Source organism: Pinus tabuliformis, chromosome 1_2 (genome assembly GCF_031772625.1).
Source record: "Pinus tabuliformis cultivar Carrire ecotype Pingquan chromosome 1_2, CPIR1, whole genome shotgun sequence".
Classification (NCBI taxonomy): Eukaryota; Viridiplantae; Streptophyta; class Pinopsida; order Pinales; family Pinaceae; genus Pinus; species Pinus tabuliformis.
The window spans coordinates 1,216,644,476-1,216,716,564 of record NC_142298.1 but is presented as its reverse complement, the minus strand read 5'-3'; positions in this window follow the sequence as shown (position 1 = coordinate 1,216,716,564).

Genomic DNA, 72,089 nt, shown 5'->3' with positions numbered 1-72,089 from the left:
TTTCATAATGATGAATCTTTTTCCACAATCAAAAATACCATTCAAACACTAACTTTACAAAATTTTTTAAATTTTTTTTACAAGAATTTCAACTAATCAATGTACCCCATACTCGATATCCACTCGATATCCACAATCAGTTACCCTAAAGAAGAATCCACGAGTCTCCAAAAAAATCTTTTGGAAGTGTCGCTTCTTAGTCTGGGCTCGTTCAGTTAGTTTTAATACCATTTCCATCATTTAATGGAACTATTAATACAATTTCCATTGTTTAATATCGGTGATGAATGCTCCATCAAGTCCTCAGAAGTATTTATTAGTTTAGGATCGTGATGGAGTTCGATCGATCCCTCAGTCCACATAAATATGCCGTGTTTTATCTGGTAAAGGTTTCCTAAGATATTTTGGTTTGGTATTTTCTTGGAGTTTGAACAACAGAAATCGAGATTTAACCACAAAAGTTTGACCCGATTCTAACGAAAACCCCTTTAAAAAAATTCCCATATATTTTTGATACCATTCTACTGAAAACCCTAGTAAAAATCCCATTTGTATTTATAAATAAACTACCTTATAATGCGAACTCCCAACTCCCTTATAATACAGTGTATAGAAACTCCTCTGTGCGCAGATCTGAGATTGTTCTTATTTTTCTTTGGCATTTTTCTTGTTTTCCTGTCTATTCCATATAGGCAAAGTATCTTCCATATCCATTCTGTGTTTTTTCCAGTCACCTACGTGGTGTTGTACCATAGTTTAATGTCGCTGGATCAAAATCTGCTCGCTTCTCTATCTGCAGTCAAGAAGACTATGGAAAATACTATGTGGGATAAGCTGCCAGTTGATCTGCAAATTCGAGTGCTGCTATGGCTTCCCGCATTGGATTTGCGTAGAATTTCATTCACCTGCAGGTATTTCCACTTATTATTGTCAGATCAATCCTTTGCTATTCACTATGACCGCCACCGCCTCACCGATCGTACTTTAGTTGTTGCTTCAAGGAACCTTAAGCAAGAAATGCAGAACACGTTTTTAAAGTCCGTTATTTGGCAGCAAGGAACGGATGACCTGTTTCCCTGGCGAAGCACGCTGTTCGACCATTTGCCCAGATCCCGCTGGTGGTTATCTAGTTACGGCGACGGGTTCGTGTGTTTCAAAGGGCTCCTCACGACTTTGTGCAGAGAGAGGCATAAGTTATTGGTTTTTAACCCTCTCTTTCCCCATGAGTGGAAAATTTTGACCCTTCCTCCCCCATCTCAACTGAGGAACTTTTATACAGCGGTCGCCTTCGACAGAAAAAATGGCGTTTGCAAGCTCATCTTCTGGTACAGCCACTCACAGAATCCCATACTTATCAAAGAAGGTGATAATAACTTAAAAGAAGGTAACAGAGTAATGGCTTTCGTTTATAACTTCAAAGAAGGTACATGGAAAACGATAACAGAATGCAGCAATGGAATTAGTCAATATTTCTTTATTCCTCAGAGTGCTCAGCTCGTGAACGAGCGGTTCTTGTGTTGGCTCTGCACTGACTTGATTTCATCTGTAAACACGGTGTTGGTGTTTGATGTGGAAGAAGAGGTGTGGAAGGACCCAATTCCTCTGGGTAACGGCTCTTTTATTTGCACCTGTCAACATGAAAAACAGCTGTGTGTGCTAAGCAAAACACAGGAGGAGCAAAATATGAAATTTGGGTTATGGAAGATTGATATGGAACAGAAAGTTTGGGGACTGATAGAATTCATCTCGTCCCCGCCGATTACGGATGGAACAGATTATAGGGTGAGGGGAGGCCCAGGATACTTCTGGCTTGAGAGAAATATAAAAAGGTGGGTTTATGATATCTCACGTCATTCCTGGCAAAATATGGGCAACTTCGGAATGCTGCAGGAGGCTCAATGTTTCGCAGCCAGCCTTTTTAGGTTGGGTGCATTGGAGGGCCTCATGAATGAAGTCATCGAAGGAAAGAGCGACTAAGAAGGTGAAGAAACAGCATAAAAATAAATAATATATTTGTCCGTATTATTAGGTCGATAGGGTGTTCATTTTGAAATAGCTTTACACAAATTATTTTGGAATATTTATAGCATAGGTCAATGGTTTATATTTATTTCAAGACTGGTTATGATCGTTTTATAATATCATTTCAATAACTGTTATATAAATTCAGAATGGTTTCATGAAATGTATATAAGTAAAATTTTAAAAAAGATATTTATTTTTTATTTTTTATTTTTTTTAATGGACTTGTTTTTAAGTAGAATTTTTGGATTTTTTGTGTTAGAATTAGGTAGAAAATTTTGAAGTGAAATTTTGATTTGTGCTATTTAAATTGTTTTTTCAGTATATATGAATTCACCAATGTAAAAAATCTATAAAATATTTTGATTGTATAAAAATTACCTATCAAACTTATAATTTCAATAAATTCCTACCACATCAAAAAAATTAAACTAAAAAAACCAACCCATCCCTCTGCCTATTTTGTGTGGACTCGGTAGAGAAAGAATAAGATCACCCTTCCTGCAGTTTTTGGGGGCGGAACCCGGCTTGCCACAGCGAAGAAGCCCCCTGGGTAATTCTGGTCCACTCGAAGCATTCTCAAATTCTGGAGGTATCTTGAAATCTTTTGACCATCTCCTCGCCACCTCTGCCTGGATCTGTTTGTCGTAATTCATGGCCCACCAAACACCTGTCACCAACAAGCAAGCGTAACCGTTCATTGCCCTATCCTTTTCCCAATTCTTTCATTGAATTCGCCACGCTAGACTAAATCCAATCCATGGAAGTATACACTCGTACAATGAATTCGAATTAATTCTCCATATCTATTATAAAAACCTATTATTATTTTTATAGTTAATATTAATAATAATTTGAAATTTTAACTTATTATAAAACATATTATTATTTTATAGTTAATATTAATAATAATTTGAAATAAAGTTAAAATTTAGTTATGTTTATGGATTTTTTAATTTTAGTAATATTTTATTATGAATTTAGACTAATTCCCTGTTTTAAGTAGATGGTAAAAAATAAATTTTTTAAATATTTTACAATATTTTTAATAATATTAATTAAAATATAATGTCATGTGAATATAACTTATAGTTTTTTTGACCAAATATTATTAGTAAACTATAACATTGTTCCATGGTATTGCTATAAAGCATATTTCAACCTTTCAAATGGTGGGATTGCTCTTTTAGTGTAGACATGATGTCCATATTTTCAGTATTGATACACCAATTGTAATTAAGAAATATGTTGGCATTATATGCAGCACCTTTTTATTAACTAGGAAGAAGACATGACTAGATGGAACTTAATTAAAGTGACGATGTAGACGCGCAAAGTCAGATACTTTAGTGGGCACAAGAAGTGAGATAATTTTATCACAATAGTGGACTAGTTTTATGAATGCCTTCAATTCTCACAGGTTCACAAAGTTTTGTCGTTTGTTCATATTAGTTCCTTTTGAACTTTTCCTTCCCTTGATATAGAACTTACTTCAGTATGCGAATCATGATGCTTCCACAAGATATATCACCAAATTGTCTATGCATATTATCATGTCACCACTTCATAGGGATATCAATGCTAACTTCATTTCAGAAAAATATGTCACTTGCAACATAGAGAATTTATATTATCATGGAGACTTCCATTACATATATGTAGGAGCTCGTGTTAGTTAGTTTTTGGTAGCATCAGATATGCTCTAGGCATGAAAATTAGTGGAGAGGCAAAGGCACATGAGTTCTAAAGAACCCATAAACCGTTTGGTATAATTTAACCCATATTGTATTTTATTTAAATAATTAATATTTTTAATCGCGTTCCTAAGTCTAAACTTAGGGAAATTTAAGCATTAATGGCTATTAATCAAAATATGGGTGAGAATGATCTAGAAGAAGGATCAAGTCAAGGTGTAATCTTAGATGTTGATGAGAGAATTAATCTTGGTCGTTGAAGTCTCAACCAAAAAATTATAAGAAGAAGACGTGGGGTTCATTTCGAAACACACATGGAGAGAATAAATTGATACAAAATTCGATTTCTGGGGCTAGGAAGTTGAGAAATTCGAACTAGGTGATCATTCTACAACATACGGGCAAGGATAGTTCGGGAATACTGACATAGAGGTAGACAAAAGCTACTGGAGGTAGCGCAAAAACTAAGAAGACTAACGTTCAGCCAATTTGGACCCACACATGCTTGACACATAGCCAAAAGGGCTAGCACAGAAGCAGAAGTTTCCCGCAACAGAAAAAGGGGGAACTGTTAGGGAACTACTGAAACAGCCAGGAAGGTTGACGCAGTAGGTAGAAGAGACAGTGCAGAGATGACGTAGAGCTTGTAAGGCTAATGCAGGGCCATCATAGAGGTAGTCGAGGGTTAGCCAGTTTTGCTACCAGATCAGCCGGAATCTGCTGGGTGAAGTGAGGTAAAACTCATTTAGTTTTTCGCCATCATATTTTCTCTGTCACTATATTGTCAAGAGGGCATCCCACACTGTATTCAAAATTACTGCTTAATAATAGAAAACCCTCAGAGTTATTGCACCGGTTTTCCCGCATTGGGTTTTTCAGGGGACTATTTTGTCCAAAAAATTGTGTCCTATGTATCTTGTTCTTTGCTCAGTTTTTTTTAATGTAATCAAATATTAAAGTAGTGTAGGCTGCAAAATTAATTTACTTCAATATTTAGAAAATAATTTAATAATTTATATTAAAACAAGTAGGAGAAGTAAATTCAGTTTTTGCTATGGTAGGGGTTCCTCAGACTAGGAATTTCACATGGTATCATAGCATTGATTTCGAAACAAGAAGAGTAGATCCAACACTGAGCAAAGACGCCAAAAGCTGCACTTGGTAGCAATTCGAATCCCCTTGAAGGGATTGCCTAGTCCTTCACATAAAGCAGAGATTACAGAGAAATCTCTCATTAAGAGAGTCGATAGAGAGGTACAATTTCTAGTTCATGAGTTTGCAGAGGAATAGGGAGTGACCCAGAGCCTCAGCGCAGTGCTTTGATCTGAAAATGGAAGGTACTTGAAAAAGGGTGCAAGGTATCCATTTTAATTTATGTAAATGAGTGAGAAAATACTCCAAGTTTAAATATGAAAATGTGAGAACTTCTTATTTCTAATACAGAGATAGACTGTAGGGGCATTTACTGGATATGTCACCTCTAAAGACAGGATGAGATCCAAAAGCTACCCGGCCCTCTACAGACCCTGCCTAAAGAAATAATAGAAGTAAACACTCAGATTTAATTAAAAAGAAAGCTTGCTTGAACTTGACATTATGTGGAATTTTAGCTTGAAGGAGGTGTATGTCTTTTCTTTTGTTTATGTGTTTTATGTTTATTTGTTTTTGCTAAAACTTAACATATATATAAGCAACATAATTCAACCATAGAATATCAAAACACAACAACGATATAATATAGGACTTCACCCCAACTCTTGGGCTACATCTCCTTTGAGCTTCGTCAACATGACTAGACTCTTTGGGATTAAGGTAATTACATTATTTTACAAGCTCCACACTTAACCACAATGAATCCAAAAATGATTCAAAGGGCTTATAATACCATTTTAAATCCCTTTAATGTCTATCCAATTCCTACAAACAGCTTAAGGATTCCATGGATACACATCCTTCTCTCGGTGCACTAAGCTTCTCTTAGCTTCTAAATGGCTCAAACTCCCTCAAATTCCTGTTTCAGTCACTGAAACCACTACTGTTGTATCCAATAATGATCAGACACCAAATACCAACTGATTAATTACTTACATCAAGCACAACATCACCAAAAATGATTCTCCTCCACAGTTTGTCCAGGGCTGCCCACGACTTCACATCAGCTTCTCAAGCTGTGGAAGTACTCAAAATGATTTGAAACCACTTCAATTGGTTCCAAAATTACTGAAATAGTCAAGATAGAGTTTTTTTTCATCAGAAACGGCCTCCAGCTGCTCTGGTTTCGCCTACGCACACTGTTGGCACCCCGTGGCACTGGGGTCAAGGAAAACTTCTCTGCTGAGTTTTCAACCTCTAAAAGTCTTTAATACTTGTTGAAACCTCTCTAAACGTATTCAAAATGATTTTTTCAGTCAAGAATGACCACTGGTTCGCTGCAAATGTCCTCTAGCTCCCCTGGCTAGGTCGTGCACTGCTGCTGATCAAATCGGCAAAAATGGCCTCTAGAGCTTAAATGAAGCTTTTTGGCTTTCTCATGTTCTTAACAGGCTCTACAAACCATCTAAATATATTAATAAGGTATGACATAGCTAAGAATGCCTGTTCATTTACCTTAAACAGATAAACATAGTCCAATACACAACCTTCTCCTTCAAGGCCCTGATGGCTCCTTCATTTTCTTTGTAGCTTAATCCTATGAAGATTACCTCTCTTAGAATTCAAACTTGCTCCATTGATTCCAGAAGGTTGAAGAGACCCAAAATAAAAAAAATAAAAATAAAAATCACATCAAAAGGCCTCTCCTGGCCAAAGTTATGGCTAACTGCAGTTTTGTCTAGTTACCCCTAGAAAAACTCCACTAAAACTGGCTAACTGCCAACTAACTCCACTAAATCTGGCCACGACACCAAAAATCGTGAATTCCACCAAACTGCCCGCCAAATGGACCAAAATTTCCAGTGGGATTTATGCATGTGACCGATGGCACTGTAACCATCGGAGTTTGCTTAACCAACAAGCTTTTGGGTCCCGGTTCTGCGCGTGTGGTCACATGGTTAGGGGTTGGCCCTTAGGGGATGGCCCCTTTTCTGTCCAACCAAAACTTCATTAATATTTAAATATAAAACGTGACCCATTGATGTTAAGATTCACCATGCAAGCGGGTTGGTCAAGCCTGTGGGCTTACAGTGGAGAGACCAGGGTTTAAATCTGCAGAGTTGCAAAAAGTTTTTCCGAACCAACCAAATGTAATATTCCAAAGAATATTTTGGGGAATATTCTAGAGAATATTACATGGAATATTCCAAGGAATATTCCTATAAATAATTTTATATTTTTTTTCAATATTCAAAAATGAAGGTCATTGGGTGATTTTTAAATCAGAATAAATTCTCCATATGGAGTCCATTTTTCAAACCGTTCATGGTGCTAGAATTAGGAAGACGAGACCTATACGATCGTTCAGGTTCCAACCCAATCTGAGCACTTTCAAATTTGAGCATTTTCCCTAGCTCAGTCTTGAGCTCCTGATCACACCTCCCAAATCAGATGCTTTTAGTCCCCAAAAGCTTACTGAAATGCTGAACTGAAATATAGTACAGAAAATGAGAGAATGAATATCCTCTTCTCTTCAACCCATCAAACATTTACTTTGCATGGAAAATGACTTTGAACCACAAATGGAAAGAAATTAACATTTCCCTTCCTGAATGCGCTTGTCCTCCTGTCCACAACTATCTTCCTTGCACCCACACAAAAAACAATTGGTGAGAAAATTACAGAATGAAATTGAACAACACTGCCTTGATCAATGATCTAAGGTGGCTCAAAACAAACAAGATATTGTAGCATAGAATACATGCATACATCCAAAATTTACATATGTACAAAAGGAGTACATCTTACTATGTCAAGAATTCCATCCACTTCTCACCAAGCCACTTCCATGGTGACTTTTGCTGCTGCAACTTTTCCCCATGTGAAACTTCCCTTTCCACATCAATAATGGACACCGTGGTTCCACCTTTTCCAATCTTCTTGTCCTCTTGTTGGATGTGTGTAAGAAAACGAGTTGGATGTAAAGTCCAACAATGAGAGACAACATGTCCCTTCTTTTGGAAAAAAGTGTAAATCTTATGCACCTTCTTTGAAGGTAGTTTTTTCTTTATCTGTTTCCTGTGTGCTTTCTTCCTCATCCAGCATCTTGAAATATGATGGTTAAAGTGACCACAATATGTACAGGAAATATTTCTTTCATTAAAGCATGTAAAATACTCATGTCTTGCAGAAACACAATCAAATTGATCATGAGAAGATGTATACCTCTTGTGATGCTTTGCATGTTTATCCTTTTTTCCTCCATGAGGAGATGAACTAGTAGAGGCTCCAGTTTTCAATTGCAGACTAGCATCATTGTTCTTGTCTTGAAAACTGCCTAAAATTGCATGCTTTCCATAAGCTGCATGTCTACCATCTTCTTGCTGCAACAAACGCTTAAAGAAATGGCAATCATCTTTGAAACAAATTTGACATATTTTCCTCATGGAACTTGGAAAAAAGGTTCTCTTTGAATTAGCCTCACATGCCTTCATGGCTTTTGAGTTTTCGCTATTAAACTGCACATAATCAAGTACAAGATTCGTGGGTCGTTCCTCAACAAAAAGGGGTTCAATCATGCCTTATGCATGCTTTCCTAATTGTTTGCCTTCATAACCCATCTTAATCATTAATTTGGATCCTACTCCCCTTGTATACTTTTCGAAAGATCCAACACATCTTTCTAAACAGGAAACTAAAGACAAATTAGAATGGATTACCTATTTCTCACGCATGTTCCTGGTCAAAGCCTCTTGGGCTTGATGAAATTGCAACTCAATATCATGCAATCATTGAAGAATTTATTCCTTCTCCTACTTCATGCCCAACAATTTCTCACGAAGCTCTGTGCTTTCTCTTTTATCCTCAAACAGGATCTGCACCATATCCTTCAATATAAGGAATTCACGTTTCATATCCTCATCGAAGAACCTTGTGAAGGATGAAACTTCACTTGTAGAATTTTTCATTATGATGTCAATGAATAAATTAACTTCAACAATGTTCTTAAAGCTTTTCAGAACAAACGACAACGCTTTTTCACCCAAATGTCTTTACAGCCATCACATATTCAAGCAGCCAACAACACACAAATCAAGTGAAAATATTGTTCAAGCAACCAATAGCAAACCAACTCAAGTGAAAATCTTGGAGTGGTTTTAAGGTCCTTTAGGGTCAGGAAAATATCTTCTATTCCTTTTTGTCTTCTCCAAGACTTAGCTAATCAGTAGTTATCCCCAAACTTCAACAAACTCAAACAACTTGCCAATCTTCTACATTGCTTTAATGACCTTTCAAGCTATACAATCAAGCTATTGTGATGTCAATCAAGCAAACCAAGTGCTCTGATACCAACTTGATATGAAAATGGAAGGTACTTGAAAAAAGGGTGCAAGGTATCCATTTTCATTTATGTAAATGAGTGCGAAAATACTCCAAGTTTAAATCTGAAAATGTGAGAACTTCTTATTTCTAATATAGAGATAGACTGTAGGGGAATTTACTAGATATGTCGCCTCTAAAGAGAGAATGAGATCCAGAAGCTACGTGGCCCTCTAAAGACTCTACCTAAAGAAATAATAGAAGTAAAAACCCATATTTAATTAAAAAAAAAACCTTGCTTGAACTTAACGTTATGAAAAATTTTAGCTTGAAATAGGTGTATGTCCTTTCTTTTTTTTATGTGTTTTAATTTTATTTGTTTTTTCTAAAACTTAACATATATATCAGCAACATAATTCGGCCATAGAATATCAAAACACAACAGCAATATAATATAGTAGTTCACCCAACTCTTGGGCTACATCTCCTTTGAGCTTCGTTAACATGACTAGACTCTTTGGGATTAAGGTAATTAAATTATTTTACAAGATCCACACTTAACCGAAATGAATCCAAAAATGATTCAAAGGGATGAGAATACCATTTTAAATCCCTTTAATGGATGTCCAATTCCTGCAAACAGATTAAGGCTTCCATGGATACACATCCTTCTGTTGGTGCACCAAGCTTCTCTGAGCTGCTAAATGGCACAAACTCCCTCAAATTCCTATTTATGTCACTGAAACATCTACTGATGTATCCAATAATGACCAGAAACGAAATAACAACTGATTAATTGCTTACATCAAGCACAACATCCCCAAAAATAGCTCTCCTCCATGGTTTGCCCAGGGCTGCCCACAACTTCACATTAACTTCTCGAGGTGTAGAAGCACTCAATATGATTTAAAACCACTTCATTTGGTTCCAAAATGACTGAAATATTCAAGATAGAGTTTTTTTCATCAGAAATGGCCTCCGGCTGCTTCGGTTTCGCCTACACACACTGTTGCCACCCCCTGGCACTAGGGTTAAGGAAAACTTCTCTGTTGAGTTTTCGATCTCTAAAAGTATTTAATACTTGTTAAAACATCTCTAAATGGATTTAGAATGATTTTTTCAGTCAAGAATGACCACTGTTTCGCTGCAAATGTCCTGTAGCTCCCTTGGCTAGGCCCTGCACTAATGCAAAAACAGCCTCTATAACTTAAATGAAGCTTTTCAGCTTTCTAATATTCTTAACAGGCTCTAAAAAACATCTAAACAAACTCATAAGGTATGAAATAACTAGGAATGCCTATTCATTTACCTTAAACAGATAAACACAGTCCAATACACAACCTTCTCCTTCAAGGCCCTGATGGCTCCTTCATCTTCTTCGTAGCTTAATCCTTTGAAGATGACCTCTGTTAGACTTCAGACCTGCTCCATTGAGTCCAAAAGGTTTCAGAGACCCAAAATAAAATAAAAAAATTTGCATTAAAAGGCCTTTCCTAGCCCAAACTATGGCTAACTAAAGTTTTGTCCAGTTTCCCCTAGAAAAACTCCATTAAAACTGGCTAACTGCCAGTTAACTCCACTAAATCTAGCCACGATGCCAAAAATTGTGGATTCCACCAAACTACCCGCCAAATGGACCACAACTGCCAGCGGGATTTCTGCATGTGACCAGTGGCACCGTAACCGTCGAAGTTTGTTTGACCACCAAGCTTCTGGATCCTGCTTCCATGCACGTGGTCACATGGTTAGGGGCTAGCCCCTTTTTCACCCAATTGAAACTTCATTAAGATCTAAATATAAAACCGGACCCATTGATGTTAAGATTCACCGTGCAAGTGGGATGGTCGAGCCTGTGGGCTTGCAGCGAAGAGACCAGGGTTTGAATTCGTGGAGTTGCAAAAAGTTTTGCTGAACCAATCAAATGAAATATTATAGAGAATATTCTAGGGAATATTCTAGAGAATATTCTAGCGAATATTCCTCAGAATATTTATTTTTTTATTTTTTTTTCAAAATTTAAAAATGAAGGTCAATGGGTGATTTTTAAATCAGAATAACTTCTCCATATGGAGTCCATTTTTCGAACCATTTGCAGTGTCTAAATCAGGAAGATGAGACCTATCCAGACGTTCAGGTTCCAACCTAATACGATCACTTTCAAATTTGAGCATTTTCCCTAGCTCAGACTTGAGCTCCTGATCACACCTCCCAAATGAGAGGCTTTTGGTCCCCAAAAGCTTACTGAAATTCTCAACTGAACTCTAGTACAGACAATGAGAGAATGAAAATCCTCTTCTCTTTAGCCCTTAAAACATTTTCTTTGCATGGAAAATGACTTTGAACCACAAATGGAAAGAAATTAACATTTCCCTTCCTGAATGCGCTTGTCCTCTTGTGCACAACTATCTTTCTTGCACTCACAAAGAAATTTTCTAGCGAGAAAATTATAGAATGAAACTAAACAACGTTGCCTTGATCAATCATCTAAGGTGGCTCAAAACAAACAAGATATTACAACATAGAATACATGCATACATCCAAAATTTACATATGTAAAAAAGGAGTACGTCTTACTGTGTCAAGAAGTCCATCCACTTCTCACCAAGCCACTTCCATGGCGACTTTTGCTACTGCAATTTTCCCCACGTGAAACTTCCCTTTCAACATCATTAATGGAATCTATGGTTCCATCTTTGCCAATCTTCTTGTCCTCTTGTTGCATGTGTGTGGGACGACGAGTTGGATGTAAAGTCCCACAATGAGAGACAACATGTCCCTTCTTTTGGCAAAAAGTGCAAATCTTATGCACCTTCTTTGAAGGTAGTCTTCGCTTTATCTATTTCCTTCGTGCTTTCTTTCTCATCAAGCATCTCGAAACATGATGGTTAAATTGACCACAATATGTACAAGAAATATTTCTTCCATTAAAGCATGTAAAATTTCATGCCTTGCAGAAACACAATCAAATTGATCATGAGAAGATGTATACCTCTTGTGCTACTTTGCATGTTCATCCTATTTTCCTCCATGAGGAGATGAACCAGTAGAGGCTCCAATTTTCAATTGTAGACTAACATCATCATTCTTGTCTTGAAAACTACCTAAAATTGCATGCTTGCCATAAGCTGCATGTCTACCATCTTGTTGCTGCAACAAAGGCTTAAAGCAATGGAACTCATCTTTGAAACAAATTTCACATATTTTCCTCATGTAACTTGGAACAAAAGTTCTCTTTGAATTAGCCTCACATGCCTTCATGGCTTTTGAGTCTTCGTCATTAAATTACACATAACGAAGTCCAAGATTCTTGGGTCGTTCCTCAATAGAAAGGGGTTCAATCTTGCCTTGTGCATGCTTGCCTTATCCTTTGCCTTCATAACCCATATTAATCATTAACTTGGATCCTACTCCCCTTGTATTGCTTTTCGAAAGATCCAACCATACTTCTAAAAAGGAAACTGAAGACAAATCCGAATGGATTACCTCTTTCTCATGCATGTTCTTGGTCAAAGCCTCATGGGCTTGATGAAACTACAAATCCATATCATGCAATCTTTGAAGAATTTATTCCTTCTCCTACTTCATGCCCAAAAATTTCTCACGAAGCTCCGTGCATTCTCTTCTATCCTCAAATAGGATCTACACCATATCCTTCAATATAAGGAATTCACGCTTCATATCCTCATCGAAGAACCTTGTGAAGGACAAAACTTCACTTGTAGAAGTTTCCATTATGATTTCAATGAAAAAATTAACTTCAACAATGTTCTTAAAGCTTTTCAAAACAAATGACAAAGCTTTTTCACCAAAATGTCTTTACAGGCATCACATATTCAAGCAGCCAACAACACACAAATCAAGTGAAAATCTTGTTCAAGCAACCAATAGCAAACCAACTCAAGTGAAAATATTGGAGTAGTTTTGAGGTCCTTTGGGGTAAGGAAAATATCTTCTATTACTTTTTGTCTTTTATAACACTTAGCTAATTAGTAGCTATCCCCAAACTTCACCAAACTCAAACAACTTGTCAATCTTCTACACTACTTTAAAAACCTTTTAAGTTATACAATCAAGCTATTGTGATGTCATTCAAGCAAACCAAGTGATCTGATACCAACCTGATATGAAAATGGAAGGTACTTGAAAAAGGGTGAAAGATATCCATTTTCATTTATGTAAATAATTGCGAAAATACTCCAAGTTTAAATCTAAAAATGTGAGAACTTCTTATTTCTAATACAGAGATAGATTGTAGGGGAATTTACTGGGTATGTCACCTCTAAAGAGAGGATGAGATCGAGAATCTACCTGGCCCTCTACAGACTCTACCTAAAGAAATAATAGAAGTAAACACTTTGATTTAATTAAGAAAGAACCTTGCTTGAACTTGATGTTATGCAGAATTTTAGCTTGAAAGAGGTGTATGTCTTTTCTTCTGTTTATGTGTTTTAAGTTTTTTTTTTTTTGCTAAAACTTAACATATATATAAACAACATAATTCAGCCATATAATATCAAAACACAACAACAATATAATATAGGATTTCACCCCAACTCTTGGGCTACATCTCCTTTGAGTTTCATCAACATGACTAGACTCTTTGGGATTAAGGTATTTAAATTATTTTACAAGCTCCACACTTAACCACAATGAATCAAAAAATGATTCAAAGGGCTGAGAATACCATTTTAAATCCCTTTAATGGTTTTCCAATTCCTGCAAACAGCTTAAGGCTTCCATGGATACACATCCTTCTGTCGATGCACTAAGCTTCTCTGAGCTTCTAAATGGCACAAACTCCCTTAGATTCTTGTTTCTGTCAATAAAACCACTACTTATATATCCAATAATGATCAGACACCAAATACCAACTAATTAATTGCTTACATCAAGCACAACATCCCCAAAAATGGCTCTCGTCCATGGTTTGCCCAAGGCTGCCCACGACTTCACATCAACTTCTCGAGCTTTATAAGTACTCAAAATGATCTAGAACAACTTCCGTTGGTTCCAAAATGAATGAATTAGTCAAGATAGAGTTTTTTTTCATCAGAAATCGCCTTTGACTGCTCCAGTTTCACCTACACACACTGTTGGCACCCCTTGGCACTAGGGTCAAGGAAAATTTCTATACTGAGTTTTTGACCTCTAAAGGTCTTTAATACTTGCTAAAACTTCTATAAATGGATTCAGAATTATTTTTTCATTCAAGAATGACCATTGATTCGTTCCAGATGTCCTTTAGCTCCCCTGGTTAGGCCCTGAACTGCTACTGATCAAATCAACAAAAATGGCCTCTATAAATTAAATGAAGCTTTTTCACTTTCTAATGTTCTTAAAAAGCTTTGAAAACTATCTAAACATATTCATAAGGTATGAAATAGCTAAGAATGCATGTTCATTTACCTTAAACAGAAAAACACAGTCCAATACACAGCTTTCTCCTCCAAGGCCCTGATGGCTCCTTCATCTTCTTAGTAGCTTAATCCTCTGAAGATGACATTTTTTAGACTTCAAACCTACTCCATTGGGTCCAAAAGGTTGAAGAGACCCAAAATCAAAAGAAAAAAAATCACATCAAAAGGCCTCTCCTAGCCAAAGTTATGTCTAACTGACGTTTTGTCCAATTACCCCTAGAAAAACTCCACTAAAATTGGCTAATTACGAGTTAACTCCACTAAATCTGGCCACGGTGATGAAAATTGCAGATTCCACCAAACTTCCCGCCAAATGGACCACAAGCGCCGGCAGGATTTATGCATGTGACTAGTGGCACCGTAACCATCGGAGTTTGTTTAAACACCAAGCTTTTGGGTCCCGGTTCCGAGCGCGTGGTCACATGGTTAGGGGTTGGCCCCTTTTCCACCCAACCAAAACTTCATTAAGATTTAAATATAAAATGTGACCCATTGATGTTAAGATTCACCGTGCATGCAGGCTGGTTGGGCCTGTGGGCTTTCCGCGGAGTTTCAAAAAGTTTTGCCGAACCAACCAAATGGAATATTATAGAGAATATTCCAAAGAATATTCTAGGGAATGTTCCAAATAATATTCTAGGGAATGTTCCAAAAAATATTCTAGGGAATATTCCTAAAAAAAAATTAATTTCTTTTTCAAGATTAAAAAATGAAGGTCATTAGGTGATTTTTAAATTGGAATAACTTCTCCATATGGAGTCCATTTTTCAAACCGTTCATGGCACCAGAGTCAAGAAGACGAGACCTATCCAATCATTCAGGTTTCAACCCAATCTGAGCACTTTCAAATTTGAGCATTTTCCCTAGCTCAAACTTGAGCTCCTGATCATGCTTGAAGGATGATGTTTCTTTCGGTGCATAAATCCGTTGGAAAAGAGAAAAGACACATAGAAGGGGAATTTTCTACTCAGAGAGCTTTTCACCATAAGCTCAAAAATCTCACTTACCTGGCAGTAGTGTTGAGCTATGACTAGAGGGGTCAGTTCAACAATTTGGGTGAGATGGCATCAAATGGTCTTAGATATCATGGCAGGTTGGAAGGTGCTTCCAACTATGTCATGGAAGGCCAAAATATTAAAAGTTTTGGAAGAGTATGATCTCAAAGCCTACATGTAGTATACTTAGGGGGCATAGTATGGGATACAAAGGGAGGTACCCAAGGGGACAATGTAATAATGGGATGGACCATAGTTAATAAATAAAGTGGTTAACCCGTATCATGTAAGGGACCAGAAGTAGTAATGTGATAAGCCCATGTATTAGATATATGGTATTGAGAGAACCATGGTAATGACCCATGGTATTGTATGTATGAATCCTATATAGAGGCTAGAGACTCCCCATTCAGAGATGTCAAGGATTATTGTATTGGAAAGCATATGGCTTCTGGAGTGTTCTCCTTCCTTAAGGAGTGATGGTATGGTGTTACCCTACCTCAAGGGTTTGATCAATAAAGAAGCATTTCTATCTATTTATCTCTTGTTATTTTTAAGTATATTTTCATTGTCATATATTTGTAGGCCAGATCTATTACAATTGGTATAAAGGAAGGAGAACACTCCACAAGGCATATGCTTGCCAATACAATAATGTTTGACATCTCTCAATGAGGAGTCTCTAGCCTCTATATAGGATTCATATAGACAATACCATTGGTCATTACCATGGTTCTCTCAATACCATATATTTAATACCTTGGGCTTATCACATTACTACTTATGGTCCCTTACATGATACGGGTTAACCACTTTATTTATTAACTATGGCCCATCCCATTATTACATTATTCCCTTAGGTACCTCCCTCTGTACCCCATACTATCCCCCAAGGTATACTAAACTACGTCAAGAGTGTTTGGGATGTTGCTGCTGACAATGATAAAAAAAAGAAGTAGAAGGTTGAAAAGGGGAAGGCAAATAATTTCAAGATAATGTGTGAAGGTGAAGAGGTTCGAGATCATGTGGTCTCACAATTACAGGGAAAAGATACAACCCGGGAGATGTGGCAAGCTTTGTCTTCATTGTATGAAGTCTCTTCTAAACAACAGAAGATGTACCTAGAACAAAATTCGTAGTGAACATTGATGCAAAAGGGAGAAGGAGTTAACTCATATCTTCTGCGTCTTCAGGACACTAGAGACCAACCTGTTGCAGTGGGGTCTACTCCTTAATCTACCACAATGGTAAGGATGACCTTGAATGGATTCTTTGATGAATGGAAAGTTTTTGTCCATTGTATATTGGCCAGGGAAAGACTACCTTCATGGTAAGAGATGTGGGCAACTCTTCAATAGGAAGAATTAAGGAGGGATCTAGTTAAGGTCAACCTCAATGGCAATAGCGGGAGTGGCATGAATACAAAGGAGGAGGAGGAGAACTGTTAGTACTATTTTATTGCTATTCTTTTCTTCTAAAAATCCATCATTTATCTACCATTTTCTTCCATAAACTCCTCATAGTCCATTGAAATTGATTAATAAAGCATTATAATTGTTATTTTACATTAAATTTAATTTATGGTTTTTTATGTTAAAAATTGGAATTTTTCAACAAAATTACGGGATGTAATGAATTCCTGTAATTGGTTTATGTTGTCACATGTGGCATGGCAGGAAAATCGAAGCAGAAGATAAGGAAGTGATCTAGGATATACATACATGTTGGAAATCCTATTTAGCATCGAATTTGAAGCTCCTGAATACATGGTCAATGTTGGTCAAGCCCAGCCTATTTAGCAGAAAAATATGAAGTTACAATGAATGTACTTGATCTTTTGCTTAAGATTAGGGACCCTAAACTAATTTCGATTTGTTTTAGAAATCAGTTAGGATTAGGAAGAATGAAAATAGCCTTTTTGGTTGTAAATTTTAATAAATAGGAGGATTTTGATTATTATAAAAAAAAATGCTAGTGAAGACATGGAAACTGTAAGCGTATTCCAGAACTCTGTTTTTAATGAAATCTACTCTCAAAACTTAATCAAAGGCATAATTTCATCAATTATGGTGTTTTTGAGTTAACATTCTTATCACTTGAAGTTTTTCAAAGTGTGCCATCAAAGCGTGGAAGGGCCCCTACGTGAGGATTGGTACACTTTCTTTTCTGTTTCATAGAATTTAGTATTCATATCTTAATAGTGTTTTACTTCATTTCATTCCCTATGAGTTTATCAATTTAATTAGAATTTCTTGTGATTGATATTTTATCATTCATAGTAGTAGCTTGAAAGTTCAATTTCCAAAATTATTGAACAAGTCCTTGTAAAAGGTTTAATTGAACATTGAATTTCAAAATATTTCTATGAACTCTGTTTTCATGAATTTGATTTTTACTATGTTAGTGTGTTATTTTGAAATAGTTTTTGTGAATTATATCCTTGTAAGAGGATTGAGAACTCAGACTAGTAACACTCTGCTTTTAGAACAGTTAATTAAATTAGATGATATAAGTGTTTAAATTGTGAAAGGAAACATACTTCAATCTCTTGTAAAAGAGTGGTGTAGCCTATCACACTAGACACTTACTTAGACAGATTAGATCCTTTTAGGTATATATAATTTAGACATGTGCCTCTAAGTTTACCTACCTTGGTTGACATTAAATTTAGTGTAATCTGGAACCCTGGATTGGTCTCTACAAGAACACATCTCTAACATCAAAGGGACAGCAAAAGTAGAAGTGGAAGAAGGAGACATCAAAGGTGAAATGTTTCAGATGTGGTGAGATGGGCCACTTTGCATCCCAATGTCCTTTGAAGAAAAAGGAGTAGGATAAGAAACATGATCCTAAGGCTTCTACAACAAATATTGACGAAGATACGTTTTCCATGAGTGCTCACGCATCTCCAGGAGAGAAATGGCATGATATTGAGCTGTAGTCGGGAGGGCTATGTGTTGGCAGGATCCATGAGGAAGCCCACCTCTTAGTTCAATTCCTTGCTATGGAAGCCCTGTTGGAAATACTGAGAGGGGGGGTGAATCAGTATTCCTTTTCAATTGTTATTTTTACCAGTTAAATCATTTATATTTAGAACACAAAAATGAACAATAGGAGTAAATTATTTTATTAATATAATGTTTACAATAAAACAAGTACAATATATATCAGGCTCCAATCTCTTGCCAAGCACCAACTTGGACTTTTTGCGAGGCTCCAACCTCTAGGGCACCAACCCTATCTTGTCAAGGCACCAACCTTGGATTTAGAAGCACCAACTCCAAGGACACCAATCCTCCAAATTCTGAGGCACCAAACCCAAGGGATCCAACCATATCTTGTCAAGGCATGTTTGATAATAATTCTCTGCTCCCAAAATATTCTTTACTAAATTTTGTCAATTTACAGCTTCAGTGTAGTCTCCATGCTACAACATCAATGACAACCTGTCTTCATATGAAGGAGTATTCACAACTCTTCATACTGTCCACACAGAGTCTGCAAAGTTACCTCATGGTGATATCAAATAGCCATCATGATCTCCAATAATGTCTCCACGCAACTTCAGTGTGTCTACAATGAACTTCACTAAGCTTTGCACAAAAACCAACTCTCTACTTCAAGCCTTTATTCTCACTTTCACGGTAAATTATTCAGGCATAACTGCTTCTCACTGTTCTTGTTGTCACGATCTCTTACTTCCCAGAAAAAAATTCACATACGCTTCAATGCTGGTGCTGTCTACTGCTCACTTCAAGTGATGTCAGATGAAACTTTACTTTTTCCTTCACAAGATTATTCTTCAAGTTGTGTTATTGTTACACTAAAAAAATGTCACCTTGACTACTTACAGTTAGTATGGCTCAAAATCAACAGTCATGCTACCCTCTTAGGCAAGTCTTATGCCTCTGTTATCCATCTCAAACTCAAAGAAGAGAGAAAGTCTTGTAAAAACTATGTTTATCTCTGGGGTCGCAGGTTCTCTCTAGCCTTACCTGCGGGGACGCAGGCCATGTTCACAAAAGCTGCGTCCATGGACGCTCTGTATGTTAAAGGACAGGTGCGTCCTTCTGTAAAAGGCAAAATGCGCAAGTTTTATCTTGAGAAAGTTACTTGTGGTTACTTCTAGAACATTCTAGAGGTCGGTTTGATGAAATGGATGCGCCTCTAGTTGGTTCATGTATCTCTATTAAGAGGGGACTTATCCCATCAATAAGGGAGCTATCCCACCCATAGAGGGGGATGATCCCATTGATAGTGGACCTGAATAACCTCTTTACAGCACTATAAATAAAGGCATTGAGCCAGAAGGAGGAGAGGTTGAAGCTATACATTTTCTTTGGGTAAATGCTGCAAGATTTAGGTCTTCCATTAGAACCTTTGTGAGGAGAGATTGTCTTTACATGATTCTACTTGGAAGCGGGTGAGCTTTGTCAAAGTAGAGGAAAACACTTGATGGACCCTGGGAGGAACTTTCACAACACCAAGGCTAGGTTGTAAGAGTTTCTTTGTTTCGTTATATATACAAACTGGTTTATTTTTCTCAATAGCTTGTGTTAATGAGTTATTTCATGTGTTCCTTGGTCTGCATGTTTCTTCAGGTGAACCTACGCTACTGTCTCTAGAAGGAGAGTCTGCCTTGGTAGTCCATCCAGATTACCAAAGTTTAGAAACAGGTTACAATCCCGAAGCTGTTACAGTTTCCGAGCTTACTGGTAGTTTTTCATCTGCCAGTGAAACAGGCGAAGAACCTGAAATTTCCGAACCTGTTACTCCAACTCCTAGTGTTCCTGGTTCACCAAGAATAGAAAGAATTATCACCGAAAATCTTCTTGTTGGGTTAATTGCTATAGAAGAACTTGTTCTAGAGGAAGAAATAGGCGTTTCTGATTCTGAAGATATAATTACCCTTGATTTAAGGGAGCGTGAATCCATTTTTTACAGTCCTCCTAGAAGTGAACCTTGGTACCTTGCTTTAACCAATTTTTTAGACAACTCAGTAGGTTTTTCCACACCTCGTACTCCTTTTCCACCCGGAGGAATACATACTCCTATAAATATGTCTGGTCAGTCATCTGTGTTTACGCAAAGTCCTCAATCATTTTTACATGGTGGTCCTTCTGTTCCTGTTGGGTATCAATCACTTTCTGGTACTTTTTCAGGAGCATCTCCTCGACCCATTGATCATGGGTTATTAGTTGGAAACAGTGGTAATTTTCCATTGAGTATAGGTGATGTTTATATGATGTCAGGTTCAACTCCCGTTAACCAACCTCAAGGTGGCCAATTACCGCCTGGGGGGCAACTTTCGTTAATGCCTGGGGGGCAACCTCAAGGTACTTCATTCGTGTCTGGGGGGCAACCTCAAGGGTATCAACCCCAAGGGTATCAACCCCAGCCTCAATATGTACCCCAAAGTCAACCTCAGTATCAGTATCAACCTCAAGGATGGCAACCTCAAGGATGGCAACCTCAAGGGTATCAACCCCAAGGGTATCAACCCCAAGGGTACGTACCCCAAGAGTATCAACCTCAAGGATACCAACCTCAAGGTCAAGGTCAACCCCAGTACTCGTATTTACCTCAAGGGCAATCATATGGGACTGCACCTTACAGTTATCAACCCTATCCTCAATACGGCTATGGATCTCAGTATCCTCAACCTGTTACGAGTCAGTACCCTGGATTGTTAACATGGGATCCTTCACAGGGTCAGCAGATGTTGCAGCCAAGTATACAGTCGGCACCTCAAGCAGGACAACCTGCAGTTCCTGGTCCACCCCAGCAACCGCAACCTGTCCAGTCAAGTGTTCAGACCCCTGTAACTTCGGTAGTTACTCAGCCGCCAATTGCACCTGGTACTCCACCTCACACGGCTGCAGCAACTACCGCTACATCTACCATGGTTACTTCTGGAGTATCGGCAGCTCCAGTTTCTACAGTCCCTGTAACCACTCCTCAGACATCTGTACCGTTGTCTGGATCTACAGTCCAAACCACAGTCCAGATGCCTGTAGGACCTCCTGGTACAAGTACGGTTGTTACTACTCAACCTCAATTTGTTCAACCTCCGTACCAGGGACCGTACCAACCTGCGCAAGCTGCCCAACAACCTGCTTACCAGTATCAACCGTATCTTGGGTACACTTATCATCAACCTCAGCAACCCCAGTACGGTTCGGTTAATCCTGGTTTTCCAGGAGGTTATAATATCCCAAATGCAACTCCTGTTCCTAGTTATCCTGGATATCCTCCTCCTGGGGCTGGTATTGTGACTCAGAATTTTAGAGATCCTAACCGGCAGTTACCATTTATTGCGACTTTAGATTTACCCGACTTGACGCGCCTAACGAACGATCCAATTCAATATCAACAGTTCTGGCCGCCAATGCCAAATAAGTTGCCCAGCGATATACCCAAGTTCGAAGGTAGGTCTGGAGAGGATCCATCCAATCACGTGATGACTTACCACCTCTGGTGTGCATCAAATTCCATCTCAGATGATTCCATCCGCTTACGTCTTTTCCAGCGTACACTCATTGGTCTCGCGGCCAAGTGGTACATTGAGTTGCCACATGCCTCTTTTTACAACTTTAGCGAGTTAGCTACCTCATTCTTAACTCATTTTCAGTTACCAGTCAGATACTATAATGGTACGGAATTATTAACTTCGCTAAAACAATCAACCTCCACGTACATTTCTGATCACATCCATGAGTGGAGATGTCGAACGAGATTAGTAAAAGTTTTTATCCCGGACCAAATCTTAGCTGAATGGTTTGTCAAATCATTATTACCACGAATTACTAAAGATGTAGCTAAGGCTGGAGTAGTTACTGAGGAGCAAGTCATTGCTCAAGCACAGTACCTTGACTTAGTTTATACTCAGTCGGGTACGTTACATGAGAAAATACCGGATCTTCCCAAGTAAAATCAAATCATTGCTGCTCCTTCGGGATCTCATGCTGCTGATGGTATGATTGGTATCATGACTACGAAGAGCAAGAAGAAGTCTTCCAAGGCTTCAACTACTCCAATTATCACTTTGCCTGATTCTCCGACAGGAGAGTCTTCTCCTGAACTCACCGCCGACATTCACGCCGTAGAGTCATCTGCGGCCAAACCAAAAAATGGTGGAAAGAAGAAAGGGAAAAAGAAGGCCAAAGCAGATAAGGCTCCAAAGGAGAAAGTAGAAAAGTCGGAAAACAATGACGAAAAGCGCAAACCTCGTTATCCTTGTCTCATTTGTGAAGAAGATCATTTTACGAGAGACTGCCCTCATCGAGCCGAGGTAGTGAAAATAGTTAAAGGTTCCGCCACTCCTGCTATGTTAAAGAATCCATTTCCAGAGCAGGAGAATAAGATGATAAGTTCTTCTTCGAATGCCAGTGAAGAACCCATTTTGATGATGTCTCATGTCAGGATTGCGACTCGATCGCAAGATTATGGTAGTAAGGCTCCTGTTGATGGTAAATAAGCAGAATCTTCTCACTCTAACCCATCAACCTCAACTCCTGGTTCCGATCCACTACAGATCGAAAAACCTAACCCAGACTTAGTGATTAAGCCGCCCGCCAAGGGTGTACTTCGAAGGTCTGCTTTCAATCCACATGCGAGAGCAGCCCAGAATTACAACATTGTTGAAGACTTAGCTGTTTCACCTTCAGCAATGTCGGCACTCGAAGTGCTACAATCATGTCCAGCACAACGAAAATTTCTTTTGTCGGCTATTGGAGCTGTTGATGTTCAGGACCCGAACCTAATGATCTTTGATCTAGAAAATAGTACACCGCGTCTCCCCCATCAAATGGCTTTCCAAATCCCAGTGATAGTAAAAAACAGGCCTATTCATCGGACTGTGATTGATGAGGGAGCTTCTACGTGTATTATGTCAATTCAATGTTGGAGATCGCTTGGTTCTCCTTCATTGAACCAATCCCCCACCATCCTTAAGGCCTTTGATGGCCGTGGGTTCCGTCCGTTTGGTATTCTACAAGAATTGCCTATAGGGGTCGAAGATAAAACCGTTAGTCTGGATGTGGAAGTGGTTGATGCCCCTCTAGACTACAACCTTCTTTTGGGTCGAAGTTGGTCATATGCTATGACAGCGGTCGTTTCATCGGTCTTCAGAGTCATTAAGTTTCCACATAACGGTAAGATCGTGACTATTGATCAGCTGACATACTTTTCATCCGACCCATCCTCTTTAGAAACTATCCAACATGTTGGTAAAACGACAATCCCGTACAAGGACATTGGTGTAGGTTTAGTTAAGGATTCCGGTTTACTGGGAACTTTTCCTCTTCCTCCACTCAATGTAGATCCTTCATTTGCAACGATTCATATGATCACGTCAGAAAACATTATTCACGATGATCCTTGGTATGTTCCCTCTGACTCTGAGCTAGATTCCCTCGGTGATGTTATGCCGTTGAGTCCGTATGAAATTGCTTATGAAGCTCTTATGTCTTTTACTGATTTTCATTCAACCGAACCCGACCAAATGAATGTGGTCAGTGAAGAGTCACTTTTCACCTCACCTTTAGAACGGATAACGTTTCCCGAAGAAGTGTCATCTGACGAACGACTTCGCGAAATCCTAAGTGTAGATGATCTACCATGGGAAGATCTCCATCACAGATCTTCGTTTTTACCTAAGGGCGATGCATTTGAAAATGATTTTTCATCTATCTTTACCGCTGATTATGTCAAAGACGCTCAGGATCCAACGAAACATTCTGATTCAGAGCTGAACTTAGGGAATATTTCTCGTACTGTTCCCCTTGATATATCAGTGAAGCCCGGAATTGAGGAGAACATTCATATAGGTGCCGCATGTACTGAAGAAGAAATCCAAACTTACAAGGCCCTATTCCAAGAATTCCGCGACGTGTTTGCCTGGTCCTACGAGGAAATGCCAGGAATCGATCCTGCCATTGTTGTTCATGAAATCAAAACCTACCCGGATGCTAAACCCATTTGGCAACGGTTGCGTCAGATTCACCCTCGAAAAGCAGCTGCAATTAAAGCAGAAATCGAAAAGCTGTTGAAAGCAGGTTTCATTTATCCGATCTCGTTAACGGATTGGGTATCGAATATTGTTCCCGTCAATATAAAACAAGGAACAATAAGAATCTGTATCGATTATAGGGATATCAATCGAGCTTGTCCAAAAGACAACTATCCTACGCCTTATATCGATCAAATAATTGATGATTGTGCCGGAAGTGAGATGTTTTCCTTCATGGATGGTTTCTCCGGGTATAATCAAATCAATATTCTACCTGCCGATCAACCAAAAATGGCATTCATTTGTCCATGGGGGACATTTGCTTATTGCAAATTACCTTTTGGGCTTAAGAATGCCGGCGCTACTTTTCAACGGGCCATGTCTTATGCGTTTCATGACATCAAGCACATTGTGCAACCCTATCTCGATGATTTGCCTGCTCATTCTTTACGTCGAGCTGATCACCTTGTCCATCTACGAGCAATCTTTATGAGGTGTAGGCATTATCGAATTCGGTTGAATCCCCACAAGTGTGTTTTCTGTATCGAAACAGGTCGATTGTTGGGATTTGTTGTTTCCAAAGCCGGCATTCGCGTCGATCCCTCGAAAGTCGAGGCTATCATCCAATTGCCTCCTCCTTCGAGTTTGCGCCAACTCCAAAGTTTGCAAGGGAAAGCGAACTTTTTACGCCGATTCATCCCTAACTACGCCGAGGTCACTAAAGGTTTTACACGGTTGTTGAAACAGAACGTACAATTCTTTTGGGACGAGATTGCCCAACAATCTTTTGATGCACTCAAACACGCGTTGACCGATGCACCGTTATTGCATCCTCCCAACTACAACCAGGACTACTTCTTATACCTCGCAGCTTCGCATTCCACCATTGGAATGGTGTTAGTTCAAGAAGATGAATTCAAGGCAGAGCATGTGATATATTATCTTAGCAGAACCTTAAATCCAACTGAGTTAAAATATTCACATGTGGAGAAATTGGCCCTGGCAGCCGTTCAAGCTGTCCAGCGTTTTCGTCACTACATTCTTCTCCGCAAAACTACGGTTATTTCGGATTGCAACCCTATGATTTATATCTTGACAAAACAACTGCTAGGGGGCAAGTACTCTAAATGGATTGTCATCCTGCAAGAGTTCGACTTGGAGTTTGAAAAGTCCAAGTCTAAGAAATCTTTAGTCTTCGCGGAATTGATGTGTGATTTCCCAAGTGCTGACACAGAGACTGTGGCAGAGGAGTCCATTGCGGACGAATCTTTGTTTCTTATTAGAACTGTAGATCCGTGGTATGGGGATATAATCATCTATCTCCAAACCCAAACCTTTCGGCCTGAAGCTTCCAAGGAAGACCGTCGAAAAACTCGGTTTCAATCCCAGCAGTACAGAATTATTGGAGATACACTTTATCGCCTGGGGGCAGACTTAGTTTTTCGACGTTGTTTAACTCATGACGAGGCTGAGAGAGTTTTGAATGCTTGTCACTCTGGAGCATGTGGCAGTCATATGTCTGGGTATGCCACAGCTCAAAAGGTGTTGCGCGCTGGCTATTTCTGGCCGTCTATGTTCAAAGATTGTATCCTTGCCGTCAGAAAATGCCACAACTGTCGAGTGTTTGATCGCAAGATGCGCGCTCCACCTGCTCCTCTCCACCCTATAATTGCCGCTGGTCCATTCGCCAAATGGGGCATTGACTTTATTACTTGTAACCCTCACTCGGCCGGGGGGCATGCGTATATCATCCTCGCGGTTGATTATTTTACTAAGTGGGCCGAGGCGATGCCTACATTCGACGCAAGCGGCAAGACAGCTGCAGTTTTCGTATTCAATCATATCATAACTAGGTTTGGTGTCCCACAAGCAATCATTACTGACCATGGGAGCCATTTTCGAAACGTCATGATGACTGAGCTTACAAGCCAGCTTGGTTTGCGCCACCATAGCTCTACACCTTATTATCCGCAAGCCAACGGTTTGGTTGAGTCAATCAACAAAGTTCTAGTCGTCATGATTCGACGGATCATTGGTATCCATCGAACGAATTGGCATAACATGTTATTTTCGGTGCTATGGGCATATCGAACTTCAGTGAAAAATTCAACAGGTTTCACCCCTTTTCAGCTAGTTTACAGCTTGGAAGCTGTGTTACCTATTGAATGCGAAATCCCATCACTTCAAATGGCTGTCGAATTACTTCCAGCTACCTCCGAAGAGGAGAAACGGTTGTTATACTTGGCTAAATTAGATGAGACTCGACGTGACGCTACTTTAGCTATCGAGACTCACGCAAAACGAATGAAAGCCCAGTACGATAAAAATGTAACTCCTCGAAGTTTTTCGGAAGGAGACCTAGTACTATTATATGATCAAGCTAACGATAAGCTAGGTGCCAGAAAATTCGTTCCCATGTGGCATGGGCCCTACATTGTAAAGCGAAAGCTAGCAAAAGGGGCTTATGAGCTAGTTGATTTTGATGGGGACTCTTTGGGCAAACCCAGAAATGGACTTTACCTAAAGAGGTATTATTCTTAAAATGATGGATGGAGAAATTTTTAGATAGGTTAGATTTCCTTTCTAGCTAGCAAGTGTGTTAGTTTAGTCAGTGTGCTTAGTTTAGCGAGTGTGGTTTTCGTCATTATTCTGGCTTACCTTGGTTTTACTCTTGATATTGTAGATGTCGACGCCTCTCCAAACATACATTGGATTTGCTGATGGTGCTTGTCGTAGTACACGGAATATCTCTACACCTTCATCGACAGTTCTTTACAAATGGCTTTGGCATTGTGATTGTGACCATGGGGCTAGGGCTAATCCCTAGCCCATAATCTCACCCCATCGTCATATGGACGCGGGGACCAAGGTTGGGGCTTCGCCCCAACCCCAACCTGCAATGCAAAATTACACTCAAATTATATATAGGTTGAAACCTTATGGTATCAAGAAACACATGTATGGCGCATTGGTATGGCTTATGGATTCTTTGTGGATGGTCACGGGTTTGATTCTAGTGGGTGCCCTTGGCCCCTTAACAATTTGGTTGAAACCTTATGGTATCAAGAAAAACATGTATGGCGCATTGGTATGGCTTATGGCTTCTTTGTGGATGGTCATGGGTTTGATTCTAGTGGGTGCCCTTGGCCCCTTGACTATATTTTGACGCATTGCTTGGAACGTGGTAGCCATCCATTGGCCCATGTGGCCCTCCAATTTTGGTCCACATAAATGAACCCTCAATCAATTAAATTGTGTCATTCACAACCAATAAACAAGAGAAACTTGTCAACATACCATTGGGAAAATCCTACACAATTAATCTCCCAATCACTTGCCTAGTTAGCATACGGATAGTTGATTGGGTGTACCTACAACCTGCCTTTTAAAATTTTAGTCGTTTGCCAATTCGATCAAAACACGATATTTGGAGCACACGATGTCGGTTTTGAGTGAAACAAGTTGCATTAGATTCAGGTTGCCAAGATCTACACACTGGTATATGTTTCAATCATTTTTTAGACTTTTAATTTTGAGCACTAAATTGATCCATTGGATCACTCCTCCTCATTGGAAGATTTTGGACCTCAAAAAGACTACTTTTAGTCAAGAAATTTTGGTGAGATATCTTCTATTGAAGGAACCTAAACATGTTGTCCTTGATCATCAACCAAAGGAGGCCGATATAATCCCAAATTATCAACATTAACAATTGCATATATTTTTGATATAAGGAGGCAAATCAAAATGAAAGGCATTGTTACCAGTATTTTCTAGAATCTTAAAAGGTTTATACCTTATTGGTTTCAAGTTTTTGCCTTCTACTTTAAACCTCTCTTTTCTAATGTAAACCCAAACTTCATCTCTAACTTGGAAACTGTGGTCAACACAATGCTTAGCATGCCTTCTCTTGTATTTAGCTTGGCTCTTTTCCAACTAATCTTGAACCATTTGATGTACCAATTCAACTTTCTTAGTTAATTACTGTTATGAAACCAGCCCAAGAAAAGATAGAAAAGATAGATCAATGCCTTAGAATTCAGCCTCTTCTATGGGGCAACCTCCTTTACATTACATAAATGAACAATTCTTCGATGATACAAATGAAAAAACCTCCTTTCTATATATAGGAGTCTAAGGAGTCACAATATAACCTAGCCCACCTAACAATAATAATATAAAGCCACAAAAATAACAATAGAGGGATTCTATGGGGCACAGTAATAAAAATATGGGGGCAATAGGGGCTCAACAATATTAATAAGGGGTATAACTACAATAGTAATGGGGTAATCACTACTATTATAGGGACCCAACATACCCCTCTCCTTGAAAAAAGTGTTGTCCTCAATGCTTGAGTAGTTCTGGATACTTCTGTATAAAATTCTCATCCTCCCATGTGGAATCTTCAACAGATAAGTTCTTCCACTTAATAAGATACTCCAAAATTGATCGATTTCGTAGATGTCAAGTTCTTGTTTTTGTGACTGCTTCCGATTCCAATATAATTTTTCCTTCCTCATCAACTTCTGGCAATATTGTTTGAACTGGGAGCTTTTCACCTATAACCCTCTTTAAACATGAAATATGGAAAACTGGGTGCAATCGAGAAGTTGCAGGAAACTCCAATTTGTATGCCATAGTACCAATCTTTTGCAACACCTTGTACGAACCATAATACTTTGGTGATAATTTATTATCCTTCTTAGCTTGCTTGAGGGACATTTTCTTATATGGTTGTAGCCGTAGGAATACCCAATCACCTACATCAAAACTTCTTTCACTGCGATGTTGATTTGCCTGTTGTTTCATTCTATTTTGTGCCAACACAAGGTTATCCTTTAAGAGTTGGAGGACTTGTTGTTGATGTTCGATGTGATGTTCCACTACGTGAACCTTAGAATTATCTCTAAAATATGATGTGATAGATGGTGTTTGATACCCATAAAGTGTCATAAATGGGGTCATTTTTTTTGTTGTATGGAAGGAAGTGTTATACCACCATTCAGCCAGAGGCAACCATTTGACCCATTGTGTCTGTTTATCAGATACAAAGCAATGAAGATATCCTTCCAAACATTTGTTTACTATCTCAGTTTGCCCATCAGATTGAGGATGATAAGATGAGCTATGAGCTAACTGAGTACCAAGACAAGAAAATAATTTTGTCCAAAAACTTCCAGTGAAAATGGGATCTCTGTCACTTACAATAAACTTTGGGTTTCCATGTAGCTTTTGAATTGTTTCCATAAATGCAATAGAAACTGTACTGGTCTTAAATGGATGTGATAATGCAAAAAAGTGTGCATACTTGGTAAGTCTGTCAACTACCACCATGATGACACTCTTTCCCTCAGACTTGGGTAAACCTGTGATAAAATCCATTGAAACCTCCTCCCAACGTTGGCTTGGAATGGATAAAGGTTTTAATAGACCCGGTGTCTTAATTGTTTCAACTTTATTTTGTTGGAAAACCAAACATTCCGCCACAAAATTTTGAATATCTGATTTAAGGCCATCCGAAAAAATTCCTTCTTAACCCTGTGGTAAGTTTTTAAAAATCCTGAGTGCCCTCCTAAGGGAGAAGTGTGCAATTCCATAAGAATCTTTTGTTTTAGTTGGGAATTCTTACAGAGGTATAAGTGATCTTTGTCCCATAACGAATCATTTTTCCAGTAAAATGTATCAGATGTACTGGAATCTTGTTGTAACTTTCGAATAAGTGCCCATACTTCTTCGTCATTCTTCCATTCCTCTCTTGCTTCGTTTATACAATCTGGTTGGATAATAGAAATGGCGCACAACAATGCTTCTTCATCCTCATCCTTTCTTGAGAGTGCCTCTGCCACCACATTTTGATTCCCTTTTTTGTAGATGATTTCAAATTCATAACCCAACATCTTTGTGACCCACTTTTGTTTCTCTTTGGAGGATAATCTTTGTTCTAAAAATTATTTAAGGCTATCATGATCCTTTTTTACCTTGAAGTGTCTTCCCATTCGTTAGGGTCATCATTTCTTAAGTGCATGGAGTAGTGCCAACATTTCTTTCTCATTAATAGTTTTTGTTAAAACCTTTCCCTTGATTGGATGACTTTCAAAAGCAATGGGTCTTTCATCTTGCATTAGAACAACACCAATTCCATTTCCTAAAGCATCACATTCCACAATAAAGTTTTTTGTGAAGTCTGGTTTAGCTAAGACCCGTGCTTGGCACATTGCCTCCTTAATATGTTCAAAGGCCTTTGTTGCTTCTGGAGTCCATGAAAATGCATCTTTCTTCAATAATGTTGTTAGAGGTGCTGCTATTCTCCCATAATTCTTAACAAACTTGCGATAATACCCTGTCAACCCGAGAAATCCTCACAAATGCTTTATGGATGTGGGAATTTTTCATTCCTTAATGGCTTTTATTTTGCTAGGGTCTACCTTAACTCCTTCATGAAATAAAATATTACCCAGGTATTCCACCTCCTGGACTCCAAAGAAACATTTGGATCTTTTTGCATATAATTGTTTCTCCTCCAATAGTTGTAGCACCCTATCAACATGTTCAACATGATCCTTCCAAGACTTGTTGTAGATTAGTATATCATCAAAAAATACTAACACAAATTTTCTAAGGAATGGTTTGAAAATTGAATTCATCAAACCTTGAAATGTTGAAGGTGCATTGGTAAGGCCAAAAGGCATGACCAAAAATTCATAATGACCCTCATGAGTTCTAAATGCTATTTTTGGAATGTCTTCAGTCTTCATTCTGATTTGATGATATCCTGAACGAAGATCCAACTTGGTGAAGTAAATTGATCCATGCAATTCATCCAGTAATTCATCAATGATAGGAATGGGGAACTTATCTTTAATAGTGAGCTTGTTGAGCTCCCTATAATCCAGACACATGCGCCATGATCCATCCTTCTTGTGCACCAATACTACTGGAGCAGAGAAAGAACATTGACTTGGTTGAATTATACCAGCCTCTAGCATTTCTGCAACCATACGTTCAATTTCACTCTTTTGGACATAGGGATATCTGTACGGCCTGATGTTTGGAGGAACACTTCCTGGAATCAGATGAATAGCATGATCATGATCACGCATAGGTGGGAGACCTTTGGGAATCTCAAATACCTTGGAATGATTGTCCAGGACGTTTTGGAGATCTGGAGAAATAGATGATTCCAATGTGGAAACATCTAGCGAACATAATTGTGCAATTACACCTCTTTGTTCCTTTTTTAGAAGCTTTTTCATACCATTAGAGCTGATTATCTTTCCTGGTTTCCCTGCAATACCCCTTAATTCAAATTCCTTTCCTTTCATAGAAAAATTGATGAAAAGTTCTTGAAAATTAAAAGCTATTGTACCCAAGGATTGTAGCCATTGGACTCCTAGTACAACATTAGCACCTCCCATTGGAATGGAAAGCATTGGGCTAGTCAATACATATTCTCCCATGGATAACTTGATATTATGGCACTTTCCAGAGAAATTTATTGTTCCTCCATTTGCAATCATCACTTGACACTCTGGTGCTGGATATAGGAAGCAATTCAATTCTTTTGCTACCTTACAATGAATAAAATTGTGGGTGCTTCTTGAATCAATCAACACTATTACCTTTTTCTTCTTGATTTGTCCTTCTATCTTGATGGTTTGAGGAGTGGTAATTCCTGGCCATGTATTACAAGATATGGTTGGATTTATTTGTTCTTTATCTAGGCTTTGTTCCTGGAGTATATCCTCTTCTTTTGACCTTTTTCTTCTTCCTCTTCACAATATGTGTAGAATAATTTCTTCTCAACACACTTATGACCTTTAGTGTATTTGCTATCACAACTGTAACAAAGCCATTTTTCTCTTTTTTCTTCCAATTGTTAAGGTGTCAACCTTATAGGTTGTTGAAGACTAGGGGCAACAACACTTCCATTTTTATAGTTGTGAGTGGTATGCTTCCTGGTTGCCATAATTTTTCTTTCCATTTTTCTTGCTAACCTGAATGCCTTCTCTAATGAATCAGGTTCCCAAAGGTGAACATCATGTTGGATATTATCCTTTAAAGACCCTATGAACACATCAATCCTATGCTCCTCTGGAATATCTTTTACCCTTATGTTCAATTTTTGGAACTCCTCAATGTGCTCCATTATTGAACCCTTTTGTTTGAGACTTATCAATTGGCTAAAAAAAGTGTTTCTTTTTGTATCCTCATAATGTGCTATCAATTCTTCCGTAAAAATTTCCCAAGTGATAAATTGTTTACGAGAGAAAAGCCATTGATACCATACAAACTGATTTGGTTCCAAATATAAAGTTTCCATACGTACCTTTGTTTGTTTTGCACATTATTGAGATCAAAAAATTGCTCCATCTGTAATATCCATGTTGCGGGATCCTTGCCATCAAACTTCCTCATATCGATTTTTGGAATATGGTGGGTCTTCGATCCAACATTATAGTCTATGGAATCATGATTAACATTTCTTTTGTTCGCATCATGAGTTTCCTTTACAACCTTTTCACCATTAGTAAGTATTTCTTGTAGAAAATTTGTCAAATACGTCTTCAAATCTGCCATGTCTGTCTTCAAAACTGTCTTCAAATCTGCCATGTCTCTCTTCAAATCTGTCTTTGAATCATCCATCTTAGCTTCCATGCCCTTTATTATAGATTCCATGCAATTTATCTTAGATTCCACACCATTTATCTTAGCTTCTGTTATCTTTTGTGAGCGTGACATTTGTTTCACTTGTTCTTGTAATTTTGATATATCATGTAGCATTTCTTCCTCTTCTTTATGAGTCATGCGAGAGCTTTCAGGTTCCTTACTAGGTGTTTGCATTTTCTTTCCTTGGGGCATCAGTTACCGATAATAATTCTTTACTATTCCCTTTGAATTCCTTCAAACCAAGCTTATGTAAAAGTTTAAAAAAAAAAACTACACACATTTTTTCACTTCGTAGTAGCCTGATATTGAATCTGATGTATCTCTGTAATTTCGGATCATCCAGTTTTAAAATTCTGACCTATAGTAGCCTTTTGTGTCCTCTTTCCAATGTCACCATTCTGATCCAAATTGGATTCTCCAAGGAAGAGTTATGCAAAGTCTCCCACAGTGACCTGCTTATATACTAGTTCAGTAGAGCCAACTTGTATGACGTGCCACGAATCTTGTTTAACCTTTGGCTCTGAAAAAATATATACAAGAAACAAACTTCCGTCCTCTTTTTTCACCTTCTTACGAAATTTCATCTGATGCTCAGAAAGAATGTTATGACGATTTTCCCCAGGTCACCTATTTGGAATGTAATTTAGGAGTCTGCAAGAAGACCAACTTCCTCAAATCATATCTTCCCAAATATATCGCGAAAAGTTCTGAAATTTGGACCCGAGATTCAGCGTGATGTCTACTCAAATGGGTTTTGTTTTTAACTTCTAAAACATTGCAGGAAAAAAGTTATAGTGAAAATGCCACGATGACCTATTGGGAGCAGCGAAACCCTAGAATCCAAGGCTCTGATACCAAATGTTATGAAACCACCTCAAGATAAGACAGAAAAGATAGAGCAACGCCTTAGAATTCAGCCTCTTCGAGGGGGAAACCTCCTTTACATTACATAAATGAGAAATTCTTCGATGATACAAATGGCAAAACCTCCTTTCTATATATAGGAGTCTAAGGAGTCACAATATAACCCAGTCGACCTAACAATAATAATATAACGCCACAAAAATAACAATAGAGGGATTCTATGGGGCACAGTAATAACAATATGGGGACAATAGGGGCACAAAAATATTAATAAGGGGTATAACTACAATAGTAATGGGGTAATCACTAGTATTATAGGGACCCAACAATTACTTTGCCTTATCAATGTCACTATGATCATTAATATAAATATCCTTCCCAAAGATAAAATGTAAAGGATATTTTGGTAAGTAACCAAAACATGCCTCAAATGGATATGTTTGAGTCGATTAATGATTTTATCAGTTATGAGCATGCTGAATGTAGTGTTAGTCTTCATCCCATGGCTTACAATGTTTTCTTCAATATCCATGAAGCAAATGTACTACCATTTTATTCACCACTTTTATCTGACCATCAGTTTTTGGATGGAATGTTGTGCCCTTCTTCAACATGGTGTGCATGAGTGCCCATAAGCTTGACTAAAATTTCCTGACAAATTGAGAATCTCAATAAAAACTAATGGATTTGGGCAACCCAAAATATACCCATACATGTCGAAAGAACATTTGTGGAGTCTGTTCAGTTGTAACCTACTTCTTACAAGGTGTCAAAATACACATCTTGCTGAAATGATCCGTCACAACATAAAGATAATCATATTTTCTTTAGACATAGGCAGTCCTCCTACAAAGTCCATAGAAACAATTTTCCAAGGACAAGAAGGAACTGGAAGTGGAGTATACAATCCTAACGTTCTATTACTAGGCTTACCTGTATCACATAAGAACATCCTCTTACATATCAGGATACAGTTTCATTCATTTTAAGCCGATAATAATACCTTTGTAATTGTACCATTGTCTTTCCTACACCCAAATGGCTAGCAATAAGAGAAGTATGTTCTTCCCTTATGATGTTGACGCTTTCACCCTATGGAATGCATAGCCTTCCAAGATGATACAATTTTATCATGCACATGGTAATATAATTCCTCTACTTGGTCGCCTTGACACAAAGTTGCATATACGTCTTTAAAGTCATCATCTAAAGTATATTTTTCAACATAGCTCTCATGCATGATAGAATTATGCTCAAGAATAACTGAAGCACTAACAACTGATCTAGAAAGCATGTCAGCAACCTTTTTATAGATACCTTTCTTATACCTTATCACCAAGTGGAATTGCTACAAGACACCCATCCATCTGAAGTGCCTCACTTGTTGTAGCTTAGTTTGTTATTGCAAGTATTGCAATGGTTTATGAATAGATTGAATGCTAGTTTCCTTTCCCATCAAATAGTGTTTCCACTTTTTTACACTTTGCACTAGTGCATACAGTTCCTTGTCCTATGTAGGATAATTATTTACTATGCCACTAAAAGTTTCAGAATGGTAACATATGGTCTTACCATGTTGCATCAAGAACGATCCCACGACATATTCACTTGCATCTGTTTGTATCTCAAATGGTTGTCTTAGATCAGGAAGTGCAAGAGCTAGAGTTGTATTGATTCTCTCCTTCAATGCATCAAAATATTTTTTTTTCTTTCCTACCCATTGAAAAACTTGTTTTATGCTTCTCAAGGCATGTAATGGAGTTTCAATTGAAGAGAAGTTAGAAATAAACATTCTCCAATATTGGTCTGCTCCAAAAAATGTTTTAACCTTGATTACATTCTTGGGCTTGGGCCAATGTACAATGAATTTGATCTTTGAGTGATCTATCCTCAATTCCCCCCCTCTAATAATATGTCCCAAATAAACTAATGAGGTATTTTGTTAAAATTGGCAGCTAGGGCCAAACTCCATGTGGGTCATCTTATTTATGGTAGTTGATATTTTTCTTGGATCTCTCTCATCAAGAGCTGTAGGATTGATCTAAATATCATCCAATTTCAATAAGTATTCATGAAGATATGAATTTATTTGTGTTATGGGACAATTCATCAAGGTTAGCAACCAACCAAATAACCCCCATGTGTGCTCAACGTTTTAGTATAAAAGGAGGTGGCTTGAGAGTCATTAGGACACACTTCACTCTTGATTTTTATCCACTCACTTTGGGTTTTAGTAGAACAGAAATATAGGAGGATGAAGCCCTAGATGGAGGATGAAAGGAGGCTAAACAAGCTTCCCTAATGGCAGTCCTAAAGAAGATGGTCTAGCCACAGTTCAAGGGAGGAGACACCTACTTCTATACGTTGCCCAAACTGCCCTCTATGATACCTAAAGGAGAGATATAGGAGGGTGAAGAAATCCTATTCATGCTGCCCAAAGACACAGGTATATCTTGCACTAGCCACAGTAAGGAAGATATACCAGCGAGAGTTTGATGGTACATTTTTAGGTGACCGAATGATGGAAGGAGGGCCAAAGTACCTTGCTAGAGGGATGTTATAACTAGGGATTGTTCTGGGCTAGAAAACACTTGGATAGTCTCTTGTGACATGCCAAGTAAAGGGACCTTCCTGTTGTGATTAGGCTGCAAGCCTGTAGTTACAATTTTGAGGGTCAAACATGTTGTAGGTGCCTCCTCTAATAATGAGATCACTTAATTTGGAGAGGAGCGGAGGCCACATAATTTAAGGTATTTTTTTGGAATGATTGTTGGGTTGCTATAGGTTATAGTGGGAGCCCTAACCAATGACCAAAACATTGTCCATGAATATAAGAGCAGAAGTATGTATTCTTCTCCACTAGTGATTTGTGTTGGGTCATTTCTTTGACTTTTTTGGGATCAGGTTGATAGGAGAGGTCTCTTAAGATATCTTGATGAGAAGAAGCTCCTATAACAAATAGATCAAAATTCCACATGTTGATGAAAGCCTTGTGTGTATCTTAAGACTATGGATCTTGTTACTGCGCTAGCCCATAGGCCATAGCCAGTAGTGTGGCAGCATGGTGCAGCAATGGCACATGGGACAACAATGTGGTAGCATGGTGCAGCAATGGCACATGGGACAACAATGTGGTAGCATGGTGCAGCAATGGCACATGGAACAACACTATCAGTATGACATAAGTAATGTTGTAGCATGGTGTTTATTGGTGCAACACTAATACATAGTGCAGTAATGCCACATGGGACAACAATGGTACATGATGCAGTACAGTGATGGGTACAGTAATGGTTAGTGAAGCATGATGAGATGTTTCATAATGATGATGGGTGCAGCATGTTGCAGCACAGTGAGGTGTGGCATGATGATGAGGAGCAACACAATGATAGGCGCAACATGGTGATGGAGTCACCCTGGAGAATCAATTGAAGCAGAATGTCTTCAACTAAGTTCAACTACCTCATGTATCATATTCTTAGACATGATCTATCCTCCTATTTAGATAAGTCAAAGTGTTGACTTCTGTTGTAAATGTCTAATCTTTCTCTCTCTCTCTCTCTCTCTTTGTTGAACTGTTGAAGAAAATATAAGAATAATTGATCAAGGGTTCCCCATATTGGGGTTTGTCCCTGGCTGATACCACATGTTGTGTCCTTTTGTCTTGGCTTGTCTTCTTCGATTTATGTTTATGTTATATCTACAATTTAATATTACGCTGATGTGATTGCTAATCTAAAAAAGATATTGAGCTAACTGTGAAAATTGAAATAAATTTCTCTAAGCATAGAACATACCTAAAATTAACATGGTATTAGAGGTGAGGTGAAGACAAATCCCAAGCAAGAGTGACAGAGAAATCACCAAATACGGTTGAGAAAGGGAAAAAGGCTCAATGAATTCCTCATCCCTCTTCAAATTCACCAAGGGTGAAGTTGAAGAAGAGAATATTATCAGAATGGTGCAGTGGAAGCTTCTGATGGCCTTCCTTAAGATCACTTTAATGGGAAGTCGGGATCTAATGGTGGAAGGAAAGGCATTTTCCTTGCTTGCAACAATTTCTGCCATTATGTGAAGGAGTGTCCAAACGATAGGGACTCATAACTTAATGATGATAACAATCATTCCAAGGACTAATGATCGGAGGGGTGATAGGTAATTCAGGTCATCAAGGAAATAACCGAATCTTCAAAGAAAACAAGGAACTCCAGGTATGAAGAACCAAATGTAGTTTTTGGTAAGATAAAGAAGAATTATCTTATATTAGCCCTCTCCTCCAGACTCTTTGGGAATATGGCTTATTGATTATAGTGCTTCAAGCCACTTCATCAGATAGAAGGGTGCTCTCTCTAATTTGGTAGAGATGGAAACAATCATGGGATTATACTTGGATTCAATGCCACCTATCCTAGAAAGGGTGTAGGGAATGTTACCCCTCAATTGAATGAGGGTAACTTGATTCATTTATAAGAATATTTTTATGTACTTGATTGCAAGAAGAGCTTGGTGTCCATTTTGGCAATGGAAGTCAAAGGTTTCATGGTGGCATTCATCGATTGAAAGGTACGTGTTTGAAAGTAGAATTTTCAAAGATGCTTTTACTCATGGGTTCAGAGTTGGAAATTTCTATCAAGTTGTAAGCATTCCATTAGGGACCATGTCAGTTGACACATTTCATCAATAGAAATGGAGGTCTATATAGGGCCCTACTCGATGTGAGTTAGATGGTGACAAGGATGCCTGAATGCAAGAAAAGCATGAAGGTACATGTCTGAGATGTACCAAAGGAAAATATTATAAGGGGACCATTCCCCTCATGTAGTAGGTCCACAGGGTTGGAATAACCCGAGGGGTTTAAGACTCATGATCGGGAATCTCATGTATCCAGGTGAAAGAAAGCCCTCTATGGCTTGAAGAAAAACACCCTCGGGTTAATATGAGAGGATTGATAGCATTTTGATGAAGCTGAGATTCATTAGTAGTGAAGTCAATCCAAACCTTTTCTTGAAGGTTGTGGATGATATACCTCTCATATTGGCACCTTCTAAGGATGACCTCTTTCTAACAGGTGAAGACCCTGTCATTTCCAAAATTAAGAGGCAGTTGGATTCGAGAGTTGGAATGGTGAACTGCAAGCCCATGACTATGGATCTTAACTTTCAGAAGTTATGTCGTAGGGATATCGAACCTAATTTGGGAAATGCCTCTGAGTTTCACAAACTCAAACTAGCATTGATGTTCTTGGTGAACTCTCATCTGAATATATGTTTCGCAGTCAGCATGGTGAGCTCATATATGGTTCAGCCTCACTAGATTGGTGCCATAGATGTTCTCGGATATCTTCAAGGCACAATCTCTCATAGATTGAGATACACTGCTGGAAATATGAAGCTCAATGGTTATTCGAATGCTGACTGGGCAGGAAATATGTAGGATCGCAAGAGCACTTTTGAGTGCTGGTTCTCTTTGGTTTCTTCTTCGATATCCTAGATGAGTAGGAAGCAAAAGTCAATTACTATAATCACTAAGACCAAATACGTAGATACGAGTATGACCTCATGTGAAGATGCCTGGTTGCGAAAGCTCTTCAGTGAACTATTTGCACACATGATGGATACCACCGTGATCTTCTGTGTTAACCAGAGGGGGATTAGATTATTGAGGAATCCCTTATTCTATGAGTTCTCCAGCACATAGACATCAGGTACCACTTTATCTAGAATATGGTACATTGATGAGAAAGAAGGATCCATTGCATTGGGACTGATGTGCAGGTCATAGAAATTCTATTGAAGCCCCGATGAAAATTCAAATTTCTGACTTTCTAGAATGACTTGGAGTCATTGAGAGACCCTCTTATGAGGGTCTTGTATGATGCATGCATTGAGCTCTGGGAGCTCCAGGGGGCTTGGGGTACTTCTTGGAGGAACAAGAGACCATAGGGAGACTCACCCTCCCCTAGTCGTGTGATGTGTAGATGGTGATTGGTTCATCCTTCCCTTGTGATACCCTGTGGTGACTTATGGACAGGATGAGTGATTCTCCTATCGAGGCATCCTACCCATGTAGTCTGGGACTCAGGGAGGTACCTATCATTTGGCCAATGATTAGGGAAATGGGGTTAGGGACCATAGTAGTAATGATGGACGCATCGTGTATCTACGTACACCCTATGCTAGGATGACCGATATTGATCTCGAATCAATTGGAACTGAATTCGGGTCAATAAGAGTGATATAGCTCACTCTCTAGGAACTAATCTAGGATCAGTATGAGTGATTTGAGACACTCTCTTTTGATATTGATCTGGGATCAATATGAGTGGTTTGAGACACTCTCTTGTGATATTGATCTGGGATCAATGAAACTAACTTCAGGTGAGTAAGAGTGACATAACTCACTCTCTTTTGGAACTGATATGGGATCAGTAAGAGTGGTATGCCACACTCTCTTCATATGCGCCTAAATTCAGGTTAGTAGAGAATGGTATGTGACATTCTCAACCAATTATTCTTCTTCATGGTCTAGCAGAGCAGAGTAGAGTAGTGCGCCACACTGATGGAAGAGATAGTATAGTATGACAGATGGATCAATGGATGGAGTTCTTCCTAGTTGAGAGGGAGTGTTAAAATTGGAAACTAGGGCCAAAATCCTTGTGGGTCATCTTATTTATGGAAGTTGATATTTTTCCTAGATCCCTCTCATTGAGAAGTGTAGGATTGATCTAAAGATCATTCAATTTTGATAAGTATTCATGAATATATGAATTGATTTTTGTTATGGGACAATTCGTCAAGGTCGGCCAGCAACCAAATGACCCCCATGTGTGCTCAACGTTTTAGTATAAAAGGAGGTGGCTTGAGATTCATTAGGACACACTTCACTCTTGATTTCTCTCCATCATAATGGGTTTTAGTGGAAGAAAAATATAGGAGGATGAAAACCTGGATGCAAGAGGAAAGGAGGCTAAATAAGCTACCCTAACCGTAGTCCTAAAGAGGATTGTCGAGCTGCAATTCAAGGGAGGAGACCCATACTCCTATACATTTTCCAACCTGCCCTCTATGCTATAGAGATATAGCATGATGAAGAAGGCTTATTCATGCTACCCAAATACACAGGTCTATCATTCCCTAGCCGCAGTAAGGAAGACAAGCCAACGAGGGTTTGAAGGGATATTTTCAGGTGATCGAGTGTTGGAAGGAGGGCCAAAATACCTTGTTGGAGGGACACTGTAACTAGGGATTGTTCTGGGCTAGAACAAGCAGGGATATTCTCTTGTAACAGGCCAAGTAAAGGGACCTTCCTGTTGTGATTAGGTCGTAATCCTATAGGTATTTTTTTGAGGGTCAAACATGTTGTAGGTGCCTCCTCTAATAGCGAGATCATTTAACTTGGAGAGGAGAGGAGGCCACAAAATTTAAGGTGATTTTTTGCATGAGTGTTGGGTTGTTGTAGGTTACAGTGGGAGACCTAACCAGTGACCAAAACACTTCCCATGAATAGAAGTTCATAATTATGTATTCTTCTCCATTAGTGACTTGTGTTGGGTCATTGTTTTGACTTGTTTGGATCAGGTTGATAGGAGAGGTCTCTTCAGATATCTTGATGAGAAGAATCTCCTATAACATACATATCAACATTCTACATGTTGAAGATAGCCTTATGTGGATTCTCAGTTCCAAGTTAGTGAAATACACAACATCTTTCAATTGATCAGGAAAATCATCAATTCAAGGAAGAGGGTAGTGATTCTTTACCGTAATCTTGTTCAAGGCTCTGAAATCTACACACATGTTCCATGTACCATATTTCTTTGATACTAAAACAGTTAGTGACCCACATGGAAATTTTCTTGGTCTAATGACCCCTTTTTCAAGTAAGTCTTGGATTTTTCTTTTGATTTCCACATTCTCCATGACTCACATCCTATGCATGACAATGTTTGGAAGAGGACAATCTTGCTGCAATTGGATCTCATGTTGGATACCTCTTTTAGGAGGAAATCCTTTGGGCTCCTGAAACATCACATCATATGTGTTAACAAATTCATACAAATCATATTTTAAATTTGCATCACATCCTTGGAAAGCTTCATTTTCAACATTATCTTTAGGTTTGATCATCAAGAGTACAAATTTCTTCCTAAAATTGACTAACCTCTTCATTTTTCCAGCATTGACAATTGACAAAATCAACTTCTTGCTATGTCCTCTAACAATGTACTCAACTCCATTTTAAAAAAATGATATTTTTTCTCATGGAGATGAAATATGACTCTCCTATCTTATAGATATGGTCTTCCAAAAAAAATACCACACATATCAACTGGAATGACATCAAGATCTACCTCATCTATAAATTTTGCAGTGATGGAAAATCCTAATTTACATCTTCCTGTCACATGAAATTTTGCATTGTCACATATCCATCCTAAAGGATATGGTTTAGGATGAGGAGTTGTTCCCAAATTCAATTCCTTGATTGTGTCTTCAGAAATAAGGTTTTCTTGTGAACTACTATAAAAAAGTATGTCTAGCTTGGTATGTTTTGAAATAACTCTAATGTGGAAAATCTATATTCTTTCTTTTTCATGTTGAGTTTCATTGAGGTTACTATTTGAATAACTAGCACTGAAAATATAGTCCTTATCTTTATTGTCATGGTTGTAATCTTTGTTTCATCTCCATAGTCAAATCCTAAATCATGTTGTGTAGTTGGAGTAGTGTTTTGTTTTCCTCTGTTGTTAAACTTTCTGGGTCTCATTTGAGGATGAAGTTTCCAATAGTGGTCTTCATCATGGCCTTGATTTTAATAGTGTTTACATATGAATTTTTCTCCCTCTTTCTTGACTGAAACATTCTTCTTCCCTTTTCCTTTGAATTTCCCCTTTCCTTTGTCTCCACTTTTAAATGGCTTGTTTTTTCCCTCTTGAGGAATATTCATCCCTCTTTCTTCTAAATGAGTTTCCCATTAAGAAACTTCATCTAATTTTGTAGGGTTTGTGTGTCACAAATAACTATGCAATCCTCCAATATATTTTAGTAGAGTATCTTGAGAGGATAAACCTATACCCAAAATAAAAGATCTTTTTCTAAATTCTTGAGTATAGCTTTGTACATTTTGACCTTTAGCTTGCCTAAAGTTTTTCCACTCCATAATAGATATTTTCATGTATTCTAATGGATAAAATGGCCTTCCTATTGCAACAACAAAATAATTCCAAGAGGATAAATCCTTACCATGTTTCTTCATGTCCTCTTGAGTTTTGACTTCCAACCAAATAAGTATTACACCTTCTAATCTAAGAGAAGAAAGCTGAATTTTGTTCTCATCATCCTTGATTCATTGTATCCTACAATACACTTCAATGTGATGAACCCAATTATCTGATTTCTCAGCATTTACCTCCACATTGTACATAGGAAATTCAAACTTTATATCAAGCTTAATTAAAGGATTTTTACCATGTCCGTTTAGAGAATTTGGAGGTGTTTGTGAAATGGTAGAAGAAGTAGAAGATAAGGATGAAGATGAGGATGGAGGCGAAGTTGGCGGTTTATCACCATTCCCTCCATTCCTTTTTGGAGACTTGTCCTTTTTTCCTCCATCACTTTTTGGAGGCTTTGAGCTCTCTCCATACTGTTGGCTTATATGGGCCTGGCTTAATGGATGTAGCATCATTTATGGCTGAAGTGGCATTTAATCCATCCACGATGGTTTGCCCATCCGTTGACATACATCGCAGGCCCGACAATATGCTTTCAAATCTTGATGTAGAGTGGGCCACCATAATCTGGTGCGGAGAATCTTTTGGGCTGTGGCGTGGCCCCGATAATGTCCACCAGCAACCCCTCCATGTGCTTTGGCTAGTATCTATCCATGCTTGAATTTTGGTACATATCTGCAAAATATTTCGTCGTTTCCCATCTTGTAGAGGTGGCCTGCAATTACGGTAAAATCGGATGTGCATATCACCAATTCCTTCTTTTTCTGGACAGAATACCCCTGTGGCATAGTTCCTATAGTTAAAAAGTGGATTTCAAAGTGGCCATCTATAATGCGCACAACATATAACTAGGCATCTGGGAGTCCCTCCTCTAGATTTGTTGGTTCTTTGCTGGTCTTAATTTGGGACAGGTGATCCGGACCTAGATTCAAACATCTTGGCTTTACAACAACCTCAAAGTAATATTCTTGAAACAACAACAACCATCGACAGATGCGCCCCCAAACACAGGCTTATTCACTAGGTACTTGAGCACAAAGTGATCAGTATAAATCTTAAAATATCCTCCGAGTAGATAGTGATGGAACTTCTAGAGCACGTATACCATCACCAATCCCTCTCGCTCAGTAGTAGAGTAATTATTTTCTACCTTGGACAACTTACAACTTTTGAATGCAATCAGGTGATCAATTCCCTACACTCCTTCTTGAGTGAGTACCATACCCAACACGATACACAACGCGTCAACATGTACATGAAATTCAACGTCCCACTTTGGAAAGACTAAGATAGGGGCAGATGCCATCTTTTCCTTAAGCATTTCAAGGCTTTTGTTACATTCCTTGTTCAAGCAATATGTAGCATCCTTCTTTAGTAATTGTTCCATTGGAGTCGTGATCTGGGCATAGCTTTTTATAAACTTCCGGTAGTAGCTCGTGTGTCCCAATGTAGCACATAGCTACTTTTCACTTTGCGGTGCTTGTAGAGTTAGTATGACAATGATCTTTGTCAGATCCGCCATCAATCCTTGCTTACAAACCACATCGCCCAACAAGTTCCTAAAATGGACGAGGAAAGTACACTTCTTTAGGTTGAGCGCAATCTGGTGCCGACGGTAGGTATCTAGCATCAATCATAAGCCTGCGACATGTTTCTTAACGAAGCCAAATACGGTCTAGTCATCCAGGTAGACTTCTAAGAACTTGTGGATAAATTCCTTGAATGCGGCTACCACAATACAGGAAAATATCGCAGGCACATTCTTCAGCCCAAAGGACATTACTGTATACAAAAAACAACCCCATTCAGTATCAAACATTGTCTTGCTCTGATCCTCTAGTGCGATCTTGATCTGATGGTACCCGAAGAACCCGTCTGTCAAGGAGTATGCTTCTTGCCTGCCCACATTTTATAGTGACTCATCTATAAAGGTTGTTGGAAACGGATTGTTAACAAAAGCATCATTGAGATTCCACAAATCTACACAAATACGAATCTCACCCTTCTGTTTCTTCTCCTACATGACCATAGGGTTTACCCAATCAGACTCCTCGACTGGTTCAATAATTCCTCCTACTGGCATCTTGTCCAATTCTTCATGGACCTTTGCTTTGTATTTTGGATTCAATCGGTAAGGTCACTGCTTCACTAGCTTCGCATCTGGCTTTAAAGTTATCTTGAACAGTCCTAGGTCTCCTAGAATCCCTTTCAGCTCTATAATTTTAGTAGGGAATAAATCTCGGTATTCGCAGAGCAACTCGATGACCCTTTCTACCATGGCATCGTCCTAGTAGTCCCCAAGTGTAGCATACTGTGTCTCTTCTTCTATTCTGATATTCACTTGCTTTGTTTTCAATGGCGGTGTGATGTATGGATCTTCTATCTCAGGGCCGTGCACCTCACAACTTCCTTTGGATTTTGGTATATCGATGTTACGCGGGTCATCGTCATCATCTTATACTTGTTCATTGTAACATGCTAATGCCCGGTTTATCAAGTCATTACTACCTTCCATCACGGAATATGTGGCAAAGGGGGGATTCGTAATGAAAGAGCAAGTTATTTCTCGTGCGCAATATCTGGACTTGATTTACACTCAGTCTGGCAGGCTCTACGATAAAATACCTGATGCCCCTAGACCGGAATTCTCAGTTCCTCCTCCTCCTAGATTGAACAATGACTCTCATGCCGACGATGGCGTGATTGGAACAACAGACATGAAATCGACAAAGGCTACATCCAAAAAGGCCCGTAAGATTTCAAGTCAAAATGCAAAAGATAAACTTCTTGGTTCAGAAGTATATGTCGTATTAAGAGATAAAGGCAAAGAAACCAAACAACCAGGAAGCAAGAAGAAAGGCAAAGGGAAGAAGAAGAAACAGGAGGAATAAACACCTAAGAAATCTTCTTCAAACCCTCCTAGAGATAGGAAACCAAAAAATACATGCTTTATATGTGATGAGGATCATTGGACCGCAAATTTTCCACACAGGGCTGAGCTTAATAAATTCTTCAAGAATTCGAAAACCTCCGCAGTGTTAATTGATTCGTTTCCAAATCCAGGAACAAATCTGGTTGAAAGTGGAAATGCTTCCCCGTCTCAAGTGCTAATGTTGTCGGTTTCAAAACAGAAAAATGATGCTTTCATATCGACAAGGAACAAAGATTATGGGAATCCACAGCTGTCGAACAACAAGAATAAAGATCAACCTAGTAGTTCGACAACAACTTCGACAGAAGTTGCGCCACCCAACATTCCTGAATTGACGATAAAACTGCCAAAGGGAGTAGTACACAAGTCGACATTTAATCCCCGCACTAGAGTGGCACAACATTATAATATAGTGGAAGATTTGGCCTAATCGCCATCCACTATGTCGACTCTTGAATTACTACAAGATTGCCCATCCCAAAGGCAGGCTTTATTATCAGCCATTGGTGGGATAGACCCAAAGGATTCCAATCTTGTATCCTTCGACCATAAAGGACATGATCCTTAATTACTAGCTGAACTAGCTTTCCTTGTTCAAGTGAAAGCCCTCAACAAAATTTTTCATCAAACAATTATTGATGAGGGAGCATCTACATGCATTATGTCGATGAGTTGATGCAAAACTTTAGGATCTCCGACCTTGTCGCGATCTCTCGACGACATTAAAAGCATTCGACGGAAGGACATGTACCCCATATGGTATCCTAAGTAACTTCAAAGTTGAACTAGGAGACAAAACGGTATAAATAGATGTTGAAGTCATCGATGGAAATCTTGATTACAACATCCTACTAGGAAGACCATGGATACATGCTATGGCGGTTGTTGTGTCGACCTATTTTAGGAAGATTTCATTTTCCTTTCAAGGAGGGATTACAATCGTCGATCAACAGAACTTCCTCCCCAATGGTTCTCAAGTTACAGGAAGCATTCCCATGATCCATGGAAGCCCCCATTCTCTTCAAAATATCGGAGTAGGCCTACTAGAAGATCCTATACTAATGGGAACTTTCGCCCTTCCACCTCCAATCAACCTCGCGGAAGTAGCGTCGATAGGAACCTGCAATATGATATCTTCTAAAAAGATCTCAGAAAATGATATCGACATGGATCATGCAATGGTTTTACCCCCAAGCCCAATGAAAATGTTGTAGCAATCAATGTTCCTAGCATGGGAGGAAAACCCAAATCAATGCTCATTAAGAATTTAGATAGATATGTCTAAAGAATATGGTACCCTTTCAGATCCTTGGTCGCAAGTGCATGTCACTGACGAAGGAATTGTCCAATAAATGGTAACTGAAGGGGCACCATGGAATGATTCCCACCATCGTTCCCTTCTTCCAGATTGTGGAGAAGATACTCAAGATTACCTTTATCATCCTTTAGGTTTTGATTTCCTATCGAATACTGTAAACACGATGGATTCCAAGCGAAACTTGTCCAACATTGAAGAGACTATCGCCATAAATATATCGACCAAAACAGATGTTGTAGAAGGTACTTATGTTGGTAAATGTTGTTCTCCTTCAGAACTGGAAATATATAACGCTCTTTTTTGCGAATTCAGAGATGTCTTTGCTTGGTCATACAGTGAAATGCCAGGCATTGACTCGAGTATCGTTGAACACGAAATTAAGATGTATCCAGATGTCAAACCAGTACGACAACTGCTAAGGCAGGTGCACCCCAAGAAAGTCGCTGCCATTAAGGTAGAAGTTGAAAAACTTCTCCATGCTGGTTTCATCTACCCGGTTCATCTAACCGATTGGGTATCGAATATTGTCCCTGTTATGAAAAAACAAGGAACAATTAGAGTGTGCATCGATTATAGGGATGTGAATCAAGCTTGTCCAAAAGACAACTACCCTACACCCTTCATTGACTAGATAATTGATGAATGCGCCGTATGCGAAATCTTTTCATTTATGGATGAATTCTCCGGGTATAATCAAATAAATATCTGCCCACAGGAGCAGTCAAAGACTGCATTTATTTGTCCATGGGGCACATTCGCATATCGAAAATTACCCTTTGGTTTGAAGAACGCAGGGGAAACGTTTCAAAGGGCAATGAATTATGCCTTCCATGAAATCAAAAACATCGTTCAACCATACCTCGACGACCTTTCGGCTCATTCGCGAAAGCGGACTGATCACCCGCAGCATTTAAGAGCGATATTTCTACGATGCCGACACTACAAGATATGACTCAATCCACACAAATGTGTATTTTGCGTCAGTTCTGGTCGTTTACTTGGCTTTGTAGTCTCGAAGGACGGGATTCGTCTCAACCCATGTAAGGTCCAGGCAATCATAAATTTGCCTCCACCTTCGAATTTGCTTCAGATTTAGAATCTCCAAGGGAAAGCGAACTTTCTGAGGAAGTTCATTCCAAATCACGCCAAACTTGTTAAAGGTTATACACGTCTTTTGAAAAAGGAAGTGCCCTTTGTCTGGGATCAGGTTGCGCAAGCTTCCTTTGATGCTTTAAAAGAATCACTAACGAAAGCATCATTAATGTATGCTCTTGATTATCAAAAAGATTTTAATCTGTATCTGGCTGCAGCAGATATGACCATTTCAATGGTTTTAGTTCAAGAAGTCGATGGAATTGAACATCCTATATATTATTTAAGATACAAAAAGAAAATATTCTTACGTTGAAAAGCTAGCACTTGCAGCTATTCAAGAGATACAACGATTTTGACACTATGTCCTCTTTCGGAAAACTACCATTCTGTCAGATTGCAACCCCATGACTTATATATTGTCGCGACAGTTGCTGGGGGGGAAATATTCAAAATGGATTGCAATCCTACAAGAGTTTGATCTGGAATTTGTGAAATCCAAGTCAAAGAAAGCTCTAGTCTTCGCAGAATTATTGTGCGATCTCCCATCGTCGTCCAACGATGAAACATCAGAAGAAACAATCGTGGACGAAAGTTTGTTTCTGATATCTTCAAGCAATGAGCGCCTATGGAGATATAATAATTTATCTCCAAACCCAAAAATACAGGCCAAACACCTCCCACTCCGAACAAAAACGTATTCGATACCAAGAAAAAGACTACATGATCATTGGTGATACACTTTACCGTCGTGGTATCGATACAGTTCTGATAAGGTGCCTCACCCATGAGGAGGCCGAAAAAGTCCTGAATGATTCTCATTCACGTGCGTGTGGGGGGAATCAATCTGGATATTCTACGGCGCAAAAAATATTACGAGCAGGATTCTTCTAGCCAACAATGTTCAAAGATTACATAACCGCAGTCAGAAGTTGCCATGCTTGTCAAAGTTTTGATAGCAAAACCAGAAGACCACCCGCACCTCTGCAGCCAATAGTGGTTGTTGGGCCATTCACCAAATGGGGCATCGATTTCATGACATGTAACCCCACCTCGACTGGGGGGCATGGGTATATCATAGTCGCAGTTGACTATTTTACCAAGTGGTCCGAGGCGATACCTACATTAGATAATACTGGTGAAATAGCTGCCCTCTTCTTTTTCAATCATGTAGTCGCCAGATTCGACATACCATGGGCTATAGTCACAGATCATGGATCGCATTTTCGCAATCACATGATGGTCGAATTAGCTACCAAACTAGGGTTGTCTCACGACAGCTCTACTCCATATTATCCGCAAGCCAATGGACAAGTTGAAGCAATCAACAAGGTCCTAAAGCGCATCCTGCAAAGGATGATTGGAGTTCAAAAAAGAAGATGGCACCTAATCCTCTACTCAGCTTTGTGGGCTTACCGAGCATCGGTAAGGAATGCAATCGGGTTTACACCTTTCCAACTGGTATATGGCCTGGAAGCAATCTTACCAATCTAGTGCGAAATCTCGTCTCTCAAACTCGCAATTGATCTCCTCCCTGGAACTTCAGAAGAAGAAGCTCGTTTCTTGGAATTAATCCAATTGGATGAAACCCGTCATGATGTCGCTTTGGCTAACGAAGCCCATAAGAAACGAGTCAAAGCGCAGTTCGACAAAAATGTCAAACCCCGTGTCTTCTCAGAAGGTGACTTGGTCTTACTTTACGACCAAGAATCCGATAAATTGGGAGCAAGTAAATTTATGGATGGGCTCCTATATTGTTAAACAGGTGTTAGAAAAAGGAGCCTACGAGTTAATGGATTATGACGGAATTCCACTGGCGTAACCTCACAATGGGTTGTACCTCAAGCGTTACTATGCGTAATGGTAACCTATATGCTTTTTTTATGTTTTTGTTTTTTCTAAAGTGTTTATTTTGGTCAAGTAATCCACTTTTTACATTTTTTGCAGATGTCAAACCTATTGGAGTCATGTGTTGGATATGCTGACGGAGCAAGTCGTAGTTCGCGAAATCTATCTTCCGCAGCTTGGGCTATTTTTTATCCAAGCGGCGAGTTAGAAAGTTTCAGAGGGGTATGTATTGGTCGATCAACAAATAACATCGCTGAATATAGCGCGATGATAGAACTTCTCTCTGATGCCATCACACATGGTATACGTTGACTAATTGTCAGGCTAGACTCGCAACTCGTAATACTACAACTCACGGGTATATATTCCGTCCGAAACCCAGCTATTTATCGCATGTTCCTAAGGGTTAAGATTTTGGAAAGACAATTTGATTTTATTCAATATCAACACATTTCCAGAAACTTAAACACATTAACTGAATCATTAGCAAATTATGTGTTAGATAGACATTTGCAACATTTATAAAAGAAAACATACCATCAATGTTTGCATGTGGATCATGTAACTTAACCAAAATAAAACTCCGAAAATAAAAAATATATATAACTGTTTATGGTTTACACGTAATGTTCTGTAACCAAGACAAAATCAGTCAAATTACCAAAAAACTCGAAATGCTAGGGAGCACCCTAGTCTAATGATGCTCGTGATAGCAAGTCACAGCCTGTGTGATCATGCGTAAGAGACGAGTCCATCGTCTTGGCACACCAGTGGTATTCCGCTGTAACCTCAAAGGTAGCTCATCAGTCCTCACATCTGGAATACCAGGAGTGAGGCCCTCAACGTACTCCTGTAATGTTGTGAGAGTCTCGGCCACATCGAGGTCACGAAGGATAGACCTTCCAACGGCCTCTCCTACTGGGGCAGCAGTTGGTACTATCAGGCGAACTACTGGACGAACAGGACCAACATCTGCATGTACACATGAGTTTGATTCATGTCTTGATAGAATAAAGCAAAAGGACATTATAAATGAAAAACGATAAACAGGAATATGGTCAAAGATTTTACCAATGGCGCCCCACTGTTCGCCATCCGGCAGTACTAAATCTGGATCACCCCGGAAGTCCATACCCGCATATGGATACTCGGAATAAACCATATCCTAACTATCAAACCGCCTGAAGAAGGTATCAGAAAATGAAATCTGAGACTGACCAGCATGCCTAGACATATGGTCAACCCATCTTTGCATATGTGGTTTAGTAGGTGAAGGTAAATCGAGTGCAATATGTTGCGGCTGCATCAGTGGTATCTTCTCCAAGGCAAAGGCGGTCAAAATAGAACCATACCCAAAGTTCTTCAACCTCCCGCTCTTTATCTTGGTCAATTGTTCTTTCATAACAAGAAGTACTGCATCGCACTAGTTGAACACCTTCGGTTGGAGGCATTCCAAGGCATACTGCATATAAGATCGGTTGGCTACATGAAGAGCCGCACCACCGGCCATCCTACCAAAAGTAAACAGAATAGTACTAAGGGACATGTCAGTGACATCACGGATGATGATCTTGCCATCTTTACTCGGCTGAGATCCCTCTCTACAGTACCGGCGAACATAATCTCTCACGAAGTCACCTCCTCGGGCCGAACCTGATAAAGAGATGGGGGCACCCCACCTCGATAAGCCAGTCAAGAAATAGATGTCTACTACAGTCAAGGGGATAGATTTTCCCCTGATCTGGAAAACCTGGTTGGTAGGATCCTAAGCATCGAGCAAATACTGCAGTAAGTTGATCTGCTGTCTCATGCTAGAAATGCGGAAGAACTTCAGCAAACCACAGTTCCACAGTGTGTTTACTGTAACCAGATCATGTAGATCAAGCATGTCCTCTTCTTCATGCTCACAATTCTCGCCATGTAATGGTCATCTTACTCCAAAGATTTTTGAAAAACAAACAAGAGAAGAGTTAGATCCTGATTTTGGTAAGAAACAAGCAAAATTTCCATCAAAAATTGTGCACTAAATTCCTTTTCTGCGCCCAACACACCTACAACAGTGTTCTGGGTGCATTGAATGTCAGATAGCCTTTAGACAGGCCAACATTCAACGCACCTTTTAATACACAGAGGGTGCGCTGAAAGCATAATGAGTTTTTCAAACCCTAGGGGCTCAGAAAAACTGGGAATCAAACTCATAATGTAAAATGGAAACCATGAAATGGAAGAGCTCAGGTTTAGCTCCTACCTGGTCCAGACGGTGCCGAGAATCGTCCACAGAATCTCCTAAAATTAGCTGATGAAAATCAAAGGGGGAAAGCACCTCCAAAGCTCCAACAAACCAAAGTTCAAATGAAATGGTAAAATGAGAGGTAAAAACACTTTTTCATTACTTTTTACGTAGTTCAAAGTAAAGTATTAGTGTTCTAACTCGTTTTCAAGCATATATTGTTCATTTCTAACTAGTTTGATGAAGCATTTGAAAATACAGTACAATCTTTGAAAGCACAAAGCTATTCATGGTAAAATAAAAAGGGACCATTTAATCGAGCAGTTTTAGCACATAGTTCAAGCTTGTTAAAAAATAAACATAAGACATGAGCAAATGTTTCCCCCCGTGTTTAAGCTCGTTAAAAAATGAACTATTCCCCGGTAAATAACCATCTTGAATGTAGTATTTCAGTCGTTAAAGCCTTGGTCGTGTTTGCACCGTCACCTCCACTTTTTCATTGGCCGATCATTCATCCCCATTTGATTGTTTACCCATTTTGAGGAACAGCTGCGAAGAGTGATTTCACTAGCCATCCTTGTTACACTGCCATGATTGGAAAATTCCAAACCTTACCTGGAATCAGCTGCTACCTGTTTTATCACTCGTTCCACAAAAGACAAGTCTCCTTTAAGCTATTTTCAATTGACTCGTAAAATATGAAAAGATTTTCGAGCCATTGGCCTCTCCAGCTCGTTAAAGGGACGGGAAGTGCTATCCCTCTTCTATATTTTAATCTTTTTGGACCTGAGGGATTATTACACAAAAATATCGAGCGCTTGTTTTGTTCGTCTCGTTAAAAGTATCGAAAATTCATCCCTTCTGTATTGTTTTATACTTTTTCGGACTTAAGGGATTATATGACGAAAAAGGAATTTTTGAGTTACCTTTACGTCCCTTTTCAGACTCTCTAAAATTGAAAAGGATCGAGTTATCTTTGTCGTTAAACTCGTTAAAAGTGTAATAGCGAAAAACTTGTCTATAGACGAGAACGAGTTTCACTGTCGCTAGGCTCGTTAAAACATAGCAATGGGTTTTCCCAAAGGGAAAATTATAGAACAAGCATATGTTATCCTCCTCAAGCTTGACAAAAATAAAGAGGTACTGGTCAGCAATGACTAGGGAAAATTGGGAAGAAAACTTAAAGAAACTTTGTTGGTAGCAAGTCGCTCTTGAACATGACACTTCCACTCCGTGTCCGAGTCAGGTTGGTTTGTTTCATTCATCGGTCACATCACCATGGTCACGCCATACCATCCACATTTGGGGTTAATGCTACCAATCCATCACATCAGTGTTTCTGATATGTTCAAAGAAGTCATTTAGAGAATTCACCTGTGTCTCACCCACTACCATACATTATACTCCATTCTTTCATGACCGCCACCCTGAACCTTATATCACCAGATCGTTTTCACCTCCATTAAAATCATTTGCTCCGTTCCATGTCATTGATGTGGGATTCATTAAGGCCCTCCTGTGACGGATCACTTCTTGTCAAAATCAGCTCATTATCTAAGAAGTTGATCTAGGAACACCCCATTCAATACTTTGAAGCTTGCATGCCTCAATGGCAAGTTTCTCACTTCCAACGACAGGTTTACATCAATGGCCTTCGACTGAAAGATTTTGCGTGGTGTTTGATGCCAAGTCCTTTATTCACACCACGTGAATTGTACTGCAGTACCTTGAGGGTCATTATCATTATCGATGATTCCTCTCATGCTTGTTAAGAGTTTACATCATTGACTGGTAATCAAGCGATGTCTTTCCATGTTCGACTTCACAACATTACTCACATGGATCGACTTGTACTTTGAGTGAAGATCGGACGAGATTGAAGACCCCAGATCTAGTTTCATCCATCTGGGTTGCGATATATATTCAGGGAAATAAAGACATTAAATGTACATCATTGGTGCACATATAATCATCCACTCAAAAGGATGATGGCTCTATCAGAATCATCAGTCTACACTCAGACAATTGTCTATCCTATGTACATGAAAATGAATTTATAAAGCTGAGCATGGGAATGCCCGCCTCAACTAGATCATGAAAATAGTATGAAGATAATGTATTGTATTGTATCTTATTACAGGTCTCCTCCCAGCATTGAAAGAACTTTGGATCCTCATAATAAAGCATTTCACCCGACACTAAAATATTAACGGCCTCATACTTTAGGGGGCAACTGTTATAGAAATTTTTGGGCCCTACAACCCCAAGCATGAAATGTCCATAAACCAAGGGCTCCTAAGTCCCTAAAAGTGTTGTTCTAACCCCTAAAGGAACAAGGTCAATAGATTACAGCTTCTCCCAGAAGTTCTCCATGAGAAACTGCTCAGAATTGGTCAAAACAGGATCATTGCAGTTGCTCCACTGGCTAAGTGCATTGCATCTCACCCAAATACACTATGAGGGTGTGTTGCATTTCAAAAGTCCCTTCTGTGGGGTGCAATGGGCGAGAAATGACAAATGGCAGTGTCATTCCGCGAGGTGGAGAGGCAATGGAAACTTCCAGAATCTTCTCCTGTGACACTTGCCTCACTGAATTCGACCAAGGATGAGTAAGAGGCCCTCAGTCTCCAAGTGGAAGAAAGAAATATCAAAGAGAAGACACTAATCAAATCACAAGCTGACTCATCCCCCTTACAGATATCTATATATGGATCCCTCATCCCAGAGATCGAGAGGCCGGAATTTTTCATATTGTAAGGAATTGCTATTGGTTTCCTGAGACAAACATCAGATTGTTGGGTGATCTAAGCTTTGTTTGAGGTGAAGAGGGGCTTCTTTGCTGGGAGGTTGACGTTGGGTCAGAACAACCGGTTGTAACTCCTCTTGGCTCTTTTCTCGTTTATCAATAAAAGCTATTTGAGTTTCCCTCCATGCTTTTTTGTCATTGATGTTTGTTACATTTGTATGGTCAATTTGCTTCTGACCCTAGATTGTTTATGATTATAGATCCATGTCTTTGTATAGTGCTATGCTTCTATGATCTTACAGGTACTTTGTGAAGTTGGGCGTGCAAGGGAGCAGGTAGCTGAGGACTATCAAAGAAGAGAGGGATCAAATCAGGAGATTGGCGCAAGATGGAGGTTGGTCTTTCTATTCCTCTCTACCTATAATTCATAAAAGAAAAACAAAAGTAGCTTTTCTCTGTTTGTTTCTAAGGCAACTGTCACACCTTAGTGGGATAGAGCAGTTCTAAATAGACACTTTTCCCTGTAACACAATGATCTGATCTTTTCTAGCAATAATGATGAAATGAGCCATGAATTTTCTCAAAACATGTCAAAGGAGTTTGAGATGTTAATGATAGGAGAGCTGTCTCACTTCCTTGGACTTCAAGTATCTCAAACCAAAGCAGGACTGTATATATCTCAAACCAAATATATAAAAGACATGCTCAAAACATATGGAATGGAGTACTGTGCACCCATGACCACACCTATGACCACAAACTACAAATTGAGAAAAGATGATGACTCCCCTCTAGTATATGCAAATCATTACAGGTCAATGATTGGAGCCCTTCTATACTTCATAGCTACAAGACTAGACATAATGTAGGCAGTAGGAATGGTGGGAAGATTTCAATCTGCTCCCAAACAATCCCATTTATTAGATGTAAAAAGAATTCTCAGATATCTGAAAGGAAATTCTAATTTTAGTCTTTGATACCCAAAGAGCTCAACACTGATTGTAACCGCATACACCGATGCTGATTGGGCTGGAAGTATAGATGATCGAAAAAGTACTAGTGGAAATGCATTCTTCCTAGGATACTGTTTAGTATCCTACCTCAACAAAAGCAATCATCCATATCATTATCCACAGCCGAAGCCGAGTATATTTCTACAGCAGACTGTTGTACTCAGATACTACGGATGAATGAAGCTCGAAAAGATGTCGACATATATATAGATCAACCGATTACCGTATATTGTGACAACACAAGTGCTATCAGTCTCAGCAAAAATCCAGTGACGCGCTCAAGAACCAAACACATACCAATCAAGTATCATTTCCTTTGTGAGCAAGTAGCTGAACGAAACATCGTCCTAGAATATATGAGTACTAAGGAATAAATAGCTGATATTTTCACAAAACCTCTTCCTTGAGAAGCATTCGAACATCTGCGTCAAAATATGGGGGTTATCTCTTTATCATCACTCAATCTCATTCATAAAGATGTAGTAGGACAGGGGGAGCAGTTTAATGAGGGGAGTCCATATGCATTCCTTTTCCATTGATGTCAAAGGGGGAGAGTAGAAGAATATTGCCATCAATAACAAAGGGGGAGATTGTTGGACACACATTGTCATTGATGTCAATAAGGCAATATTTGAGGAGCAAACGGAGCCAAGAGGAGCCAAGAGGAGCAGAACTCAAATATATGCCAAAATAGAGCTATCGGAGCTACAGAGTTGCCATATATATATATATATATATATATATATATATATATATATATGTCATGTATATATGCCAAATAAGAGGAGCACACAGAGAAAACGAAAGAAGCAGAGAAACAGGGTCATCGGAGAGCTTATATGCATGAAATTAACGGGGTCATCAAGAGCCATTGGAGGAGAAATGGAGGAGAAATGAAGGAAGAAGATGGATGCAAGACTTGTATATATACATATTTACCCATCGGAAAAACCATATGTATATGCATCTAATGCAAACAAAGGTAGAAAGACTTGGGTATATATGCTTTAACACTGTTGGTGGGCAAAAATATGCATATACAGGAAAATACACTATTGGAGGTGGATTGCGGACTTGAAACCTTATACACAGGAGCACTAAGACATATCGGGTTCGATACCTCATATCGCATCACTATAAAGGAGTGGTCTGCATTAAGGTCTAGACCTGGACCTTTGCGATGTGTGAGCGCAGATAGAAATATCGCATCAGACATCCACCAAGGACAACCCCTAATTGTGATGAATGCATGCAGACACGCTGCTACATTACAATATGACTTAACCTTCATTGCATCCATTGCAGATCGCAAGTCGTGAAGCCTTGCTACATGAAAGCACTGATTATGATAAGGCTATGGACCCGACGGTCATATAAACCATGGTTTAATACCATATTGCATCTGGTTCATCGGAGCAGTGGAGGATCAGCCGCCGGCCATCAGCGGAGTCGTGGGTCCAAAATATAAAGGATCCCCGGAAGTCACAAATCGGTGATTGTGATTTAATCACAGACCGATGCAAAAAGAAACATGGGAGTAACACACCCTGAATTCCACCCTTCAGTCATTTCCACTATTTTTCCTGTGTTTTCTTGTGTAATCATGTTTTTGGCCTATGCAGGGTTCTTAGGCCGAAAGGCCTCTTATAACTAGTCTGTAACTGGTCCAATTATTTAGGAGGGTGTATCAGAGAGATGGAGAGTGCGGTTGGGGAATAATGCCTCCGTTTAAACCAAAGACAAAACTTTGTGCATGCCTACAATCATTGTCAAAAGGAGCATTGTTATAGTTGTAACCAGTAAGATGTGTTCTCCATGGAGTTTTGGACCTCTCAAATGAATCTACGTGTCCTCAGAGAGTCGGTAAACTTTCACAACATAGAGGAAGCCACAACGACTGAGGAGGAAGACAAAGAGGCAGTGGTAAGCCTAAATGAAGAGACAGAGGCACGGGGAATGGAGAAAAAAATAGTAAAAAAAGAGAACTATTGTAGTAGTTATTGTGGTGAAGAACCAGAGTGTGATGTAGTAGAAGGAGCAGAGGCAGAAGAGGCAGCAGAAGCAACGGAGGCTGTAGAGGTAATAGAAGTAGTAGAGGCAGGAGAGTAGGAGTGAGAGAATGTTAGCTGAACAGATTGTAGCAGCATACTAGTTTATACCAAGGTGGGGTTGGAGCCCAAGAGGTGGGAGCCTCAGAACTGAACAAGACTGAAGTCATTAGGGGCAGGTGCTCCTAAGTGCAGAACCACTACAAAACCGAGTTTGTGCTCTAGAGGTTGGAGCCTCACTAAAGTCCAAGTTGGAGCTTGGAAACTATTCACAATCAGATATATGCTTATATAGTATTTATTTCATTGCACTGTATTGAGTTTTAATGAAAGCTATAATTCTAGTTGTTGATTTCTGTGTTCTGTGTATACATATACATATCTATATATTCTTTTGGTAATCACTAGAACAATTAAAAAATGAAATACTGATTCACCCCCCCTCAGTATTTCCAACATGCCTATCCATCATAATGTCGCGCTCTATTTATACCTTCCTATGGTCCGCAGACAACCCTTTGACTTGAAATTTCATATTTCACGCTCCACATACTTCGTAGTTTTTACAATAATTTAATCCTACTTTTTGGGCTTTCTGCCCCAAAACCGTTACGCGGGACCTCTGCTACCCAACACATACAATCTTGAATTCCTCTCTTCATAAAGAACCTTAATCATTTTAGACATCTCAAAGAATGCTTTTTCGAAAGTTCTTTCATCTTTAGACATCCCTTTAGGACCTTCTTCATGTGTCATGACTATTGAATCTTGAGATGTGTTTCTTCTCCTTGAAACAATTTGAAATTTTGGCTCCTCAATTTCTCCTTCTTCATTTTTAAGCTTCAACCTTGCAAGCGTTCAACCCTTTGACTCGACCTTTTATATTTACATTATTTCTTGGGTGGACAACCGTTTTACTTGACCTTTTATATTTCACGCTCCACATACTTCGTAGTTTTTATAATAATTTAATCCTACTTTTTGCGCTTTTTGCCCCAAAACTGTTATGCGGGACCTCCGCTACCCAACACATACAATCTTCAATTCCTCTCTTCATAAAGAACCTTGATCATTTCAAACATCTCAAAGAATTCTTTTTTGAAAGTTCTTTCATCTTTAAAGATCCCTTTAGGACCTTCTTCATGTGTCATGACTATTGAATCTTGAGATGCATTTCTTCTCCTTGAAACAATTTGAAATCTTGGCTCCTCAATTTCTCCTTCTTATTTTTTAATCTTCAACCTTGCAAGCATAAGAAAAACACTCGCAAAAAAACATCAAACCTTTAGAATAAATTGATGCCTTGATAACAAAATTGATATGTAATTGAAAATTGAAGGTGATATACAAATTGGAACTGAAATTTTATGTGTGTTTTGGGTAATGGATCAAGTTACTAAACACATAAGCAAGTGATTTTTAAACATCATTAACAACAAAATAGAGACAATAAACCATTTCAAAAACACATAACAACAAAACATGATAAAGGATTTCACCCCTCTCCTGGTCCAACTTCAAATGTGGGGCCTCTTTCATTATGGTCAAAAATATGTATCTACATGAATTTTTATTGCTCAGAATGCAAAATAAATGTTTCCAATGGATGCATAACTATCAAAAACACACATCTGGGTTCTCTCTACACCTCATTTGGCAAAAAATTTAGAAAGTTATGCATGTTACAAGAATTTCCCAAATTCCATAGCTAACCATCCTCCAATTTGACCCAAACCTGGCTTGAGCGTGTCAAACCCATAACTGACATGAAAATCTATCCTATAATACTGCCCAACTACGAATTTGTCAAACAGTTAAATTTTCCATCAACCCACCAGTTTAATAAATTTTGTTCATATGGGGGCCACATGCCTAGGGGTAGGGGCTAACTACACACCCCTGCCAGTCAGGCCCCCAACTACTTGACACGTGGTCATATAACCACCTATAGAAACCAGGCTGGTACCAACTTGTGTGCACGCCCAAAAAATCAAAGAGGCTTGGTCACATGGCAGGTCATATGTCCTAGGGTTGGACGTCGCTCCGAGTGCTAAGGGCTGGCCCCCTCTCTCTCTGCACTCCTGGTTGTTTTCCGGGTCATATGAACCCACGTTGGCCCCTTTACATCTCCACCAATGGTTCTTTGCAAATGGATTTGGCATTGTAGTTGTGATCATGGGCCTCGGGCTAAGCCCTAGCCCACAATTCTGCCTCATGGCCGTCTTGGTGAGAGGACTAGGGTTGGGGCTTAAATTCCTTTCTTCATAAATAACCTTAATTGTTTCAGACATCTCAAAGAATGCTTTTATGAAATTTCTTTCATCTTTAGACATCCCTTTAGGACCTTCTTCATTTGTCATGACTATTGAAGCTTGAGATGTGTTTCTTCTCCTTGAAACAATTTGAGATCTTGGATCCACAAGTTCTCCTTCTCCTCTTTTAATATTCAACCTTGTAAGCATAAGAAAAACACTTGCAAACAAAACCAAACCTTCACAATAAACTGATGCCCTGACCAAAATTGATATTTAATTGAAAATTGAAGGTGATATACAAATTGCAAGTGAAATTTTATGTGTGTTTTGGGTAATGGATCAAGTTACTAAACACATAAACAAGTGCTTTCTAAACGTCATTAACAACCAAATAGAGATAATAAACCATTTCAGAAACACATAACAACAGAACATGATAAAGGAGTTCACCCCTATCCTAGGCTACATCTCTTGGTGAAGCTTCCAATGTAGGGCCTCTTTCATTATGGTAAAAAATATGTTTTTTACATGAATTTTTATTGCTCAGAATGCAAAAAAAATGTTTCCAAGGGATTCAAAACTGTCAAAAACCCACATCTAGGGTTCTTTCTACCCCTCATTTGGTTAAAAATTGAGAATGTTATGTATGTTACAAGAATTTACCAAACTCCATAGCTAATCATCCTCTAATTTGACCCAAACCTGGCTTCAACTCTCCAAACCCAAAACCGACATGCAAATCTGGCCTACAATCTTGCCCGGCGAGCAAATTTGTCACACAGTTAAACTGACCATTAACCCACCATTTTCAGAAATTTCATTTGTATGGGAACCATGTGCATAGGGGTCAAGGCTAACTGCACACCCATACCAGTTAGGGCACCAATTACTTGACAAATGGTAATATAACCACCCATAGCAATTGGAATGGTACCAAATTGTGTGCGCGCCTGAAAAATCACAGATGCTTGGTCACATGGCGAACCATAGGCCTTAGGGATGGCCATCGCTTTGAGTACCAAGGGATGACCTCCTCTCTCTCTGCACTCCTCGTTGTTTGGCGGCTCATATGACCCCATGATGGCCCCTTTACATCTTCACTGATGGTTCTTTGCAAATGGATTTGGCATTGTGGCTTGTGATTATGGGGCTGGGGCTAAGCCCTAGCCCACATTCCCACCTCATGGTCATCTAGGTGCGAAGATGAGGGATGGGGCTTGAATTCCTTTCTTCATAAAGAACCTTAATTGTTCCACACATATCAGAGAATGCTTTTATGAAATTTCTTTCATCTTTAGACATCCCTTTAGGACCTTGTTCATGTGTCATGACTATTGAAGCTTGATATGTGTTTCTTCTCCTTGAAACAATTTGAGATATTGGCTCCACAAGTTCTCCTTCTCCTCTTTTAAGCTTCTACCTTGTAAGCATAGGAAAAACACTTGCAAACAAAATCAAACCTTCACAATAAACTGATGCCCTCATACCAAAATTGATATGTAATTGAAAATTGAAGGTGATATACAAATTGCAAGTGAAATTTTATGTGTGTTTTGGGTAATGGATCAAGTTACTAAACACATAAACAAGTGCTTTCTAAACACCATTAACAACCAAATAGAGACAATAAACCATTTCATAAACACATAACAATAAAACATGATAAAGGAGTTCACCCCTCTCTTAGACTACATCTCTTGGTCCAGCTTCCAATGTAGGGCCTCCTTCATTATGGCCAAAAATATGTGTTTACATGAATTTGTATAGCTCATAATGCAAAACAAATGTTTCCAATGGATCCATAACCGTCAAAAACCCCCATTTAGGTTCTTTCTACACCTCATTTGGAAAAAAAATGAGAAAGTTATGCATGTTACAAGAATATCTCAAATTCCGTAGCTAATCATCCTCAAATTCGACCCAAACCTGGCTTGAGCGCCACAAACCCGGAATTGCCATGAAAATTTGGCCTATAATCTTTCCTAAAAAGCGAATTTGTGAGACAGTTAAACTATCCAATAACCTACCAATTTCAAAAATTTCGTTTGTATGGGGGCCACATGCGTAGGGGTTAGGGGTAACTGCCCACCCCTTCCAATCAGGCCCCCAACTAATTTACACATGGTCATATAACTGCCCATAGAAACTGGGTTGGTGCCAAATTGTGTGCGCACCCAAAAAATCAGATAGGCTTGGTCACATGGCGGGCAATAAGTCCTAGGGCTGGTCGATGCTCCGAGTGCTAAGGGCTGGCCCCCTTTATCTCCACACTCCTGGTTGTTTGGTAGGTCATATGACCCCACGCTGGCCCCTTTACATCTTCACTTGAGGTTGTTTTCAAATGGATTTAGCGTTGTGGTTGTGATCATGGGGTTGGGGCTAAGCCCTAGCCCGCAATCACACTGCATGGTCGTGTGGGTGTGAGGACCATGGATGGGGCTTAGCCCTCGCCCCCACCTTCAACGAAGAATTACGCTCAACATAAATACAAGTTGAAATCTTATGTTGTCAAGAAACACATGTATGGTGCATTGGTATGGCTCGTCATTTCTTGGTGGATGGTCGCAGGTTCGATTCTCGTGAGTGCCCTTGGCCCCTTAACAAAATTTTGATGCATCTTCTGGAGGCGACGAGGTAGCCATCCATTGGCCCATGTGGCCCCCCAACATTGGTCCAGATCAATGAACCCTAAACCAATTAAATTTCACCCTTCAAAACCAACAAACAAGAGACACTTGTAAACATACCATTGGCCAAATTATACACAATCCACTACCCAATCACCTGCATAATCATCATATGGACTGCTGATTGGGTGTACCTCCAACTCAAATTTTAAAATTTTTGTCATTTGGTAATTCAATGAGAACATGATATTGAGAGCATAAAATATCAATTTTGAGTGAAACGAGTTGCGTTGGATTGAGGTCACTGAGATCTACGCACTAGTATAGGCTTCTTGCACTTTTGAGCACTTTTTATTTTGAGCACTAAATTGATCCCTTCGATTAATTGATATATAGTCATTATATAGAGCGTTTACATTTCTCCATTTTTAGAAAAGATGGTTTTCCAGATTCATCAAAATCTTATCTTTTCTCATTAAAAAAAATCACCCCTTAGTTCATCCTAGTGTTTTCATTCTCATGCGAATTCATCTCTGTTGTCCTTGATTATGAAAACCACCTTAAGGATTCCCAACATTGTTGTTTCAATAGTTAGATGTAACAATGTCTTCGATGTTGAAACCCAGCCTATCCACAGTCATCTACAAGCAGTATACACTACCATTCAATGAATCAAGTTTTTGAGAAACTAATGCAAAATGAGGGTAAGCCTCCATGGAAACTTTTTCACCCTACATAGATATGAGGGATGCAAAAAATTAAAGACTCAACTCTAGTTGAAACTTTGGGTATACCCGACTTTGTGACTGAGTTGAGCACTCCATCCTGCATAATTTCCTTAATTGCACTGTGTTAATGATATTTCAAGGATGAGAAATCTTTATTTGTAAACCATCTCTCCTTGTCCACATCTACCTCCAACACTCTACTCCCATTCAACTCCTTCTTCCTGGTTTTGTAATTGTTTGACAATATTGGCCATCACTAAGTCACCTCAGTTGTGCACAGACGCAAAACAAATTAAGGCATTCAAGTGTTGTTGCATGAGAGCTAGCTTTCTCAGAACATAATAAATAGAAAAGGGTAGCCAAATACTCCACCTGGAAAAGAGGATGGGGCCTTCCTCATTGATGGCACAACTAGAGTGAACTTCATTATAATACCACAAGATTGCAAGCTGCCATCTCTAGAATTTCAAGGAGTTAGTCTTCATGCAGACAATTAATGTCTTGACAAAATTTAATTCAATGTTATTCAATATCCAAATCTGTATGGATCGGGATATTATATCCCATATCAACATACAATTTTCATTCATGGGATATGTATTATATTTGTAGAACCATCATTCATTATTAACACACCTTGTTTAATGGTTGCACCTTTCTTATCTAGTAAATCTAAAACTTGGTTATGGTTCCTTTTGATATGATAAAATTCGACCTTTTCATATTTCTCAGCTTGCATCCAGTTTTTGAGTCATTGAAGGCAAATCATTTTTTGGAGCCTCTCTAACTTTTAGGAATATTTGAATTAAAATTATGGATCCCTCAAAGACTTCCAATTGAGTAATCCATTTTGCAATTGTGACTTCCAATCTGTGTCAAAAAACAAGAAGATATGCTCGATTATTAGTTTCTCTTCCTAATCCCTCAATGAATTGTGTCTCTATTTGTTCCTTGGGGTCATAAATTACACCAACCACTCCTCCCTCCCGATAATAAAATATATTTACTAAAGAAATCATAAACAATTCTTAATTCTTAATAGTTATTTATTAAATTGATTAAAATATATTAATTAATTTGATTTATATTTTCATAATTTCCATATCAATAGTATTCTTTAGAAAAGTTCAATTGGTAAACATGTAATAATGTAAAATAAATGTGAGTACAAGTTACATATTCAAATTCATAGAAATATCTAACCCATGACTACCTAATGGAATGGCATAAACCTATAAATCATAGTGATAAGGGTATGAATGCTGCAAGTTACACCAAAAGAAAGTAAACTTATGAAACGATACATTATTTTTATATTAGAGAAACAAAAACTCCAATAATGATAAGATAAATATCAAAACCTATTGAAAAAAAGAGCATATATTCCTAATATAGGGAACATCACATTAAAAAGAAAAATCGATGAACCCCCATAATTGAAGGAAGAATCAAGCCGCAAACACCTCGACTGCCCAAAAATATCCTTTGGAGATTTCCCTTCTTAAGGCTCGCTAGTTGAGTTAGTTTCAATGCAATTTCCATCACTTAAGGGAACATACTTATGTAATGCATGATGTGTAGGTCTCGATGTCCCTTCTTAAGACTAGCTGGTTGACTTAGATTGAATACAATTACTGGAACATATTTATTAAATGGATCATGTTTAGGTATCGATAATCAAGTCCTTAGAAATATTTATTAGTTTATGAGCGTGATGGAATGATCCCTTGAACCTTAGTCCCTGCAGCTATGTCTTTTCATCTAGTAAAGTTTTTCCAAGAATTTTGGACTTATTTTTTGGTGAGATATTTGTTGGAATAATACATTTGGGTTATGAATTCTCCACAATCCAAGTGATCTAGGGAATTTTGGACTTATTTTTTGGTGAGATATTTGTTGGAATAATATATTTGGGTTATGAATTCTCCACAATCCAAGTGATCTAGGGATCTTACTGCGTGTTGAATGAATATATGAAATAAAAAACCTAGTTTAAAAAAAAAAATCAAGATTTGACCCAAAAATATCACTCAATTTTGATCAGAAAGCATAAAAATTTCTAATAATTTTAAAACTACAATAGCTATATTAAATAAACTCCATTATAATATAGTATATAAAAACTCCTTTGTGCACAAATCTACATATTAATTTATTATATTTGATTTGATTTGATTTATATTTTCTATCTCAATAATTTTTTTGGAAACTTTCAATTAATAAACATGTAAAAATATGAACTAAATATGAATAAAAATTACATGTTTAAATTCAATAAAATATATCAATAATAAAATTTAATAAAATAACTTGAACTCATAAATCATAACAATAATAATCCAAATATTAATTATTCCAAAAAAAAATTCAGGTAACAATAAATTTTTATACATTTTAATTAATATTTAATATTAAAAATATAAAAAAATCCAAATATTAATTATTTAAAACAAATATTTCTCATACCAATAATTTGCCTATCATATACAAGCACCAAACTATTAAAAAAAAAATCCTCTTATATTCAAAATATAAGTAACATCACTCCCAAAAACAAAAACAAAAAAAATCTCAACGAACCCCATACTCGATATCCACGATCCGTTAATAGATACGAAGAAGAATCCATGATTCCAAAAAAATCCTTTCGGTGGTGTGACTTCTTAATGCTGGTTAGTTGAGTTAGTTTTAATACAATTTATTTCTTAAACAATTCACGATCACATGTAGGTTTTCGTAATTAATGTTGCATCATGAAGTCTTTTGAAATATTTATTAGTTTATAATCTTGATTGAATATGATTTTTTAAACTTTAATTAATATAACTATACTTGTTAAAAAATTTTAAATTTATTTTGTCATAAAAGATTTGTTAAAATTACAATTTGGAGTTATGAACTCTCTATAATTCAAGTACTTTATGAATTATTTATGGTATTGAAACCATCCAAGTGTTTTATGGATTTTTGATGGTGTTGAATTCATATATGTAATAAAAACAATTTAAAAATACAAATTAAAATTTGACCCCAAAAAAATCACCCAAACCTACCTAGAAACCACAAAAAATCTAATAATTTTAAAAAGTCCATAACTATATATAAACGGAGTTGTCTTTAGTGCAACTTTTTGGATTTTGAGGGGCACTTTGATTGTGGTGCGATACCCATCAAACTTGTGATTTCAATAAATTCCTGCTAAATTTTAAAGAAACTAGACCATAAAAATACACCGGAAAAACTTCCCAAAAATAACACTAAAAACAACTCCTATATAAATAAACTCCCTCTTAATACCATAAATAAAATCTCATTTATGCCAAAATTTAATATATTAATTTATTAGATTTAATTTAATTTCTATTTTCATGATTTTTATATCAATAATTTTTTTAGTATATTATTTATTCCAAAAAAATATTATTTCTTAGTACCAAAAATTATACTTTTAAATCCCCATATTGGTACTATCATCACTCTTAAAAAATAAAAAAACTTATATTCACAATATATGGAAGTGGGAACATCACTTTGGAAAAAACTAAATGGTTAGGCCAAGGAGTTGCTCAGAAAGTTATGGAAATTTTGGATATATTTAGAGAAAATCTGACAGATATTTTTGTAAATCCAAGTTATAATTGTTAAATTTCAAAATTTTAGATGTCGTAGAGATTTTTCATGATGATGAATCTTTTTCCACAATCAAAAATACCATTCAAACACTAACTTTACAAAATTTTTTAAATTTTTTTTTTACAAGAATTTCAACTAATCAATGTACCCCATACTCGATATCCACAATCAGTTACCCTAAAGAAGAATCCACGAGTCTCCAAAAAAATCTTTTGGAAGTGTCGCTTCTTAGTCTGGGCTCGTTCAGTTAGTTTTAATACCATTTCCATCATTTAATGGAACTATTAATACAATTTCCATTGTTTAATATCGGTGATGAATGCTCCATCAAGTCCTCAGAAGTATTTACCCCATACTCGATATCCACAATCAGTTACCCTAAAGAAGAATCCACGAGTCTCCAAAAAAATCTTTTGGAAGTGTCGCTTCTTAGTCTGGGCTCGTTCAGTTAGTTTTAATACCATTTCCATCATTTAATGGAACTATTAATACAATTTCCATTGTTTAATATCGGTGATGAATGCTCCATCAAGTCCTCAGAAGTATTTATTAGTTTAGGATCGTGATGGAGTTCGATCGATCCCTCAGTCCACATAAATATGCCGTGTTTTATCTGGTAAAGGTTTCCTAAGATATTTTGGTTTGGTATTTTCTTGGAGTTTGAACAACAGAAATCGAGATTTAACCACAAAAGTTTGACCCGATTCTAACGAAAACCCCTTTAAAAAAATTCCCATATATTTTTGATACCATTCTACTGAAAACCCTAGTAAAAATCCCATTTGTATATATAAATAAACTACCTTATAATGCGAACTCCGAACTCCCTTATAATACAGTGTATAGAAACTCCTCTGTGCGCAGATCTGAGATTGTTCTTATTTTTCTTTGGCATTTTTCTTGTTTTCCTGTCTATTCCATATAGGCAAAGTATCTTCCATATCCATTCTGTGTTTTTTCCAGTCACCTACGTGGTGTTGTACCATAGTTTAATGCCGCTGGATCAAAATCTGCTCGCTTCTCTATCTGCAGTCAAGAAGACTATGGAAAGTACTATGTGGGATAAGCTGCCAGTTGATCTGCAAATTCGAGTGCTGCTATGGCTTCCCGCATTGGATTTGCGTAGAATTTCATTCACCTGCAGGTATTTCCACTTATTATTGTCAGATCCATCCTTTGCTATTCACTATGACCGCCACCGCCTCACCGATCGTACTTTAGTTGTTGCTTCAAGGAACCTTAAGCAAGAAATGCAGAACACGTTTTTAAAGTCCGTTATTTGGCAGCAAGGAACGGATGACCTGTTTCCCTGGCGAAGCACGCTGTTCGACCATTTGCCCAGATCCCGCTGGTGGTTATCTAGTTACGGCGACGGGTTCGTGTGTTTCAAAGGGCTCTTCACGACTTTGTGCAGAGAGAGGCATAAGTTATTGGTTTTTAACCCTCTCTTTCCCCATGAGTGGAAAATTTTGACCCTTCCTCCCCCATCTCAACTGAGGAACTTTTATACAGCGGTCGCCTTCGACAGAAAAAATGGCGTTTGCAAGCTCATCTTCTGGTACAGCCACTCACAGAATCCCATACTTATCAAAGAAGGTGATAATAACTTAAAAGAAGGTAACAGAGGAATGGCTTTCGTTTATAACTTCAAAGAAGGTACATGGAAAACGATAACAGAATGCAGCAATGGAATTAGTCAATATTTCTTTATTCCTCAGAGTGCTCAGCTCGTGAACGAGCGGTTCTTGTGTTGGCTCTGCACTGACTTGATTTCATCTGTAAACACGGTGTTGGTGTTTGATGTGGAAGAAGAGGTGTGGAAGGACCCAATTCCTCTGGGTAACGGCTCTTTTATTTGCACCTGTCAACATGAAAAACAGCTGTGTGTGCTAAGCAAAACACAGGAGGAGCAAAATATGAAATTTGGGTTATGGAAGATTGATATGGAACAGAAAGTTTGGGGACTGATAGAATTCATCTCGTCCCCGCCGATTACGGATGCAACAGATTATAGGGTGAGGGGAGGCCCAGGATACTTCTGGCTTGAGAGAAATACAAAAAGGTGGGTTTATGATATCTCACGTCATTCCTGGCAAAATATGGGCAACTTCGGAATGCTGCAGGAGGACACTCAATGTTTCGCAGCCAGCCTTTTTAGGTTGGGTGCATTGGAGGGCCTCATGAATGAAGTCATCGAAGGAAAGAGCGACTAAGAAGGTGAAGAAACATCATAAAAATAAATAATATATTTGTCCGTATTATTAGGTCGATAGGGTGTTCATTTTGAAATAGCTTTACATAAATTATTTTGGAATATTTATAGAATAGGTCAATGGTTTATATTTATTTCAAGACTGGTTATGATCGTTTTATAATATCATTTCAATAACTGTTATATAAATTCAGAATGGTTTCCTCAAATGTATATAAGTAAAATTTTAAAAAAGATATTTATTTTTTATTTTTTATTTTTTTTAATGGACTTGTTTTTAAGTAGAATTTTTGGATTTTTTGTGTGAGAATTAGGTAGAAAAATTTGAAGTGAAATTTTGATTTGTGCTATTTAAATTGTTTTTTCAGTATATATGAATTCACCAATGTAAAAAATCTATAAAATATTTTGATCGTATAAAAATTACCTATCAAATTTATAATTTCAATAAATTCCTACCACATCAAAATATTAAACTAAAAAAACCAACCCATCCCTCTGCCTATTTTGTGGACTCGGTAGAGAAAGAATAAGATCACCCTTCCTGCAGTTTTTGGGGGCGGAACCCGGCTTGCCACAGCGAAGAAGCCCCCTGGATAATTCTGGTCCACTCGAAGCATTCTCAAATTCTGGAGGTATCTTGAAATCTTTTGACCATCTCCTCGCCACCTCTGCCCGGATCGGTTTGTCGTAATTCATGGCCCACCAAACACCTGTCACCAACAAGCAATCATAACCATTCATTGCCCTATCCTTTTCCCAATTCTTTCATTGAATTCGCCACGCTGGACTAAATCCAATCCATGGAAGTATACACTCGTACAATGAATTCGAATTAATTCTCCATATCTATTATAAAAACCTATTATTATTTTTATAGTTAATATTAATAATAATTTGAAATTTTAACTTATTATAAAACATATTATTATTTTATAGTTAATATTAATAATAATTTGAAATAAAGTTAAAATTTAGTTATCTTTATGGATTTTTTAATTTTAGTAATATTTTATTATGAATTTAGACTAATTCCCTGTTTTAAGTAGATAGTAAAAAATAAATTTTTTAAATATTTTACAATATTTTAATAATATTAATTAAAATATAATGTCATGTGAATATAACTTATAGTTTTTTTGACCAAATATTATTAGTAAACTATAACATTGTTCCATGGTATTGCTATAAAGCATATTTCAACCTTTCAAATGGTGGGATTGCTCTTTTAGTGTAGAGATGATGTCCATATTTTCAGTATTGATACACCAATTGTAATTAAGAAATATGTTGGCATTATATGCAGCACCATTTCATTAACTAGGAACAAGACATGACTAGATGGAACTTAATTAAAGTGACGATGTAGACGCGCAAAGTCGGATACTATTAGTGGGCACAAGAAGTCAGATAATTTTATCACAATAATGGATTTCCACTAGCAATTTGCGTGGAATAGCTTTTCTATCTGTCAACTTTACGGTATTGCTTCTATCACAATCCAGATGGGGTTTGAAGCTTTTATATTTAAAATATGATATCATATGAATATGATTTATGGTTTTTTTTACCATATAGTATTAGTAAACTATAGTATTGTTCCATGGTATTGCTATAAAGTATATTTACAATTTAGGAATCTCCATCATAAAGTAGAGAAGAATGTGCATAATAAAATCTTATTCCTTCAACATCACATATATTCCACAAAAATGTAATTCTTATTCCAAAATATTGTCATAGCAGGTAATTGATTCAATTGTCTTATCTTCGTCGTTGTATTGTTTTTGATAATTTTGGTATAACATGTTCATAGAAGAACTCTTCCTTCAAAATCAGATGTTGTAACAAACTTGTAGTACCTCCAGAATTTGATGCTTTCTACAACAAGATATACTTCTTTCATCATTTGTTTATTAAATTTCAAAATATTCAGATGTCTTGGAGGGCATGGATCTTAGTTTTATGAATGCCTTCAATTCTCACAGGTTCACAAAGTTTTGTCCTTTGTTCATATTAGTTCCTTTTGAACTTTTCCTTCCCTTGATATAGAACTTACTTCAGTATGCGAATCATGATGCTTCCACAAGATAT